The sequence below is a fragment of the Sinohyriopsis cumingii genome, chromosome 19 (assembly GCF_028554795.1).
Source record: "Sinohyriopsis cumingii isolate HCF-2022 chromosome 19, ASM2855479v2, whole genome shotgun sequence".
NCBI lineage: Eukaryota > Metazoa > Mollusca > Bivalvia > Unionida > Unionidae > Sinohyriopsis > Sinohyriopsis cumingii.
In genome coordinates, this window is record NC_142979.1 from 33,744,941 (window position 1) to 33,817,029 (window position 72,089).

Genomic DNA, 72,089 nt, shown 5'->3' on the forward strand with positions numbered 1-72,089 from the left:
TGTGTCTGATAAAGGTGTCAAAGAAGACAGAATTGCCTTGAAGGCGTGACTCAGAGAAAGCATAACTGCATTGAAGGTGAGACTGATGATGGTGTTGAGATATCTAATTACCTTGAAGGAATGATTCATGAAAGTATCAAAGAAAATCTAATTGCCTTTAATAAAACAAATAATCAAAACAGTGGACAGACATACGATGTTCTAGATCTGGGTTAAGTTCATGGTATCACTTATCATTCCATATTTTGTGGTGTCTGCAAAGATAGGAAATAAGTTTAAAAAGGGAACTCCTATGTGTACTCTGTTATTTAAAAAATAATTCAGAATACTTTACAATACATTTTCTTGAATTCAATTCTCAAACTGAGAACGTGTCCTCATGGCTAATTTAGTATAAAGACTTTGAAAGCACCAGGATAAATGAGACACTATTCAATGCTTTTACAGAAATGGCAAATTAGTGTAGTGTGCTACCAAGGCATTTAGTTAATTGTAGTTAATTATAGACTCCTCGGTGACCTATGTCTAGTATCTAGTTTGTTTGCATGAGCTTGCGGTTTCAAACCCAAGCAAAGTCATATCAGAGACAAAAATATGGTACTAGAAGGTACCTTGCTTGGTGCTTAGTATTAAGAGGTTAGTGTTCTAAGGACTGGACAGCCTGGTGTCAGGATATTGTGACTGGGTGGGGCATGAAGCCACATATCCGTGGCATGATGCACAAGTGCTAGACATCTTAAACTGCTATGTTGCAGACATCATAGTGATATGACTGAAATTGTTTCAAGCTAGATTTAAAAACTCCAAATCACAGACACAGTTGTCATTATAGACAGATGAACCAAATTATACTGCTCCAAATGGGGTGTCTATGGTTACCAGTAAAACAATATTTTTTGGGACAGTAGAACAGATTACTCTGCACCAAATGGGGTGTCCAACTGCTAACAGTAAGACAGTGATCATCAGAAGTTAAGTTTATTGTTATTATAGCTGAACTAAATTACACAGTTCCAAATGGGTGTCCATGACTTGCAACAGAACAGTGATGCCAATATGTTTAGGGGCAGTATCACTGATAACACTGCTTTAAATGGGTTGTTCATCGCAAACATTAAAACAGTGATATCTATCATTCATATTTATGGTCATTAGAGATACCTGAACTAATTTCACTGCTCCAAATGGGGTGCCAAAATGGTGAAACATTGACATCTTTAAGTTTAGGGATATCTGCACTTAATATTCTGCTCCAAATGGGATGTCCATAGCTAACTGTAAAAGAGTTCTCCTCCAAATGGGGTGTCCATGGCTAACTGTAAGACAGCACTCTTCCAAATGGACATTCATGGCTAACTGTAAACAGTACTCCTCCAAATGGGGGCATGTTCATGGCTAACTGTAAAACAGTACTACTCCAAATGGGGTGTTCATGGCTAACTGTAAAACAATACTCCTAAAAAAAGATGTTCATGGCAAACTGTGAAACAATACTTCTCCAATTGGGGCATTCATAACTAACTGTAAAACAGCACTCCTCCAAATGGAGATGTTCATGGATAAATTTAAAACAGTACTCCTCCAAATAGGGGTGCATTCGTTGCTAACTATAAAATAGTACTCCTCCAAATGGGAGTGTTCATGGCTAACTGTAAAAGAGTACTCCTCCAAATGGGGTGTCCATGGCTAACCGTAAGACAGTACTCCTCCAAATGGACATTCATGGCTAACTGTAAAACAGTACTCCTCCAAATGGGGGCATTCATAACTAACTGTAAAACAGCACTCCTCCAAATGGAGATGTTCATGGATAAATTTAAAACAGTACTCCTCCAAATAGGGGTGCATTCGTTGCTAACTGTAAAACAGTACTCCTCCAAATGGGGGCATGTTCATGGCTAACTGTAAAACAGTACTACTCCAAATGGGGTGTTCATGGCTAACTGTAAAACAGTACTCCTAAAAAAAGATGTTCATGACAAACTGTGAAACAATACTCCTCCAATTGGGGCATTCATAACTAACTGTAAAACAGCACTCCTCCAAATGGAGATGTTCATGGATAAATTTAAAACAGTACTCCTCCAAATAGGGGTGCAATCGTTGCTAACTATAAAATAGTACTCCTCCAAATGGGGGTGTTCATGGCTAACTGTAAAAGAGTACTCCTCCAAATGGGGTGTCCATGGCTAACCGTAAGACAGTACTCCTCCAAATGGACATTCATGGCTAACTGTTAAACAGTACTCCTCCAAATGGGGGCATGTTCATGGCTAACTGTAAAACAGTACTACTCCAAATGGGGTGTTCATGGCTTACTGTAAAACAGTATTTCTCCAACTGGTCTGTTAACGGCTAACTGTAAAACAGTACTTCTCCTAATGGGGGTGTTCATGGCTAACAGTAAAACAGTACTCCTCAAAATTGGGCATTCACAGCTAAGTGTAAAACAGTACTAAGCATAAAGAGGGACGTCTATGGATAAATACAAAACAGTACTCCTCAAAATGGGGTATTCATTGCTAACAGTAAAACAGTACTTCTCCAAATGGAGGTGTTCATGGCTAACTGTAAAACAGTACTCCTCAAAAAAGGTGTTCATGGCAAACTGTGAAACAATACTCCTCCAATTGGGGCATTCATAGCTAACTGTAAAACAGTACTCCTCCAAATGGAGATGTTCATATATAAATTTAAAACAGTACTCCAAACATAGGGGGTTGTTCATGGCTAACTGTAAAACAGTACTCATCCTGCTATTACTTCCCCTCTTCCTGATCATTCCTAAATGTGTCCCTCATAAATGAGTATAATCTCAAATGTGAATGAATGTGTTTAAGGTAAAAAGGCGACTTTGTACAGGTAAAAAAATGTGAAGATAGTTTCTAATATTGAAGACCAAATGTTGCCAGACATTACACAATTATTGCAGTGAAAGCCATCTTTAACAAATCTGGCTGTTTATTTCTAGACTGATCAAATGTTCTTGATATCACATTCTGTATGTGTTTTCCAAACCGCAGAAGCATATTCAAGTATGTGTCTAGCAAGGTTTTGAAGGTTTCTTTCTCCTTGTGGAAGGCTGACTATTATCTTATGCCTTAATCTCATAATCATGACACTTCCAACCAGGGTGTCCATGGCCAACAGTAAAATATCCCTCCACATTTCAGACATGACACTTACAAACAGGGTCTCCAAGACTAAAAGTAAAACAGCACTCCATATTTCAGTCATGACATTTATAAACAGGGTGTTCATGGCCAATCGTGAAAGAGCACTCCATATTTCAGACAGGACACCTACAAACAGGGTGTCCGTGGCCAACTATAAAACAGTATTCCTGACCCCAAAATCATGACACTTTCAAACAAGGTGTCCATCGCCAACAATAAAACTTTGCACCTGATTTCATTTATAGTCATAACACTTTCAAAAGAGGTGTCCATGGCTAGCAGGAAAACACTACTCTTTAAATCAGTCATGACACATACAAACAAGATGTCCATGACCAACAGTAAAACAGTACTCTTTCTCTCAGACATCACACTTACAAACAGGCTGTCCATGGCCAACAGCAGAACAGTACTCCTGATGTCACAGTCATCACACTTCCAAACAGTGTGTCCATGGCCAACATCAGAACAGTACTCCTGATATCACATTCATCACACTTCCAAACAGGGTGTCCATGGCCAGCAGCAAAACAGTACTCCAGGCCTTATATTCCAGACACTTCCAAGGCCGTGCTAACGGTACAACATAACTCCTGACAAATGTTTTAACATTAACGGTATTGTTATAGAATGAAAGAAATCACTATTTTCATTAAGTGTCACATCTATTTAGCAAGAAAGTAAAATCTTTTAACATAAAGTTTCATTTTAAAACTTGAACATTGACTTTAATCTAGGATACGGACACACAAAAGAATACGGACATGGATGCCAAATTTATTAGCACGTCATGTTATTTACATGTGATAAGATATCATCAGAACATAGAGACCTATGTGATGATTTCGTATCCACGAATGAAATACAGAATACAATAAATCAACTAGTTCAAGGGAAATCACCAGGGAGAGATGCATTCACAGCGAAATTCTACAAACATGTCCAAGGTGAGTTAGTGCCGATTCTAGAAAATTTGTAAAATAATATCCTTTTAAAAATGACATGATGACAGAAACAATGACAGAAGGTTAATCACAATTATATATAAAGGGAAAGGGGATAGGGAAAATCTATTTAAAAAATGGAGGCCCATCTACCTTCTAAACATTGACTATAAGATTCTAAGTAGGATATTAGCTAATAGAGTTAAAAGATGTATAAATGAGATAATAAACATAAACCAATCATGTGGGGGGGGGGGGAAGGGACCCAATGTCAAAAACAAGATTTTAAATATAAGAACTGTCATTGATTATCTAAACGAAACAGGGTCAAAAAGGTGCCATATTACTTTTTGACCAAGAGAAAGCTTTCGACAGATTGGAACACAACTATATCCAGAAGGTGCTGGAGAAATTCAGCTTTGGAATCAACTTCCAAAATTGGACCAAAATCCTGTACACTAAAATAACAGCTATAGTACAGGTAAATGGATCTGTCACATATAAATTTGACATTCAAAGATCAGTGAGACAAGACTGCCCACTATCAATGCTATTATGCGTAATAGCAATTGAAATACTAAGTATCAAAATACGGAACAATAAAGATATTGAAGGTATAAGAATTCCAAATCTGAAAGAGGATTTTAAAATGCTCCAACATACGGATCATTGCACCAACTTTATTAAAGACCCAAATTCCTTTAAACACATGGAAAAGGAATAAGAATCATTTGGAAAAGATGCAGGGTCTCAAATAAATCATAAAAAAAACTGAAATATTAAAAAACGGTTACTGTAGTGGGCATCACCCAAGTTTACTACCCCGCTTGATTAAGGAAAATGTCAAAGCCCTATGAATATTTTTTGGGGAAAAACGAAGAAAGAGAAAACTGCAAAAATATAACTAAAAAAGTTAAAGATAATATTGAAATCTGGGCACTGACGCCATTGTGCTTAATGGAGAGTGCACAAATAGCAAAAACATACATGTATTCAAACATGAATTATACAGTAAATTCCATGGATATAGAAAACACAATTCTAGATAAAATAGATAGGGAAATAATAAATTATATATGGAATTTTAAGATCCATTATGTGAAAAATCAGCCTTATATAGGCCAAAACAAGAGGGGGCTTGTCCCTACCAAGCCCAATTCTAAGAAACTATGCAAACATCATAAATAGGTTCATAAAGATTAACAGCACAACCAAATAATCCATGGGAAACTTTATATATATATATATTCATATATATATATATATATATATATATATATATATATATATATATATATATATATATATATATATATATATATTGATTCGGCTTCACCCTAAGAAATAGACAGGATATTTATAGGAATAATAGTCTATGCAAAAAACTAGAGGTACCTAGACGCTTTAGGTACATAAAAGAACTATTATGTAAATTTAGAGACAAAGAGGAATTATGGGAAAAAGACACAAACAAGACATATGAATGGATCAGGGAAAATGAGATTAAAAACATAAGGAACAAAGTTGAGGAGGAAAATATCAACGTAAACTGGGATAGAGTGTGGAGTCACTGTGTCAACATCGGCTACTTAAAAATCCAAAGCAAAATTTTTAAAAACCCACATAATGCTGATTAACAGGAAAGGCTGCTTTAAGAAGAAAACTGAAGAAAAAAAGAAACTATAATTAAATGCCTTATGTGCAAAAAATCAACTTTTACCAGATATCATGCAATCACGCAGTGTGAAAAAAGGAAAGAAGACAGTATAAAATTAATTATGGAAATTGGCAAAAAAGAGAGATATCAGAGGAACCACATTCTATATTTGGTTGGAAATTTTGACAAAAAAGACAGTAATTATGATGTTACAAAAACAATGATGGCATTTGGACAAGTAATAACAAATAAGAAATAAGATAACATAGGCCATCAGATATAAATAAATAATCTGGAATTCCAGAATATTGGACTATTTATAAAGCAACGTAAATAACTATATATATATTAGGAATAAGCTACCAATCGGGGACAGAGGTGGGAAAGGGACCCCGGTAAAACGCTCAATTTGGGGCATTAACGCAAATACGAGCAGAGACCTTGGTCCCACCCCTTTTTCCCTGAGAGGTGGTAACTCTATATATAAATAAATTTAATGCACTGTTAAACATTTAACCTATTTGGTTTTCAATTTTAATATAAAAACTTTACAAACACCTGCATTTAAAAAATATTTAACTTTGTTTTCCAAATTAAAGAGGGATGGGACACGGTATCTGTATGGGGAAAGTGAGAGGTAGTGACATCATGGGGCTAAGTCACATGGAGCCATGCGAAGTGGACCGGCCCATAAAAGAGCCTAAGAAAAACACCCTTATGGAACACTAGCAAACACGCAAACGTAAACACAACACAGGGTTGTGGTATTAGAGTATATAATTCCTTCTACTTTCTACTTTCTAACTATACAGCTCCCATACTGTATAGTCAATTTTAAACCCTTTTGGAGATTTTGGCCAATAATCTAAATAAAAAGAAGGGGCCAAACTCGAGTCGGGAGAAAAACAAATAAATAAATAAAGTATGGACCGTCACTAGAGTACAGCCCACCTTACTTTAAGAGATGAATCATGCGAGGAGCGACACACAAAAAACAATAATCTTTATTTTTGTTAATCATACCTAGTACACCGCTCACTCGCCCAAATTCAAAATTATAAACAAAGTAAATTATCTAATAATATAAAAGAAATGATACTAAAAAAAGTTGGGAAAATTAATTAGTATTGCTGTCCCAAAACGGAAACTATATATAGCACTCAAACAATATAGCAAATACACACATAGCAAACACGGGACATAGGAGACATCTAGCAAAGGTCACCAAAAAGGTCTAGGGGATGAAATTCGAGTATGGTGAAGGAAACCTGGCTCGGATGAACAACCCTATAGAAAACACTAGGGAAACTATAAATACCCCATAAAAAATGTACTCAAATAAGTTTTTGATAAAAAAAAATTTTACATAAAAGTATACGAACAACACACCTTTGGGGGACACACATACACATAAAACACTTTTTTTTCAAAAATTGCGGGGTGGGGCATCTGTCTGTTGCCCCAAAAAAGAAAGTGATCTCCAGATTAAAACGGCTTGGGCTAAGAATCATTCGCGAAGAATGTGACAGAAGCAGAACACAAAAGAGTAACTGTGGATCTATCATTAATGAAAAATGGAGAAGAAAATCCCTTGACTGGAATACGGCACATCCATTAGGATTACCAGTGTGACTTCTGATCGCAAGATTGCGAAGACTGCAAAAGTGAATAATCCGTTCGTGACAGAGTTTAAATATTTTTTAAAAATCTGCCCTTGTTCGCAAGAAGATAGCTGGAGACAGCAGTAGAGGGGGTGAACAGACCTTTCGCTACAACGTCATTTTTGAAAATGAAAACATCATACGAAAACAAATTACAAAAATAATGTCAATAACGCCAAACCGAAGTCTTTAATTTACCGAGAGTTTCTCTAATTGGGTCAGTATTTTGTTACTTTTTTGTCGTTTGTGTTTTTCTAAATTTGTATGTGTTGTCGTTTACCCACCGGACGTTTCATTGAGGTCGCATCCTCTCTGCTACTATAATTAGATCATTATTATATCAATTATGACACCTGGTGCTGAATCGTATGCAGCTAGATTAGCTAGATAAAGATTAAAAGGTTAGAAGCAATAAAAAAATTCTTCTTGTTCGTGATTCTGTCAGACGAAAACTTCAAGAACGTCAAGAATCTCAGGTAGAATTTGCCGAAGATAAAAACAGGTATTTAAACCTATTACAGAAGCAACTGAAAAAGCTGCAGCAGCTGCTGAAAGTCTTCGTCCAACGTTAAAACAGACTGTTAAATATACTAAGAAAACAAAAAAAAAACTTTCAAAAAAATTCCAGCCGCAATAGTTGCTGTTCAGCATTCTCCTGACGAAGGTGAAGAAATACTTGAAGGTATTAGTGAAATAAAAGATCATGCACCCAAACCTAAAGTAGAAAAATGAAATCTTAGATTGATTAAAAATTTTAGGGAAGGTGTTATGGAACAATTTAAAGAAATTAAAGAGAAAGATTTGCCTATGCTGACACTTGATGCTCTTTTTTTTAAAATATAAATATAGATTTTTAAAACCTAAATATGTTACTGTGAATGATGATAATTTTGTTAAATGGGTATATCGTATATATTACAACAAAAAACAAGCTAGAGATGCTGATCTATATAATAAAGGTTTTGTTACTGAAATAAAAAGAATTTATGATAATAAAAGGAAACAACTTTCTCAACCAAACCCTTCTCCACCACAATACCCCCAGCAGCAAGAACCTTCCCATCAACTTTCTCCACCAGAGCAAAAAGTACAACGGCAACAAAAACAACCACAATCTCCTTCACGAATTTCATGGCCACAACAAAAATTGTCAGTATTAGAAATAAATTTACTCCTGAAGGTATTGCCTAAATTGATGATCCGAACAAAGAATAAATGTTGCCGTATATGGATTTGATAAAATAGAAAAATATATAAAACCTAAATTTATTAAAAGTGGAAAACCTGAAAATTGGGTTATCAAAGCATATCTGGCTGCTAAAAACTAATGAATCTGCTGGAACGAACGATCCAGATTTTATTGAATTTCAACAAAAGGTAAAAGATGAAAGAGATTCAGATTTTCTTAAATCAACAGTAGATCCATCTGCTGCTGAAGAAGAAGAATTGTATGATCCAGAAGATCATCCCGGCGTTACTGGAAGTGGTTTTTACTCAACTACGCCAGGAGGAAGCGGTCTTGTTGCTTGTCTTAAAATTATTCTTTCGGACGTAGAGAGATTAGACATTCTGATTGGAGGAAAAGGTGCTGAAAATAATTCGCCGGAAATCATTAATGAAATATCTGATATTTGTCGAAGATTATTTACTGGCGGTATTATGGATATCAATGTATATCGTTCTCTCATTGATGAAATGGCTGATGATTATCACAGTGATTAGATAAAAAAATAAACAATAAAATCATTATACATCATGCTCAAAGTGGACCAATCATGGTTAAAGTAGTAAATTCGCTATTACCAACCTATAAAGCAACTTACGGAGATGGAATCGGTGATTTGTTAAAGGTCTATTTACAAGGATAGCCCCAAAAGCAATACCGATTGCAAAACAACTAGGAATGAAAGCTATTGATTTTGTTTGTGATAAGGGCATTGGTAACCTTGCCGGTAAAGCTTTCTCGACAATCAAGGATAGACTTGCACTGTTAATTAGACGAAAACCATAACCAGTAAAAGTTATGCCTGCAAATGTCAGTAAAATAATAAACCAAGCTCCAAATAAAAAACTATTAGAGTCGGCTAGTTTTCCCATATGAGAAAAATAAAAAGAAAAAAATATAACGTCAAGTTTAATAACAGGAAGTGATCTTCGTGTTAGACGATGACAATTATAATAAAAATGTTCAAGCGTATATCCGACTCAGCGTTCGATATGGACGCACCAGTTATCAAGGATGAATCTGTACGCCATTATCAATTGTATTGTTACGACCCAAGACAACCAGATCAGCGTGGAAGAATAGAATTACAAGTTCAAGATACAAGTAGATATTTCTTACCCACCGAAGCATTTATTGAAGTAGAAGGTAGAATTTTGCAAGATGATGGTGCAGTAGTTGCAATTGTTGATATAGTTGGTTTTGTTAACAATGGTATTATGGCATTGTTTGACAGCGCCACATATATGATTGATGGAATAAATATTGAAAAATTAAAAAAGACGTTGATGCTGCTACAACAATACTTAGTCTTGCAAGATATTCAGATGATTATACAAGATCAGCCGGACCATCAATGATGTTTGCTAAAGATACATGTAATCATCCTGAGCATATAAACATAACAATGAATGCAGCTGGAACTGAAGTTGCATCGATGAACGAAAATTATAACTTAGGGTTTGCTACACACAGAACAATGCTAAGTGATGAAGAAGCTTTTTCATGCACAATTCAACTATTTCATATCCCTGGATTTTGTAGAAATGTTAGAAAAGTTATTTTTGGAGCTAAACATACAGTTGTACTTGTAAGAAAATCCAATGACAATGATGGAATCTGGCGTCCTGCTGATGCTCACAACTGTATGGCAAGATTAACAAAACTTTCATTATGGATGCCAGTAATGACTCTATCAATTGCTGAAGAACAAAAATTACTTTCTTGTATGGATTCAGGTGGTAAATCATAGTATCATGGTTGATAATGATCACAGATGGCGTTCAAAGTAATATAGCTGGGTTATTTACATGACAAATAGCTACACATCAAGGAGTTTCTGCGCCGAGACATATATTTATTGCTTTACAAAATACTGATCGATCAAATTCACAAGAACGTAGTCATATCCTATTTGACACATTTGTAGTTAGTGAAGTTTCTTTGCGGATAAAAGGACATCAAGAACAATCTGAAGATATATTATTACATTTTGACCGAAATCATGTATGAAGTGCATATCATCGTTTTATGACATTTATGGGACATGATCATAATATAGATACTGGTTTGCAGATATTTCAGCGTGATTTTACAACTCTTGATTTATCTAGACAATTTGTTGTTGATATTCACTGTCGAGCTCGTGTAAATACCTTTGGTGTTAATTACAGAGCAATTTCAGTTTTACTTTCAGATAAATCAATGTTACTCAAAGGTGTTGCTGGACGAATGCGAGTTGTTAACGCACCAGTAGAAAACATCTAATTAAATCACTTATCATATTATACAAGCGGTACTGCCGGAAAGGTTGGTAGTATGCTTGTTGATAAAATAACAGGAAAAGGATATAAAAAGGGAAGGTGTCTAAGATTACAGGGAACCCTTTATCGATACGGAAAAGGTCTGAGACGTACAGGAATACTTCGCTAATTTTGCCTATGTCAAACTTTGAATTACTCAAAGCTGCTAAAAAATTAAATATTCAAAATTTCAGAGGTGTTTTTAGGCGTGAACAATTGCCAAAACAACCAAACAATTTTGAAACAGGCATTATTAATCTTGATAACAGTTCTGGTCCAGGAACTGACTGGGTTGCATGCGCAATTAATCCACGTGGAATTGTTCCTTTCGATTCATATGGGTTGGAACCACCGATTGAATCTTTAAAATATACAAACACAATAAAACATATTCCAGTCTGGTATTCAACATTGCCAACACAAACAATGACAGATCCACCGATGTGGCCGTGAAGTAATTGCTGTACTTGACGCTATATCAAAATCTTCCGATGCACCTGATAAAGTTGTGCACGAGTATACAAGTAACCGCATTATTTTAAACAGATCTTAAAGTATAATGGTTGATATTTACGGAAGATCTTCTCTTAGTGGTACCACTAAGGGCAAGAAAAAGAAGATGACATTGATTTGTCGAATTATGCAACTAAAGATGAACTTGCCGATATTATGAACCTCTCTGGGGTTGATCGAGATGAAGTTGTTATTTTTTAGGATAAACACGGTGTTCTAAAGACTAGTAATATTAAGTGGAATGATATAGTTCGTAGAGTTCCTGGTTCTAATAAGGATACTATTCCAGTATTTACTGACGGCGGTAAAATCAGAGACTCATGTATATCAATCTCAACTATTAAAAAAGAAATTACAAAAGATGTTGCCAATCGTTTGCGGATCATCGGCGATACAATGACCGGTGAACTCAGCATGAACGGAAAAAAATAGTTGTTTTAAGAGATCCAACATCTGATAAAGATGCCACAACAAAAAATTAAATAGACAATAACTATCATAGTGTAGATACTAAATTAACGACATTACGAGCTGAATATGACGTTCACGTAAATATGTTTCAAATCTTCGTAAAATGTTTAGAAAAATAAATGAAATCGCAGATGATTTCTTGCTTGCTGACGCAAAACTCTCTGAAATTAAAACAGCTTTATCAGAAATTGAAACGATTACAAAAACCCAGAAGACGATATAAGTGGAATTCCTGATTTCGTTAAAAATTGAACTGTTTAAAACACCTTACAATCAGATTATGAACCTGGTATATACAATAGCGTCTGACCAGTCGTTATGGTCACCAGTTAATAAATCCATTAAACATCGTGCTGAGAGTACCGGTATATACAGGTTCTCAGTATTTTGTGTTGTAACATTTATAATATCTAACACGAATTCACGACGTTACTCACTGACTGGATCTCCTGGATCTGTTAGCGATGTTAGATCAGAACGACGAGGTAACATTTACTGTGGAACCGGAGGAAAAAAAAGCTCGACTTGATTTATTATTGGTGCCTTGAATTAGTAGCTAAATGCCCAAGTAGTTAAAATACAATGAGTATTCAGATCAAAGTTCAACGTGATGTTTCAGCGCAACATTATATATACAATAAAGCACGTGAATGGCAAACAAAAATAACAAATATCGTTGACGGGTATATAGTAAAAGTAAAGAAATATCACAGACGTGTATTTATTGTTAATATAATTGTTTATTCATCGTCTGCGCTTTTATGCTGGAACCGGAGTATTATTATCAACAATAATACCCTCACTTGTGATGACACCAGCAGTTGTGAAAATTTGTGTTTTAGATTCGACAACGATTGTATTCTTAATATCATTGCAAAAAGAATATGTATGTGCACAAATGCAGAATTGCATGATTATATAATAAAATTACGCACAGCAACGTTAGCATACTCCAAATTATCCTCGTTATTATCAACAAGTCTTAGTCACTAATATCAGATTCTGAGTTCACAGATATGATCAAACTCTACAAAGAAGCAATGACTATGATTGATTTAGAAAATCAGGATTTAAATAAGAATGTCAACTCCAAACGATCTACTTCAACAAATCGTAACGAACACATCTCTGTCAAAAACAACAATGATATCGGTAAGCTCAACTAATCCAGAATTTAGTGTTAACTTTCCATTTGCAATTCCAGTGAAAGACATAGCGCTTGCACAATAACGATTATATTACAGTTGGCCAAATATCAGATCATAATCATTTGGGGGATTACAGGCGAATAATTCGCTTGTGTTTGCAAATAAAAATAAACCAGATGGAACCACTGACCATAATAGTAATAAAGACAACAAAATAAAAAAATAGAATTATTTGATTATAATTATATAATAATTATCGTTATTACGTTATTATTATTATTGTTATTATTATTATTATTATTACTATAGTTCTTGTCCATGATCTTGACACACAATTATCTCAGCATCTATCCTTCATATATATATATATATATATATATATATATATATATATATATATATATATATATATATATATATATATATATATATATATATATTGTTATCCTATTTAACTTCTATTTTTTATATTTCAGTATCCATATAACAATTTAAGCAAGACTTTGTCAAATTGAAAAATTCTTGTTTTGTGTTTATAGTACATATATTGTGTACATGTATAAAGGTTTTTATATTCATGTCCATGGTATTCGTACTTTTATGTGTATGCAGGGTATTTTTGTAATATGAGCACATTGTAATTAATTTGAACTAATACGAATAATGAGGAATAATGAGAATAATGAGATTATAGTCGTGTACGTTGGTAAAATGCTTAATAAACTATCACTTACTTTTCATTCTAATTTCATTGTTGGCAATTAAGCTTTACTCTGACTGTTTATATACAACACAATGAAGCACTAATGTCGATATGTGACCGAGCTAGACCCTTGTTTCCAACCAAATAAACACGACCACGAACACACATCGTATGGTATGGCTTCATGAATAACACGTGAGTTCATCTATTTTTAGAAAGAGAGATTTTATTAATATAACAACCCACTTTCTACAATTGTTGCAACAATCACGTGATAGAATTGCAATTTTATGGTTTTATTATTTGCCTATGTACTTATAGCAACATCATGGATTGGTTAAATAGCATTTGGTTCACTGTTTTTTTTTCTCCCATAGTTTCACAAAAATGAATGACAGAAAACAACCTGGACCTTATAAAGTTACAGCGCTTTTCGAATTCCATAACATTGCATGTTTCAGTTTCAAGTGTTTCAATTAGTAACACAAGTACAAGATATAAATCATGCACATATGATAATCGAATTATTTAAATAGTGGAGCTCTCTCCGACACCCCAGATTCTTTCAGATTTAGCTCATTCACTATATGTTCCATATTTGTAAGCTTTGCTTTTTGGGCTGTTCCATTTAGGCAATTGTTAAAAACTATTTGCCAGGGTACAATGATTTCACAAATTTCATTTTAAAATGATAAGCAAACTTCTAAACTGCACCTATTAGTGTCCCACTTTGGAAGTGCCTTCCTGGGGTCCATGTATGTTTTAATTGAACAGCCCGTAATCAATCTGCCATCACTTATGTTTAATCAGCAATCAGAAACAATCTGTAATATGCTTTTTCATTTCACTTACATTTGTTACCAAGCCGAAATAATAAGCAACATCTTAATCATCATTCAATAACAGAATCATGTAAAATACATTTGGAGCAGATGTCTTTGCTAAACAAGAACGAAAACTTGAGTTCTATTAATTGCTCTTGCAACAGAGCAACATTATAACATTAGTAAATCAGTACTGCTTTGTTAAGAGAACTCATGGAAACAACAGAAAGTATCGTCAGAAATGTATACCCCATTCAATATTACTGTATAATGAATTATCAATACAAATAACATATGTTTAGTACTAATGATTGGTGATTCTTGAAAATCAGTGCTGTTGAAGACTGAAGAATTCTGCTTGTGCTCTGACAGACTTAGTAGATGTCACATTCTCTGTGTAAATCTGCAATCTTTAGCAGGTGTATGAATTTCACTGGAGCATAACCTTGTTGCACTCAATCATGAGAATGACGTTCAGCACTGGATCTGAAAGATAAACACTTTTAGTCAAAAATTAACTATAAAAAAGCTGACTTTGTACAGGATTTCTCTTTAATTTTCTAAGGTTACGAAAAAGATAATAATACAATAATACAGACCCGTGGTTCCCAAACAAGAATCACATTTTGAAGGAATATATTACAAAAGTGTTGATTAGCTAATCATCTATTGGTTTTGCATCCATTTAGCAGCATCAAAGACGTATAAATGATGATGAAATTTAACGAGAAGTATGTTTATTGAAATAGCTGATGTTTATTTGTTGATGTTTCTTACATTTCAAGTTCCGATTTTGACAGAAACTTTTGAAACATTGAAAACAGCCAGCAGCTCAATACTACTTCCTGCACCTTCTGGGTTTGAAGAATTATGGTTGAGGAAAACAAACAAATTTGTTTTAATCATCTGCTGTGGAGCGGAAACTTGATGTAGCAGCCTGGCAATGGAGTCAGCTCCAACCCCCAAAGTGTGAACAGGAGTAAAGTTAATTTGTGTTCACTTTCTCTCATTTTCATCTTTTAATATATGATATTTCATAAACACCATAAAAGCCAACCCAGGACAACTTTGTTATATGTTTTCTGACTTACACAAAATAATTATATATGTGTATTTATTTACAAAAGCAGCGATCATTAAACAAGTCAACATTATATTTTATGCTTGGAACTGATTTTCTTCAAATAAGTCCCAGATGAATATGTGACTTTTTCCAATCTGACTGAAAGAAATACAACCAATAAATTACATTATGTTTATACTTCCGTACGTAAATGTTTTTATGTAATGAAGGTCAAACCCCTTGTACAGTATTTAGTTATCGTTCTTTATGTCTTTTGACATGAATAGTTGAAGCTGACAAAGAAAAAAAGCTGGATGTATATGAACGTGTTTGCTTTGTGTTATTTTCTTTTGGATACTTCCAAGGAAGATTGCCCCCTCCACTTCCATTTTCATTTGGATATTTTTATATGATACATTTAAATTATATTTCCCATATTTAATTCCTAAATATTAGAAATTGGTCTTCATAAAAATAAATATCTCCCTCCAGCCATTCTTGTTGTAGATATCGAGATCATGGGTAAGGCTGTAACTTATTTCAATTTGGACTATTTCCCGGAAAGGAGTAATGGACGCTTGAAAATATTGACAATGATGTAATAATTATTTTATTTAGCAAACAGAACATGAATTTCTTTTTCGGAATTTCAATGAAGGAATGAAGCAATTCAAAAGATTTTTTTTCAGATCGTTCCAGAAGAGTTTTCCTTTTAAAATTAAATTATCATAATAAATGAAAACGCTATGACAATTAACATTTTAGATGAAATGTTACTTATTAGGTTTGAGTGTGGCTCTCATCAAGAATAGGAAAAACAATTTTGTCCGCAGTATAATTGCAGCAACTTGTATCACCTTTGGAAACATTTTGTTGAAATTTGTAACAGTTATAGAGCTTAGGGAACTGTATAAAACTGTGCTGAAAAACCAATTGTATGCTGCCGAATAATATAAAGATCATGAAATAAATATCTCACGCTTAATAACTAGTAAACAAGTCATACAGTGACAATAGTATTGATATTTGTGTGTAAGAGCATGACAGCATTATGGCAGTTTCGCTTACATTTAGCTTTGCAACTCAATCAGCAGTTTGTTTTTCATAAAAAGTTATATCTACGGTATTTACTGTATATGTTGGGACACCATAACTCAATTCTGAATGAAAATTTTGTGCACTGTATGTTCTGGAAAATTACATATCGAAAAATGCTCTGCATATTAAATTTTTATTTAAGAAATTATAAAAATGTGTACTTGTGATCATTTTTTAAAAATCCATTGCAGCATCATCTCATCAGCCCAACCCTTCTCCTGCACATATATGATCCATTCTTTCAGCGCATGAATATCCTTTTAGCTTTCTCATACTGTGAAACATTATTGTTGGAGGCAACACATCTTCTTAAGCGGAAACTGCAATGACTAAAGTCATTTTTTAAAGATCTGCTCCAGTCGTGCTAATTCTCACCATTTCAACCTCCATCTTATTGACAGTTCTTCCAGGAATGAGATAAAAAAAAATAGCACTATAATTTCATCCATGTTAATGATCATATTGTCTCCGAATTCATTTTCTCTTCTGGCCTTCACAAATTTATCAAATGATTTTATTTTCTCCAAATCTTCTAGGTGACCCTTGGTCATTGATGTCCATGCACTAAGTACTGTATAGTGTCACTTTAAAAGTTGCTTCATCATTTCAATACACTTTCAAAATTCATGTGAATACTGGTCAAAAGAAATCAAAGTAGCTTCCCTATGTGGGACGACTTTGAATATAATAAAAAAATTAGCACACTTAAAAATATCCAAAGTCGGCTTCCAAGGTTTGCTTGTTTTGAAAAAAAATAACATTTTTATATATATCCCTTAAAAAATAATCTTCATAAAAGGATCCAATATCGGCTTCCATGGTCAGCTTGCTTTGCACAAATATATAACCTTTGTCTAGATATCCTGTCGGCAAGTTCAAACAAACAATGAGTTTGCTGCTCGCTGCTAGTTGTGTTTATTCACCAACCGGGCTTCTGTTTGCTTGTAATTTATAGTCATAATTAATACAAACGGTCATTGATTGCTGCAGGTAAATAGTATACTCAGCAATAATTTGCTTAATAATACTTTTTGTAACCCATGCTAGCGAAACGATTGTAATTTGCATTTCAGTGAATGTAATTTCAAATAATGATAACAAATGATTTTTATTTGCAAGATACTGTCACATAATTGAACTGGATATAATGCAATCTTGGTTATTTACACATGCCTGAATGGCACATACCTTCAATCAATCGTTTAATTTTTTCGGTCTCGTTTGTGACTTTGTGGGATCCAGTTTTCAGCTCGATAACACATTCAAACCTTTGAGTACAACCAAACACGATTTGTTTCTCTATGTTCATGTCAGTGAACAATGTATCGTTTTATCTGATGTAAGTGATACATGCTACAGTACGGATGTCTATGCTACATATATGGAGTTTGTGGATACATTTTCTTTAATGCTCAAGATGGAAAAAAGAGGAATAAGTGATAACAATACAATGTTAATTTCTTTCATTTTATTATCAAATAATCATTCTGTTTATCAATTGTATTGCAACATGTGGGGGGGGTGCAAATTAAACACAAATTTATTTCATTTCTTAAGTCTTGGAAAATATGACCTAGGTGTAAAAAAGTTTCACCATAAGGTCTAGTACAAGAGAAAAAAAAACTATTGTATTGGGTCCAATATATACGGTTATTATTACAACTGTTAAAGTCAAGTAGCACCAATTTATTGTAATATTGATAGAAACATGAAGCCTCTGCAACACCAACAGTAATAAAACTTCTCTTTGTAGATGTTCAAAGTTGATCATTAATTTATTAGAACCACCCTAATTTTCTCTCTAAAATGCTGATAAATGTAGTAGATTTTTCATATGTTACAGTCTCCCATAAATTTATACATTGTAATGGAGCGAAATTGAGCACTGATAAACTGAACTAAAAAAATTCATCAGTTTAAACCATACAAAATTGATGTTTAAAAAGTAAACTAAAATCAAAGTGCTGTCAACAATGCTCATTACATTACCATTGGGAGAGATGATGCCTCTAACTTGCACGACATAAATTCAGACCAAGGCTTGCTTTAATTGCATTAAAATACAGAAATTGGAGTTTTATCCATATAACTGAACCTGAATGATTGGATTAAAAATGTACAGTATCCAGTGTGTTAAAGAAACACAAAAATATAACATCAAAATCAACATTCGTCATTCTGATTTACTTATCCCCAATATGGACTGTAGTCTAACAACGCAGCATTTTCTTTTGCCTTTGATGATGTGATCCTTCTGGAATTGCCCATGCCTTTACTGGATCACTGAACGGGTGAAATAAAAAGAAATAATTTGCATTAGATGTATGAACACCTTGTATCCCAATGGTGGAAACAAAAAGGAATCAAAACATAACCATGTTACATAATTTATTTCAACAACATAAATCAGAGGTCACATTTATTAGCATAAGAGGTAGAAAGTCTATTTGTAACTATCAAAAAGAAACTAAATGATTACTATTTACATATGAGTTGACATTATGTTAGTACTCACAATTGAGTAACTAACTTTCTTTACACACACCCCTCCCGCTTGCTCAGTAGTGTGATCATATTGTTTGTTTATTGACTGGAAGGAATTTTAGTTACTCTTTGTAATATTGTTTGTAAGTTGGAAGCTGTGCACAGTCAGTGACAAGGCATCTTTCTGAATCAAAACTGTGTTCTTACATGATGTTTTATCACAGTAACTTCTGCTTTGATTTCATCTGGGTCTTATTACAATATTGTCTATTTCTAAGCTTTTTGGGACATTGGACGAAAAAGTTCTTTGCCACTGGTAGATTTTAAAACATGATATATTTTTGTGACTGGTAATTGTAAGATTCTTTGTTAGGCTGTAATCGTTTGTGATACTTCATACTAAGTTGTTGCTCTGTTTGGCCAGTGCTTGTGAACTCTATCTCTCGCTCTCAGTACGTATTGCCTACAATGTTAAATTGCTTTCACTCCAAACCTAAGGTAAAAGTTTGCTCTACTTGTGATACAGAGGCTATCAATATACTAGAACAGCAGTTGTTAAAGGCAACAGCGGATAATAAACATTCAAACACATCTGCATACCCGCATGTAAAGCTGAAAATTAAATGATACCAAATCATCACTATGAATAACCCCACAAAAACTAAAGACTAAAATTAATATTGCACCTAATAATACAATATGTATGCATTAACTTATATTTACATGCGAATAATTCAAAGTGAAATATCTAAGACATAATTGAATTAATGCATTTAACCCAGAAACACAGCACTTGATGGCTTTAGTGTTAGTAGGAAAAACTAATAACTGCTGCTCATAGAAGGTTAAACGATTCAGAGTATTATACATTGGAGTAATCACAAAACTATTGCAAAGGTTTCATGTTAATGTTAATGTTAAAAATAATATATAATTCAAAATACCCATCCATAGCTTAAGGAAAGGAAAATGTGCCATTCTTTATGATAGATTAAAATGTTCTCACTCTATTATGAAATGAATAATATTTCCCCTTATACACATTACTCTATACCATATATGTTACGAGATATGTCAGACAGCTTTATATAGCTTTTTCTGTCTCGTGCAGATTATGGGATAGCCAGTCACGCCCGTATAATTCTAGAATTCTAGTATGGATGCCGATACCTCACAGAGTCATATTTGCTACATTAAATGGAAACTTTACCTATGCTGCATCACATTCCTCAGCTTGTCCGTAGCCTCAGACTCATTTACAAACCTTTATCAGAGGAATGGTCATGTGAACATCTTTTTGACTTTTAAGTGGCTATGCCCATTTCTAAAAGTCCATATAATTATCGAAATCAGCCAAAATCTGCAATAATCTGCAAACAAAGTTAACAAAACAAAGAGAAAATAGTTGTAATGTAGCATGGTATTTAATGCGCTAATGAACTATAATGACATTATGATAAGCTGGTAAACGATATTAACAATACTATTACTGTGTCACCGATCCAATAACTTTACCTAAGAACAAATACTTTGGCAATAATAATATTCTGATAATGATGTTAGGGGTTGTCCATAAAGCACATATGCAAACAACTGATGAATTCTGCAACCCCTTTCTCTTAGTCATTGCACAGCATACATTTTTGTTCACCCACCCCCTTGTGTATGTACACTAGTGAGTCACCCACCCCTTTTCCAAGAATAGTTGGGACAATTGAATTTTAAAAGATGAAGTTATTAGTACAGTCATTAAAAATAAGCAGAGGTTTAACTTAATACCATGTAATAAAAACTATAGTACTAACATTAACTATAATCGTACTACATAGCTTGAATTTGGCATAAAAATCGTAACCAATGCTTTTCTAAGGCAGATAATAATAGTTTTAAAAATGTGCCAGCGGCTATTATTTAGTAGACTTAAACACGGAAAAATCTTTAATAGTCTAATATCAGCCGGTGACTAAACTTATGATTTTAACCAACCAAACTGTGGACGATGGAACATTATCAGTCTTGTTATCATTTGGAATGATTGGAGCTCAAGTTTTATCATCAGCTTCGATATAATCAAGTCATGAACCTTAACAGTTCTTTTCTTGTATGACAATTTGTGTAAGGTGTACAATCATATGACATTTCACTTTGGCCTAGAATGAATACTAAATTTAAGACACGTTTCTAAATCTCACTATTATAAAAATAAACGACAGTAGGTGTCAAAAAGGCAATCTATGTGTCTAATTTTTCATTCAAATACAATACACTGTCCCAGTCTGGCAAGGTATGGCTTCACAAATTCGCACGAGGCATCATGACCTGAGATACAATTACTGGTCATGTCGGTAAATGAAGAGGACAATATGCCTTCCACAAAGTGCTCCATAGTTAAGACAACTACAAGATATCACACTTCATAATTTTAAGCAGATGCTGGTTCTGCCTGACATGTCATACCAGCCACTTCGCATCTAACTAATCTACTCTTCATAAGCATCACACTTATCAAGGAATAATGACGCCTACTGGTGCAGAACATACTTAACGGTCACCCTGCCGCGTACACATGCAAATGCTCCTTGAATTTTTTCAAACCCACCCACCTCCACTCAATGCATACCTACTTAACGCACAACCTATTAGTATGGCAGAAAAAATATCAAGCGACAGAATGAACTAGTCATGCAACTGTCACAAGATTTACCAGTACATAAATTATTATTTAATATACAGGTGATCGCTATGGTGGCCAAGTGGTTAGAGCATCCGCCTCAAATGTGGGAGGTCACGGGTTCAAATCTCAAGCAAGTCATACCAAAGACTTCCAAAAACAGTACTAACAGCTGCGCTCAGCATTAAGGGGTTAGAGTTAGGATTGGTCAGCCTGGTGTCAGGATAATGGGACTGGGTGGGACATGATGCTACATGTTTGCGGCATGATGCCACAGTTCCAGACATCACTATAAACTGCTAAACTGCTGACATCGTAGCGATATGACTTAACAATTGTTGAAGCTAAGTTAAAAATCTAAAACACACACTGTAATATACAGGAAGATGTACATTTATACGGACAAGCAGCAGAGGGGGCGAATCCGACATTTTGTCCAATCGTTATTTTGCTTAATTATTACTTTCTGCACTCAACGATCTAGTGTCGTCAGCGCCTGGTAAAAAAAAAACGACGACGTCGTTGGGGGGTCGACGCGTCGTCATTTGGTTTAATTAACATCTTCTGCGCGCCGATCCCCAGCGTCGTCAGCGTCCGGTAAGCACATCGACGACCGCGTCGATGTCATCGCCCCCTCTGCTGCTAAGTGGTTATTTACAATGATCTTACAAACAGAGTGATCACTAACTCCTCCTCCTGTAGATCAATTAGGTTATTTGACTGATCGGTGAGTTTAAAATTAATTCTCGTTAAAAACCGATCATGGCATCGCATATAGACCGGATTAATCGGATTCTCAACGATTAAAAATCCCGGAGGGGCTGTTGGTGAAAATGAATAAAGGATATACCCCTGTTGAGCTTGATTTGATTGATTGGTATCTACCTGGTAACTCCCTTCGATAACATCACACACTAGATTGATTGCTATCACCGATGCGATATTTACGTTGTATGGAGCAATATGCCTACCACCATCTCCGTTATCGTGTCTGAGGATATAAGTTGATGGATCGAGAAAATCATTAAGAGACTTTCTTAGTTCTGGCGCGTTGTATCCTGGAAACTTGAAATCGGGTAAATCGGCTTCTGTGATATTATACCCGGTTAGGAATTTTTGTTTATTATCATCGCTGCTATCGGATATTACTTTAACGATTCGTTCATTGATATATTCCATGTCTGATATAAGTTGATTTAACACCTCAACGTGTTTTTGTGCTTTTGTCTCTCGTAGTTGTTCTAGTTGTAATTGGTAATAATGATTAATCTCGGCAAACGCACTAGTGATATCATCTAAACGAACTGTGACCTTGGCTGACAATTCAGGAGTTTTCTTATACGGAAAAAACCATTGCATGGTATTCCTGTCTTGAAATATAAACTCGCTGGGTAATAACGTGTTTCTTATAATAGACAAATCATTCAGATAACTGGGATTAATCTCATGATACGATTGCATATTTGTGTGCAAATCCGCGGGTGGATTCTTAGGCCATCCTAGTATGGTTCTTATTGAACTGTTATAAATATCAACCATATACCCCGGTGTGCTTATTTCAATCGTCGATGATAACGTCGGTTCATGAACCGTAATAGCGATTTTTGATTCCTTTCCTGTGATCGATTTTATTCTGCGTTGAAATTCTTTATTGATTTGCTCTATTTGGTATGACCCAGTTGGTATTGTAACCTCCTCCCAGTCTGGGGTCCCATCGGGTTTATTTTTCCGTGCAAAAACCAGCGAGTTATTAGGTTGTTGTCCGTTAAATGCGTCCGCTCGAATATTAGGCCAACTGTGATATACTCGCAATTTTGCCAGCGCTATTTCCTTCACTGGAACCGGCGACGGGAAGTTCACACTGAATTCGGGTTTCGTTGACGTTATTGATATCATATTTGTTTGTACCGGAGTGGTGTTCTCCGCGATCCGCTGAAGTAATTGAAACCCTTCGGGGTTCAGCGACATTATTATTATTCGTTGTCTTTAGTGTCTAATTTCAGCAACCAGGTGGTTCCGGCTTCCAGTTGAAAATCCTCGATTTTTGACATCGCGGAGCTATACAACTGGACCATTGTGGAGAATTCAACATCGGATACGAACAAATTATCAATCGATAATGAGATCAACCCGGATAATTTCGAGTACGCGTCGGATACTATTTGATGTTTTACTGTATACTCGTTGAGTTTTTTCTGAAAACACGATGATATCTTTTTAGTGATTGCGTTGGCGACTCCAGCAATTGTTGTCATCGCGGAGATAGCGATTGGAACAGCGATCGGGGCTATCGTGGTTACCGTGGATAAAATAACACCGGTGCCAGCTACTATACCCGACACCGAGTACACGACCGCGTCGATGGCGGTTATTTTTCGGCGGTATTTTTTTATTTTTGCACGGTATTGTTCGGAAAGCGTTTTCAAGTTCGCGGAGAATTCTTTTGCGGTATCGAATCGATATTGATGTGACGTCGGTGATACCTCTGATTCAATTTCCTTGGTGGTCATTTTTATTTTAAAAGAACTAGTTTTTAATTACTTAGATTCGCTACAAATTCCACATACCATGTAATGTTTGCCCCGGCTAGATTTCTATCAACGGCATAAATTGTAAACTTTTCAGTTGCGTTCTTGTCTATAATTGTTGATATTGTATTGTTAAACCCGGATGAACTCGACGATAATATATTAAACTGCATCATTGAAATCAGTGTCAATCGATAAATGCCCTTAACAGTTGCGGTGATATTTACTGTATTCTGTGTAGGAGTCCAATCGAATGATCCATGCCGAATTGTGTATACTGTGTTGATGATGTTCTCATGAGGGATTTTTATTTTTTCGAATTGCTCTGCTACTCTCGGTAGTCCGTCTTTAATCGCTTCAACATCAGTTTTAATCGTTCCTATTTCCTGTATATGCGTGTCCACATCTTTTTTGTTCGCTGCAACCCTAGTAATGAGTGTATTTATTTCCTGTATATGCGTGTCTATACTTTTTTTGTTCGCTATAACATTAATTTTGAGTACTTCTATTTCCCCTTCATGCACGTCTATACTTTTTTTGCTCGCTATAGCATTAGTGTTAATTGTTTCTATTCTCTGTCCATGCGCGTCTACATTATTTATGATCGTTACAACATTAGTTTTGATTGTTTCTATTTCCCGTGTATTCTCGGTCATGCTTTTTTTGTTCGCTGCAACATCAAGTTTGATTGTTTCTATTTCATATGTATGCACGTCTATACCTTTTTTATTCGCTGCAACATCAGTTTTAATTAATCCTATTCCCCGCCAATACGCGTCTACATTTTTTTTGTTCGCTTCGACATCAGTTTTGATTGTTCCTATTTCCTGTGTATGCGCGTCTACATTTTTTTTGTTCGCTTCAATATCAGTTTTGATTATTCCTATTTCCTGTGTATGCGCGTTTATATTATTTATGATCGTTGCAACATCAGTTTTGATTGTTTCTATTTTCCGTCCATGCGAGTCTACATTATTTATGATCGTTGCAACATTAGCGCCGATTATTTCTATTTCCCGTTCATGCACGTCTACACTTTTTTTGTTCGCTTCAATATCAGTTTTGATTGTTTTTATTTCCTGTCCATACGCAGTGATATCATTTATAGTTATTGTAATCTCATCCGGCTCGGTATTTTTTTTACCAAAGAATTTATCAAAGTTGTCATCGATCCTGTTAACATTTTTTCGCAACGGTGGTAAATTGGCCGACAGCGCCATAAGTTCCGAAATAGCATTTGTTATTGTTGCAAGATTTGGTTCGGTTGCCGTCGGGGGTCCCCGAAAAAAACTATCGACAATGTGTTGCACATTGGTGAAACGCGTTAGCATCGACCTGAACTGTTCTCCATGAAAGTTAAATTCACCACGTAAACCCTTTAACGAATTCGACATGGTTATATAACTGTTGCCAAGTATACTTATTCTTCCATCTATCATCGATATATCTTCACCCGGTTTGAGTCGTCCGTCGCTGGTATACAGCGCGATAGCGTTCTCGGCGGCATCACGCTGTCGTATTAAAACGTCATTCAGCGACACATTACTGGATTTCAATTTACCCTGGCGGTCTTGAAACACAACTATTTCGCCCGGGTCAACACTTGTTAAATTCAACGTATCAGCGATTTCATCCTCAATTAGTTTTTTTATGTCATCGGTGGCGGGCGTTTCCGTGGGCTTTTTCAGCGCCGAAACCGGTCGTCCCCAGATATCAATCATTATTATTGTAAATGTTATTCTCTAAAATCCGTTGAGCTTCTACGACCCCACTAGTGTATTCGTTTACAACCACATGAGGTGGTTTTCGCGATGATGAAATCGCCGCAAGTACGTTCAATACCTCGCGGCCACATATCGGTGGGTCGCTTAATCGCTGTGTTGGCAGCGTGGAATAAAAAACCCGGGCTGAACACGCCCGGGCTGAACACGCCCGGACATACCGCATGAACTCTTTCGGCGGGGCTAACCCGTATGAATCAAAATAGACGATCGCACGCGGATCAATTGCGTATGCAACCCAATGAGTTCCCGCTCCGGAGGACCCATCGAGGTTAATTATGCCGGTTTCAATATTTCTTGGTGCCGCCGGTAATTGATCCCTCATAAAAACACCTCTGAAGTTTTTTATCGCTAGCGCGTTTGCGGCATCTATTAAATCAAAATTAGACATGGGAGTCATTGACTCCTGCGTTAATAAACGGTTCCCGGTAGTCTTAGACCCTTTCCCGAGTACCATGAATACGGGGTTCCCGGTAGTCTTAGACCCTTTCCGGCCACGGGTCGTTTTTTTTTGTAGCCTTTCCCGGTTGCCTTCTTCAATGCCATTCCCGCCGCGGTACCAACGGCTCCTAACGCCGCCGCCTTAGCCACTGCTGGTGCGGCCGCGGCAATCAATGCCGGAATCGCAGCTAACAGCGGAAATATCCCACCGGTCTTTTCCATGTTTTTAATTGCTGCGGCTGAAAAATCTATTTGAACACCCTTTTTATTCTTCATCGCATCATTGAAATGTTTTATTTGACGCGCCGTCAACGATATCTTATGATTACCACCCGCCATCTGTGACGGCTTCAGCGTTATTGTGATCCCGCATTGTTTAGCCGACTTTGATCGTAATTTCTTGACTTGACCATCAGTCAACTCTACATTGACGACACTATACGACATTTTATTGTAAACGCGTTTTGTGCTTTCAATTACATGTTTTCCACTGGCGCATCAACGATTCTCATTCGTCCACCAACACCTTCTAGCAGCATTGATTTATCGCTGAGAATGACAGCGACCGCTCTGTAATTAACACCACCCGGGGGGGGCTATACGAGCTCGGAAGTGTATATCAACGACGGATTGTCTCGTTAAATCAAGATGTTCCAGCGAAAAATAATAAATCGGATACCGGTTTTTAAAATCAAGTTGTGATATTTGCAAACCAGTGTCGACGTTTTGATCACGACCCATATACGACAGCAATCGATGATACACACGTGCGATATGGTTGTCGCCGTAATTAAGCTGTATATCCTCGGATGGTTCCTGTTGTCCGTTTATTCTCAGCGAAACATCCCTGACTCCTAATTGATCAAATATCATATGGCTGTGTTCTTGACTACCCAATCGTTCCCTATTCTGTAACGCTATGAATATATGACGCGGGGCTGAAACACCCTGTTTTAATGCTAGGTGCCATGTAAACGTATCGGCGACGTTATCCTCTTTAGCATCAGTTGTTACCGCTAGCCAACTCAACAACGATTTTCCTCCCTGTTCCATAAATGCTAACAATCGTGCTTCCGTGGTAACTGATGGAGTCAGCACCGGCATCCACAATGCCATTTTAGTTAAAATGACTTTACCGGCAGCGACGCCAGCAGCACGCCATATTGCATTGTTATCATCGCCCCTTCGCGTCAGCGCGATTGTATGCTTAGCCCCATAGACAACTTTTCTAACATTTCTGCAGAATCCAAATATGTGATGGAGTGGAATCGCGCATGAAAACTTTCGGCGTGGTCCTTGCAACATTCCTATTCGTGTTGCAAACCCTAGATTAAAATTATCGTTAGTACTTTTTATGATATTGAACTCAGCACCCGGTCTTGCTCTGCGGTCTGGGTTGGCTGCTTCAGCTTGATTATTAAATGCGGTATCTCTTTCCACCAGCACGTTGATGTACTGAAGATGATCAGCGTTATCGGTGGAGTCCTTTGCGAACATTATAGATGGGCCCGCCGATCTTGTATAATCATCCGAGTATCTCGCTAACCCAATTATCGTCGTTGCAACATCAACCTCGCGTTCTATTGATTCAATTTCTCGTCCGTCAATAAGATATCTGGCACTCTCAAATAACGCCATGATACCGTTGTTGACGAAGCCAACTCGAACACGATGGTCATCTGCGTATGGTGCATTATCGGCGGCATTTGTCACGAGTTCTCCCTCGATTTCGATAAACGCTTCACACGGCAGAAAGTATTTACTGGTATCTTGGACCTGAAGTTCAATTCGCGATCGTAGGTCGGGTTGCGCTGCATAATAAGAATAATATTGATAATCACGGACAGAATCATCCCTGCGCACTGGGGCGTCCATATCAAACGCGGGGTCAGCGGTTCGCGCAAACATTCTATTATTTATCATGTTGATGTTTTCAATTGCGATTTTCTTTGAATTCTGTTTAAGACCACTCCCCCGCTATTGTGTTCATGGGCGACTGAGCCGCCAACGACTCTAGTTTTTCTTCCACGGCGTTATTTATTACTTTACTGACATTTGCAGGCATCACCGTCGTTGATGGCATCACCGGTGGTTTCTGTTTTTTTCTCCTGGATTTCACCAACGACATTAGTTTGTCCTTTGCTGCAGAAAGCGCCTTTCCGGCAACATCTCCAATGGCACTAATACCCTTATCACGAATAACATCAATAGCCTTCATTCCTAATTGTTTGGCTAACGGCGCTACTTTTGGAGCCATTCTTGTAAATAACCCCGCAATGGTGCTACCGAGACCATCTCCATAGTACGCGCGGTAAACAGGCAATCGCGAGTTTACCACGTAGACGAGTACTGGTTTATCATGGTTGTAGTGTATGATCATCCTTATTAAAAACACCAGTTTTCCAATTAATCATCCACGAGTTCGTCTATGAGCGTTCGATATGCATTAATGTCCATAATACCGCCTGCAAATAACCGCTTGCAAATATCAGCGGCCTCATTGATTATTTCCGTAGAGTTATTTCCGGCTCGTTTTCCTCCAATTAGTACTTCCAGCCGTGATATATCACTGAGAACACTATTAGGGCAGGTAACGCCGTAGGATTCTTTACCAACAGGGTATCCTTTTCCTTTTTTTGGTGTTCTACTCTTAACTTTCTCGAGGAATTTATCGTAATCGGGATCACCACGATGTGGTAATGCTTCTCTATGTTTACTCGCTAAATACACTATTCTTGCCCAGTTCTCCGTCGAGGTTATTTTTTTCTTGTAACCTTCATTGATATACTCATCTCGAATGCTCTTAGTTGATGTTGTAGCAACAAAATTAACTAATTCTTCATCGTCGTCGATGTCTCTAATTTGATCTATTGCGGACTTTTTAAGAACATTACGGGGTATATTTCCCTCTTTCTTTTTTTCTTTCGATGTTTCTTCGGGTGTTTCTTCGGGTATTTCTTCTTCTGGTTCTTTCGCAGTAGCACCTAATTCTTCCTCGTCGGCCATTGTAACATAAGGTTCTTGTGGTTCGGTTATAGCGAGTGGTGGTGGCCTCCGTGTTGTAGCAGCCGCTATTTTTGCAGGGAGTGTTTCTAAAGACCTTTTTGTTTGTTTTGTCTCTGCCGCTATCTTTTCAAGCGCACCAAGAACGGGTACAGTTGCCGCTGTAACATCCTTAGTCGCTTTAGTTACCGGGGCAAAGAGTTGTTCGCTTCCAACAGTAAAATCGGTTTGCATTTGTTGTCGCGTTTGAAGTTTCTCTCTCACCCTGTCTCGTAACGGTATAAACTTTTTAAGCGCTGCTAGCCGCTCTCTGGCTAGCCGAGTAGTAAGTGATTCACCTACCATTATTGTAAATTGATCCGCAATTTTCTAATTTTCCGCCGAGTGTACCATCGGGGGCTCCACGGAGTTTTCGTCTATAATCCTTCTAATGTTTTTGATCTTACTAGAAATCTCCCGGCGTCGTTCATAAACACGTCCGAGTTTTTTTCGTATTATTTCAACGGCAGTGAATAGTCCAATGAATGCATTTGCGTCATTGTGGTACAGGTTCTCATTAATCGTATGTTGTAATCGTTTTATAAAAAAGTACTCGCGGGCCAGGGTAAAACGCCCCCGTTTCGACTGTTCGTTAATAATCTCATAATCGGATAATATTTTTTCACTGTCGAGACCATCAGATAATTCAATTCCTTGATTTTTTAATTTTGAAATCTCAGTTAATATATTATTGATGTCTTCGATATTCATTATTCTTATAAAACATCTTATTTCTAATATCAAAAATTTTAATAAAATTATTGGGGGTCATTTTTGACCCCGTTTTTTGTATGGACAGTACAATGCCGTAAATCTCCACTCGAGTGTTGTGGCAGATTACAGGCATACATGGACAGTACAATGCCGTAAATCTCCACTCGAGTGTTGTGGCAGATTACAGGCATACATGGACGGTACAATGCCGTAAATCTCCACTCGAGTGTTGTGGCAGATTACAGGCATACACATATACTTAATTAAGGACATTCACATCTTGGAACCCTAAACATACATCTCCGGGAGGGGAGGCCTAGGGTGACAAACGTCATCGTAGACCTCCCAGAAGATATGCTTAGGGACATCACTACATGGATGAATATATTTACAATGAAATGATTGATGGATGATGGGACGGCACAAGACAGCACAAACATAAAACGGCGGGGCGGAACTCTACGGCCAATTCAACCAATCAAAAGCAACCCAATTAAATTAACCCGGTTGCATGATTGTAAACAAAAGACAACCACACGCTCGGGTTAAGAGCGTGGGTTAGTTTTGATTAGTTGAATTGGCTTTCGAAAGCCCCAGGCTTATAACGAGTCATCTTATATATAAAGTGACTAATACAGCGGCGTCAGTCACAAGGTGTGTGTTAATTTGAATCCCCTTGAATCGTTAAACCCTTAAATACTTATTAATGGTGTTTCACGGCATTTAAATGAAACCAAATACTCAAATAAAACATTAAAAAAAGAATACAGCTGTTAGATAATAGCGTGTATTTTATTAGTTTTCATCGTAAAATGATTAATTAATCGCAACATTAATTGGACTTCAAGGGACATAACTCTTGTCATGAGACGCTATCACAAAACGAGTTATCTCCCTTTGATGTTATATATGAAAATCGAATTCTGTGACCCGTCTTTTTTGAGATCGCTGTTTTAGTTATATTCTCCGCAACATCTAGAACTGATTTACTACAAATATCGAAGTATTTACCAGCCGCATTCATAGAGCGAAATATTTTTTCCTCGTGCGTTATTGTATCAAATGACTTTACGGGTTTTGCCTTTCTCATCCCTCCTGTTTTTCCAAATTTGGAATTTTGACTCGGTGTAACAGCTCTTAGATTACACAGTCTGTTATTTTGAGGACATCCATCAATGTGATCAATAACGAGACCGTCGTTGATCAGTCCGTTAAACGCTTCATACACCATCCTGTGAATAAGACAGATTTTTTTCCCAGCATTAAATCGCAAGTATCCGTGATTATTTACGGTACCAACCGGCTTCTTCAGTCTGCGGTTTCTAACAATACCGTCGCGAGATGCCTCGTAATTAACAAACACAGGGTGAGATCTGAACTCTTGGTCCATTTGTATAATAATACTACTTGTCTAATTTATTATTTGGTTTAATTATAAACCTTGCAATGTAGTCCTGAGGAGTTTTGATGACGAAGTCTGCGGTGGGGTCAATGACGGCGTTTTTAATTCGCTTGTCATAATAGCGTTTTAGTTCCCTGTATCGCTTTCCGCCACAATTGATACACAACTGCGATTTTCCTCTTACACCGACGTGGCAAACCAAGCACGGTAGGGGGCCAAGAGAGCCATTACGAACGCTTTGTAAATGATATCCGCAGAATTCACCTCTACATGATTTATTGCACGGGGTTGTCGACCCAATCATCAACCATTTGCATTTATTCATTATACTATATTCTTTCATTTAAATACTTGTTTTAATTATATGGATGAGTTTGAGAGATTAGCAGTAATTAAGCCCTGGAAAAATATTAAGTTCAATCTCGATAGAGTCCTCAAGGACACACCAAAAGCGTTAATAAACGATAGAACCCTGTTAAATAAAATACGCGATTGTATCGATGAATTCAAACGTGATGGTGCATCTCATAGTTGGTCAACATTTCGAATTGATGGCGTTGTTGATGCTACCATGAACGACAACCGCGCAGCAATGATAATGTCACAACTTGACGGTAAAAGGTATTTCTTCAGAGTAAAATTCATTGTCCGGGTGAAATCAGGCGATTGGATCATACGTGATAAATTTGAACCAGTTCTCAGCGACAAGAAAACAGTCACTGTCAGCCGCGACTCCAAGCCGGGGTTGTTAACCGGAATTGACAGACCATACTATGAACGAGCGTATCCTGAAACAGCAGTTGTTTATGGAATATACCCGTTAAATAAGAAACCTGATATCGGAAAACTGAAACCGATGAAACAGTCAACGGGGATAAATTGTGTAGCAGAACGAATAATAGAGCATTTTACAAATGCGTGTCGAGGAAACAAATTGACTGATTTACGACGTAGCAAAATCAACCAGTGGGAACTAACCGTAAAAGAGCGTGGAGCGACCATCAGCGACATAGCGAGATTAGAAACGTCGTTGAGATTTCCAATAACCGTTACAACGATAACCGGTGAAGTATTATACGAATCAAAGTACAAATCAAATGGAACCCCAATCAAAATTATTGATCATAACGAACACGCATGGACGCCCGCGATCACAATATTTCCACGGGATAGAACAGTAAAGTATATCCCGGGGGGATTTTTAGGAGAGGACGGTTTTCTCGCGGAGAGGAAACTATTTGATGCTATTGCCTACTTGTGTAAAAATGACCCTGTATCAGTGTGGTTACTTCGCAGCGCTGAAAACGACATGGATACCTTTGATCAGTTTGTAAGACCAAACGGCGAATTATATCGCACTGAAGCATTTCACAACAGGATGAAAAAAACCGCCATGGAATTTGAAGAGCATGATGAACAACTGCTAACAAATTGTTTTACGATTCCATCGGTTGTAGCTCATGTTGCAGCAAGGAAAAATGCGTGGAGACCAACGCGCAAGGAATTTCTACCGGATGTACAATCCAGTTGTTTGGAATACTATCACGGTGGACTATGGAACACTGAATACAACCGCGACGCTATGATCTCGGTTGATATGGTTGCCTGTTATCCAGCGAGTTTTCTCGGGTATGGATCCGCCGCTGAATATTTCAAACGATTTGGACACCCCAGTCATGAAATGACTCGTGTTGCTATTAATGGACCACTGCCTGATTTTGATTTAACCGGATTCGCTCGCATAGTATCATTTGAATTCGCGGCAGGACTCCATCGCTGTTGCTATATTTGGATCGGTAGACACATGGCTGAAAAGAAGTGGTTGCCAATAGCGCTGCTACGGTATATGATTGATTGTAGCATGCTAGTTTCGTTGATTGTCAGTGACGCGATTATATCATACCGGGCGCAGACTGAAGTCTGGTTACCAGAACCGGAGCGTCTAGATAGCATAATTGACGAGTCCAGAAAAAACATTGATGCCGACGAGGAATATATCATCGAATGGTCCAGGAGGATATTTAACCAACGAAACCGCGAGGCAAAAGATCTCGGTAGAAGAATAATTGGTAAGTTCACACAAGGTGGAAAAAACTGCGACTACAAACGATATTGCTCACGGCTGATTATAGATGACGCAGAATATGATTTCGTAATCAAGGACGCAGTGGCAAAAAATAGATACGTGAACTGCAAAACAGCTTTCTTGTCCAATGGAACAAAGTTGGGTACAGTTGTTACCTACAGCGACGGAGACAGCCCGGCGTATCCACATTTGAGGGCGTCTATGCTGGGTTATGCCGCTATCAATTTATTCTCGATGATAAATAGATTCCCCGATACCGCGGTTAGAGTAGCCGTTGATTCGTTTTATGTTGACGTAGCGTATAAGGAAAACGTAGCCGAGTTTACTAGTCCGGACGAGAGTTGGGGTACATGGAGAATTAAAAATGAAATACGACGCGATTATTCCCCGTCAGCAGATGTCACCGTTGAGAACAACTACTTACGCGGTGATAAATTGTCAGAATGGTCTAATGCACCATCGTGTTCTGATCCAATTTGTAGACACAAGACGGTTTATTTAAGCGGCTGTGGCGGGTCAGGAAAGACGACACGGGCAATTGAATTATTTCGAACGCGGGCAAGTATAATCGTGCTTACACCGACCCATAGACTAGCGCGAGAGATAAAACAACGAAATGTTGACGCCGTTACTTATCACAGCTTTTTTCGATACAGCGGCGGTGAGTGGACTCCTGATCGAATGGGTGAAAAATTTATTCCTGAGGTTATCATCTGGGACGAAATATGTACTGTTTCGTTAGATACTTTACAAATGTTTCTTGAGTGGCTGCTGCGCGCGAATACAGCGGTGATCATGTGTGGCGACCATGGCCAACCACCACCATTTGTCGGCGAGGGTCCACATGAGTGGTTGAGAGGGTTCGTAGACTATTATGAAGAAACCGATACTGATTACCGAGCACTTGATGAACAACTGCGCGAGGTTAAAAAACTAATCAGATTACAGCCGGATAAAATTCAATGTGAAATAATCCGCGAGGTGATTCCGGAAACGCCGTTGAATGAATTCTGGGAAACATGGAGACCAAACGATTTGATTGTAGCGAGTAGAAAGATAGTCAGAGACACACTTCAGCGGAAGTTGTTTGCGTTGCATAAGGAAAAGTTTCCAACGCGTCCAGTGCCGTTATGTTATAGACCCGCGGACACACGGCAGCAGAACATTGAAGTTGAAATCCCGGGCCCGACAGCGTCAGGGACAAAAAAACAAATTCTCGTGCTGAATGATATCGTGCTCGTTGATATCAGCGTCGTCGAGGACGCGCTACGTGCTAATAAATCCCCGTGGACGCTAGGATACGCAACAACAATACATTCCTCGCAGGGACTAACCATCACGGACACAATTGTTTGGATGGTTGATAATCGCATCGAATGGTCGAATCTAGTCTATCTTGCAGTGTCCCGAGTACGAAGGATAAATCAGCTTCGAAGAATTGTTATTGACGGAGTCAGTGACGAAGCCAGTGACGGAGTCATCGATGCAAGCGTCATTGATAGAAAACTCTCGGGTTACCGCCAACAGGATAAAAAAAAACAGCGGCGTTTTGATATTGATGCCGAATTAATAATTGCGTTACGACAACAACAGAATAATCACTGCGCGAGTTGTAATTGTGTAATGCGCTGGCGTTATTCGGATAAAGACGCTCGCCAATTTACCGTGGACAGGATCGATAACAGTCTCGGTCATGTCAAAAACAATGTGAGGTTGACCTGTCTTGAGTGCAATAGACGCAACGGCGCTAGTTAAGACCACGCGGGGGTAATTGAGTATCGTCAGGTATCACTTGTAGTTGCTCGCGTGTAAATCCGCGCTGAGGAGCAGTTGAATCCAGTCTGTAGATCGGTGGTCTACCAGTTGATCGTGTTATCGTTGATATGTTATGTGTGGTAACACTCCAAATAGGATCAGTAGCTCTTTTTTTACCGCCTTCAAGCTCTCCTGGTTCATATAGATATCTCACGGTGACATTGCCGAGAATCGGCTTGGAAACGCTATTTATTTTTGATTTTCCGGGTATATACTCGTATTTAATCGCGTCGCTGGGCTTAATGTTGATTGCTCGGGTAATCTCGTTATTTAACGCTGCAATTACACCTGGCAACCTTTTAACCCATTCACGAGATCGTTTTTCCTGAATGAATTCCTTCGCGTATTGATATCCAAATAACCGTTCAGCGAGAGTCCGATTGAATCGTTCAACAATTGCCTGATCACGATGTAGCGCAGTATGACCTCGTCGTACCGCGACGCTATGATGTTTCAGCGTTGATAAAACAGTGCCGCGAAATTCACTACCGGGATCAACTTGTAATAGATTTGGCCAGCGCAGAGGGCCTCTTCGATAAATTCTTTCAAACGCAGCGGCTACTTCAGTTGCCGACTTTGTTTTTAACGGTTCCGCTTGTTTGTATCGACTCGCAACATCAACTACGGTTAGCGCGTATTTGTAACCGTTGTCATGCGGCAGAAATAATATATCAGCCTGATGAACTTCATTAGGTACGCTGACATCAAAGCGCGAGAAGTTGATTTGTTTAGGTGGTGGTAGATAGATTTGCCATATAGCCTGTTTGGATAACCAATTAGCCGCAGTGGTCTTTGTTACCTTTGCAGCGCTTGCAAGCTTACCAATTGCGGCCTTCCCCTTCCAGTATCCTCTCGGAGAATAATAGATGGATTCCATGTTGTTATTATAAACGCTAGCGTTTTCAATTACCAGCGCGAGAAGCTCCGCTTCCAATCATTAATTTACCTTTCATAGCCGATTTTACCAACCATGAAGCCAATTTTTCTTTGAATGATTTATCAGGAATGGCATTTAACGCGTGAATTAATTTTACATCCGCGATATGACGCTGTTGCAGATCACCGCTACGATAAGCTATATCATGTATCCGACATGCTTCGTCGATAGCGTTTATTGGATACTCACCGGGTTTGGGCTGATTTTGATCATCGAGTCTGATATCTAATCGTGTTCCGGGGCCACAGTAGCTATATCCTGGGAGGTGCTTTTCTCCTGGATACTTTGCCCACGGTGTTCCGGGGAGTTTTGCCAATTTGGCTGCGATGTCACCTCCTCGCTTTTTTTTAAAACATCTCCGGGTCTAATAGAAATAAATCTAAATTTCTTTGTACCGCATTGTACACACTTACCAGTAAGCGCCGATCTGTTATTTCTTGTTGTAGCGGTTGTCATATCATTTGTGCCAGTACGTACTCTACACTTCACACAATATAGATCCATAATTTATGTATAGAAATATGAATATAATTGATTTTTCGGCGACTAAAACAAGAGAACCAGTTAAGCATGTTGCAGCGTTACCAAACTCGATCCGGATGATTATCATCGGACCATCTGGATCCGGCAAGACGCAATTGTTACTCAATTTAATAATGAGATGGATGAAGTGGGATAAGTTGTATTTGGTTGCTCCTAGCGTAGATGATCAACGATGCTACGAGGTGTTGAAAGATTTCAACGAGAATGCATCAGCGATCGCTAGAAAAAATGTCATCGAGTTCATTACAGATATCAATGATGCACCGGGTATTGATGATATTGATGGCGACGTTAACAATCTAGTCGTGTACGATGATGTTATGTTAGACAATCAAAAAAACCCAGCTAGGATATTTTCCAGAGGCAGGCATAAAAACACCGACGTGATATATGTCACTCAACGATACACTCAGATTCCAAAAGTAATTAGAGACAACTGTAATATTCTTGCTGTATTCAACGGCGTTGATACACACACGCTACGAAATATTTGGCAGACATGGTGCGGCGGTGACATGGACTTTAATGGTTTTCGAAACTTTTTTAGTCATGCTCAGTCGACCCCACATGGATTCGTAACGATAAATTTACATGATCCTCGGACACGATATCGTATTGGACTTGACCAAATATTCGGTTAGTTGTAAATAATTTTCATTGTAAATAACCACTTAGCAGCAGAGGGGGCGATGACATCGACGCGGTCGTCGATGTGCTTACCGGACGCTGACGACGCTGGGGATCGGCGCGCAGAAGATGTTAATTAAACCAAATGACGACGCGTCGACCCCCCAACGACGTCGTCGTTTTTTTTTTACCAGGCGCTGACGACACTAGATCGTTGAGTGCAGAAAGTAATAATTAAGCAAAATAACGATTGGACAAAATGTCGGATTCGCCCCCTCTGCTGCTGGACATATTATTTGTAAAACTCTAACAGTAATGATTGTTATTGTCACCAGATATGGATGAGCACTGACAAAGTGTTATCATTCAACTTTCCGCATCCGCTGAGCAGACTTCTGATGTTAATGATCAGCTAATTGTAAAATATCAATACGATTCCCGTCAAGATTGCAAAATATGTTTGTTTTAGGAGATTTTTGGATGGATTTTGGGATATGGGCAGATTTGGACGAGTACATGGACCCAGCAAAGTTCATGATCTTAAAACTCGTCACAGAATGTATGAGAATCGGACAATTCAGGTTTTGATTTAAAAATAATTCACATTGAATTTTTTCTTTCCTTTTGTTTTGCTTTTCTGATCTCTACTATACACGAGTGTTATGATATTTCAGGTCTTAAATTCTGCCATCAGCAAATAAGTAAATAAAAACAATGACCACCCTCAAGACATAACTTAAGTCTGTTTGTTTTTCTTTGTATTAAAATGAATTTAATTTTCACTTTAAATCAGATGACTGTGGGAAACAAACAATAAACAGACGACATGTACAGTCCAAGTTATGAAAGGGGAGTTACTCTGATATCGCAGTAAGACAAACTACAAAAACTAATCTGATGATGACATATACTTGTCTTAATGTTGTAAACTTAATGAATGTGTTGCACAAAGTGTAATCAACTTGAAAAAAATGGATGCTACTTCTATGGCACTCATTATGCCACCTGTGCCCTACAGCAACATAAACTTATCAGAGAGAATTAAAGAAATTCATCTGTAACTAACCACCCATGATGAGGTGAGTTGCGCTGGGATTGTTGCTGAGAATGGACAATCAACATGAGCATGAAAGTACATATCAACTTAAGACTGTTTGAACAACAACCGGTGTTCCAATGAAAAGTAATAAATCATGTACAACACAGCTTTCAAGTCAACACCTGTTAACTGCGAAAGCCACCAAAATACGACATTAACATGCTTCACATTTTGACTCTAATGTGCTACCATAAATTCAGTCTCCTAGTCCTTGACCATCACAGTAATCATGTGATCTAACTCTTGTATAACATCAATGGACATTATCACACAACAAACTGGCTAAACAATTTGTTACAGTGATAGCAATTTTAAGAAGATTCTATCTGACATCATGGGTAAGGACATTTTGTTGAAACAGTAATATTCATGTTTTTATTTTTAAAATAGCGAACTCGTCAGCAATCCCCACATTTTCCCAAAATAAACTGGTGACGCAGAACTAGTAACTGATGGTCATATGGTGTATAAAAGTACACGATGCGTGACGCTATAGAGAAAAAATACCGAAAAGTTCAAACATCGTGATACCATAGAACCAATATCGTTGGAAGCTAAGCCGCACCATATTGGTATTAAAACGATTTTTGTATCATTCCTCGAAAACGGTACTAAATCTAAAAGTGGATTAATCAGAAAGAAATGTAATTGCCAGTACCCAAATAAACTGTTACTCATTTCTTAGTAACGGTTTCAGCATACTTACTACTACGAGTACTGCTGTGGAGGTAAATTAATGCGATTTAATTACTAAACCACGAAAACTGATAGCGGTAACAAATGGGTATGGGGCGTTTACTGTATAGTTTAATTTCAATTCTAACTTAAAAACGTATCCATTAAAAAATATAAACCTACAAAGAATTCATAGTTACGGTAATAATAATAATAATAATAATAATAGAACTAAAATTACTAGCGAAATAACCTTGCAAGTCAACCAATCCACGAAAATTGATAACGCAACCAATGGAGATCTAATTTCAAATAGTACTTTAAAAGTTGGAATAGTAAACAAAATAAAATGTATTTACCAGCACTGAAAATGAACATACAATGAAGTATTAGTAACGATTGAAGTATATACACTACCAGTCAGATAACATATTACTAAATTTCTAGTAGCACAAGTCTCAATGTCAATGTTATTTTTTTAAACCACAATGTCCAATGAAAACAATCGTTTCTACCAAAGTTATTAGCATATTTGCATAAATGAATATTTAATGATTTCTCCAATATCCCAAGTGCTATATAAAGATTATATCATTGTACTGCTTTGTCTGATGACATGGATGTATGAAAATCCTATTTAATATCATCTTGAATTTGTTGTGGCATACATATAAAGTTACTTAAAAATTATAGAAAGTGTCAGCTAAACAAAATCCAAATGGCGAAATCATAAAGGAACCATAACATTGGTAACAGACTGTTTGTAGCAAACAAATGATCCATAGGGCATCATCAAGGCCTGTTTGGCTATAAAGCATTGCCATCATGATTATATTACACAAATGTGTAATTACCCATGTTCTCCCAAGAGAAGTAGGCTGTGAAATTTGAGAGATGGTGCTAATCAGGATGACCTTTGTTAGATGTCATTCAAACTGCTAGCATTGGGCTACATGAAAGGAAGAACATGAAAATGAAACTAGAACTGACTAACAGTAAGAGATCACTTTGAAAACAGTTGTCCAGTCATACATTTTAGATCGTTTCAAATCAGGTGCCATGTCATGTTTTTAAAAAGAAAAGTAGATCAAGCAAATCAAGTTCCATGTTTTACTAGAATGAAGTGGTTTTTAGTAATATTTGTAATTCTGAAATCAGTTTTAAGGTCTAATTCTTAATAACAGTGTCATAGTTTATTGAATATATAATTTTAATTTGAAATATTTACCCTGCCCAAAATCATGATTCCTCAGGACACCACTAAAATTATAGTGTGTGTGTGTGTGTGTGTGTGTGTGTGTGTGTGTGTGTTGATCTTATTCATTCTTTCTTTATGTGTTGGTTGTTGATGACTAAGTCCATCCATTATTATTTATTAATTGGCTGTTGTACTAAAAGATAGAAAACATGCATTGTTTGCACTGTCAAACAAGGTTATATTCTTCAACCTAATACATTTATAAAATGAAGTCTTTTTTTCCTACATTTTGGTTCTAATCTGCCCCCCCCCCCCCCCCCCCCGGGATTTAGGGTGTAGTGAGCTGGTTTCACTTGTCAAGTTTATACATTCACTCAATGATGCACTCAAATAGACTACAGTTATGTTGATTCCTAACCCACTGTAAAAGAATACTCTGCACGTGCAGAACGTCAATAAATACAATGTTATGAATCACTCTCTGGATGGGTTTACTGACAATTTAGTGTATTTATTACGGATTGAAGGTGTGCGACTTTAAATTTATTCGTGAAATCACAAAGATATATCACTCTAATCTCTTGGTTGTACACTCCAGTCTCAATTAAAACCACGAGCTAATAAGCAAACATGACGCTTCAAATACAGTTTCGTTTTTATTCCACAGAAAAAGTATCAGTGCCTGAGATATTTAAGAGTAACTGCCCAGTGAATCTAGATCACAGAACCTTATGTCTACAGGAATGCTTAACACAAGCAAGTTCATTAATTGTTATTTATTTAATAATTGATGATAAATAACGTTCAATACTCCAATGGTAACAACAGAAGATTTAGACTTGGACATCTTCCCTCAGAGTGATGACGTCTGGGCAAGATAGGTGGTTTCTTTGTCTTTACAGTGTACAGAGAGAGAGAGAGAGAGAGAGAGAGAGAGGCACAGAGAGAGACAGACAGACAGACAGGCAGAGAGATATTTATATTTTATAGGATTCTAATTTATTTATAAATTATAATATTTACTGAGTGTCTTTACTATATCGAACTTTTATGTACACTTTTGCGGATTTCAGTGATACAGGTTTTTTCTATCGTTAAATATTCTTGTGCAAATTTATGTTCGAAAAATTATCCCCTTCTATTTTGATCTGAATGATTCTTGTTTAAACCAAACGACTGATATCCTTACATTCCTATCTTAACCAAATTTGGAATCAAGATTTCTAAAACCGAAATAATAATTCAATTTTAATAAAGACATTTTACTATCAACAGTAAATCAATTGCCATTGATTCAGATAAAATATTGTATGTCGTCAGCTAAAGTGTTAGCTATTTTTCTTTAAATAATGTAAGGGTTTTATAATGATATAAACTACTCGATAAATTTACCGTACGTACTCGCTTATAAGTCGAGTTAAACTGCAAACAGCAATGTTCCTGATCTGCAATAGTATAATGAGCCTGCATGTTAGGGTGCATGTTGGTGGTTCTACTGACTACTTCTAACAAACTGCTCAGACCCAGTTTTTTTATTTCTTATTTTCCGAAGGACTTTGTGTTAACTTTGTGAGTGATTCGGTAAAATTTACACATCGATTAATACCAAACCATGATCATTTAATCCTTATAATTCCAATTTCATCCTTTCTTCCTCAAATCAACTTATTCCATCAACAATACATTCAAATTTAAGTAGCGCGTACCTTCCTTTCATTCTACGCTTCACATCGCCCCATAATACATAACCTGTACAGAATGACACGAACATATTGACTACTCTCACAGTTACGTTTATTCAGAAACTTCATACTTTACATCTTAGACAATGGCTACCAATGGTTTCAACACATTTAGTTCATTTACAACATTCGTGTTCAATTTTAGTCAGTCCCGGCTGCTACGTCAGATGACCATGACCTTACATATCAACAGCTGATACGGAATGAACAAGTGTGCTAGATTAAATTTTCTATCAAACCTTAAATCATAATGAATTGTATCAATGAACAACATGGAAATATGAACAAAATGATGATATCCCTTACTAACATAAGGGTAACAATTAAATAAATTGGATACAGGAATAACATTTTAAATCATTCTCAACAGCGTTAATACTTGTGAAGACCCATTCAGTATCTAATGTGAAATGAAATGTAACTACTGTCACGGTTACGTTTATTCGGCAATTTCATACTTTACATCTTAGGAAATGGCTACCCGTGGTGTCAGCACATATCTTTTCATATAAAATAATAACATTCTTTATTAATTTTAGTATGTCCTATACAGGAATAACATTTTATATCTTTTTCATCAGCGTTAATACTTTATAAGACCCTTTCAGTCTTCTGATCTGAAATTAAATGTGCAGTTGTTAAATATAGAGTTGCTTGCAAAATCGGCCATATATTTTGTTTGGTTGCATAGTTGAGTGTTGGAGTGCTGGAATGAATTATTGACTACACATCCAAAATAATTTAAATTAGCAAAACAATCACCTTTATGGATTATTGTATACATTTTTGTGGAGATGGTCGTTTTACCATTTAAAACTTTATTCAGTCTTTGAATAATGGTCTCATAAATATTTTATTTTTTTATTTTTTTGTAAGTGGTCATATTCATCAAACCACCAACATCCACACACGTTATTAAAATAAGCAAACACATTTTTACATAAAAATTACCACTGAAAACGCCAATACCCCATGTTGTGTTTCGTTTAGTAGCTTCTGAGTATTGATTTATTTCAAGAGCTTTTAAGTCCTCCTCAGATAATTTGTCTCATCTTGGTTTATATCCCTCAGCAGCCTCAAAATTGGCTGGCCCAGTTGCCACGCTATTATTGTTGTTGTTGTGTACGGATAGGGTGACTAAGGTCATGGGGTGCTCTGTGAGGGAAGTTATCAATATGTTGTTCTGTTTCATTTTCAGCGTTTGTAACACCCATCACATTATAGTCAAATCCATCTTCATCTGCTGTTATTTCTTTCAACTCATTGTCATCTAATTGTTCAAAAAAAAAAAAAAAACATCTCCGCAGAAAAGTGCGGTGAAAAATCACCATTTTGTTCAACTATGTAGCAGACGAACGCCAAATTGTAAACTATGCATTTCAATCAAATAATATTTGAAACAGTATAAAAAGGGTATAATTTATTTTTATTTGCTGAATATAAAATTTAAAAAGATGAAACAATAGTTTCACAATGACGTGTCTGCGATGTTTATTTATATTGCAAACAGTAAAAAATACGAAAGTAGTACCACAATTTATAGATGTGTAAAAAATTCCAGATCAGTATCACGTGACCGTTTACAGCCAATCGTATTGCAGAAAATCCGTTTCATTTATAAAAATTGGAATTATACTAAATTGAACTTACAGAAAAAAAATTGTTATTGTTATAACTCAATTTTCCACCTGTTAAGGACAGACTATCTGTATGATATATTTATTCTTACTGACATTTTTGGCGTTGATGAATACAATAAAATTGCGAGTAATATTCGTAATTTGTGTACAGTGTTATGTATATGTTTTTGGTAATTCTTGTACATGATTTTTGATATTTGATTTTTTTTATCATGACTGTAAATTGTACTAATGATCTACCGCTCGATTTGGCTTACGTGATGTTGAGATATTCAAGAACTTACAATTGCATAGGGTCTATAAATAAATGCTTACGCGCGTCTTGACAGTTAATAATAATTTAATTATTAGTAAATATGATTAAGAGATTATGTCTTTTTCCCAAGTGACAGGTAGGTCAGGTCGTATCTAGGAGAATTAGGTTAATTCCCGTTGAGGGGTTTAAATCATGTGAGTTGTTCTACGATATTGTCACGTAGGTAGGATTTATTTATATAAGAGAGCAATGTGACACCATTCTATGCACTGGCGTAAGGATAATTTATATTAAGACTATATATATATATATATATATATATATATATATATATATATATATATATATATATATATATATATGTTATACGAGGATATATATTAAAATCCCTATGATTGACGAATCTAGGGACCTTGATTACTACAAATATTGACACCCTAGCGCTAAACAAGCAATTTCATTAATTCGATCCATACTGGGTTTCTGCTTGGTATCGAACCTACGACCCCTTTATGCGAGATAAGACAACTATCGCCTGCCTGCACGTCCCATTACCCATACTACAGCGGCTACCGCCACATCGACGCTGTCACGCAGGTAGGATTGATACTATGTGTGCTTGAGCTTTCCCGCCTGTATATAAGTACCTCGGATTGGGCAGTTTACTTATTCTTATTTCTTGTGTTCCTGTTGCAACATAATGTCTGCATCAGTGTTTAATGTTGTACTTTTATATTATTTGAGAGGAAAATAATTTGTTTGGACTGTGCAGTGGAACTATAACATATTCATTGGACTATACTATTATTTTAGAACTGTTGTGAATTTTTCAAAGGAGTTCTGGACAATGCCATTCGACCAATCCATGATTCCTGGCGAACGAGTTCGTTTTCGGTTCTGGAATTTATACAGACCTTTTCATTCTTTTGGACCTTAACATAACTTTTTTCAGGATTATTTTGAATTCATTTCATAATAATATAAGTTCCTCTCGCATTTTTGTTTATAAGTTAGATAATTAAATTATTTACGTTTTATAAAACTTGTTGGTTTTGCTTCTTTTTGTCACTTAGTTTATGACCATAGAGTCGTAACAAGACCCAATAAAAAACAAAACAAAACAGAAACAACTTTGTTAATCTGGATACCTGGCAAATTGACCCCTAGTTTGTTAAATCATCAGAGCTATTACATCTATAAAACATTAAAGTAAATTTCAACAAATCTGTCTCCATGGTGGATTAATATGCTTAAAAAAAACCCCGACAGTACAGTATCATTTCCAGTTGGTTAAATCCGTGTGAAAATGTTTGCCAATGTCGAGCATAGGAGTTGCGCCAGCCGCAGTTCGCGTAAAACATTCACACCTTGCAATAATAGCCAATAACAAACCCTTTGTAGAAAGCAAAGAAGGGCGACTGTTGTGTGTAATTAATATCAATTAATCAAATGGCAGATGAAATTGCAGCATTGAACAATGACGGATTAAATAAATGCTGTTTTGGTCAAAATCACCCATGAAGATCTGTTTTTCGAGTAACTTTTTCAATCAAGAAATATTTCTTCGACCCTTTATGAGAGGAAACTGTTTAAAAACTTAGTCTAAAAATAAATAATGTATTTAATTTGCATTTAGAAATGAACAGAATGTGTACTTTTACTAGTGCTTGTTTAAAGCACAATGCCATATAAAACATGAGAATGTGAAATGCATATACGCGATGCGAAATCCATCTAGTCAGTCCCACTTTAATAAACGAATCAGGTGCTTGGGTTTTTTTCTTGTCAATTTTAAAATGTGTGGTCTACTTGATAAAATGTTATTTGGAAAACATTGTGATAGATAGTACCTTTATTCTAATAGTTTCAAAGGATTTATGTTGAATTGTTATTCATTTGTGTTTCATTGGCCAGTGTTCGATAAACTGTCTTCTTAGTCAATGTATACGAACATTAGCTTACAATTCATTTTATCTACGCTTCATTACTAATGTTCTAAAAAGAAGTACCAGTTTACGGGATCAAATGGATGTTTTTGGTTCACTAAGGTATAATTCTGTATGTTAGAAGTACTAATTAGTAAGGACTGAATTATTACTTAAATACAATTTTATTCCATTCCTTTTTGTCATTCAATATATTAATTTCTGTATCTAGGCCGAAATTGTCCACATTACTTTCTTTTAAATATTTCTGCGTTTATTTCTTGTTCGATATTTTTGGGGTAAATAGAATGCTATTCTTTGCCGTATTGGGAATTTTAACTATTGTTTTATATCATATTTAATTGCCATCTTTATAAGATTTGAATGTTGGTAGAATTTTAATTAGTATTTATTATTTTAATTTTGTATTTTTTATTCCTTATTTCAGAAGATAATTATTCACATGTAATGAATATCGGTCACCATAAACGAAGATATATAACCCGGTTGTCGAAAATATTTTGTTTTTTCTGTATGCATAATTCTTATCCCCCAACACACACACACACACACACACACACACACACACACACACACACACACTACGTTTATTTGGTAAAAGTGTAAGGTGCGCCAAAAATCAAACAATTTTGTTAATGATCCATATCCTATCATTCCCGTTTGCAAATTTTAACATAAATTATCATTCGTGCAAAACACATTAGGTCCTAAAAAACATACCTAGCAGCTACACTAAGCACCAAGTGTGTGTGTGTGTGCGTGCGTGCGTGCGTGTGTGTGTATGTATGTATGTATCTCTATATTCCTATCTCTCTCTCTATCTCTCTCTCTCCTTTTCTCCCTCTGTCTCTCCCTCCATTTCTCGCAATTTCTCCCTCTCGCTCCCTCTCATTCTCTCTCTCACGCTCTTCCTCCCGCATTCTCTTTCTCTCCCTCTCTTTCTCGTTACATCCATCTCTCCCTGTCTCTCTCTCGCTAATTCCCTTTCTCTCTCTCCCTCTCTCTCTCTCTCTCAATTACTCTCTCTACCTCTCCTTCTCTCTCGCTCCTACTCCCTCACTCTCTTTCTCTCGCTCTGATTCTCACTCCATTCCTCTCTCCCTGTCTCTCTATCTCTCTCCCATACAACTTCCCTCTCACCCTTTCTCTCTCTCTCTCTCTCTCCATCTCTCCCTCTCTCCCTCCCTCGTTCTCTCGCTCACATTCTCTTTCTCTCTCTATCACGCTCTTCCTCCCTCCCTCTCTTTCTCTCCCTCTCTTTCTAATTACATCAATATCTCTCTGTTATTCTTTATCTCGCTCACTCCCTTCGTCTCTCCCTCTCTCTATCTCTCTCTCTCTCCCTCTTTCTCTCTCACTCTCGTTCTCTCCCTCTCTCTTACTCGCTCCGTCTCTCACTCTCTCACTCGCACCCTCATTCTAACTCTGTCTGGCTACCTCTTTCCACTTCCCTCACCCTCTCTCTCCCTCTCATTCCATATCTCCATCTCTCTCTCCCTCTGTCCCTCCCTCCCTCCTTCGCGCTCCTCTCTTTCGCACTCTCTCTCTCTCTGTTTTTGTGATTCTATGTATTTAAATGCAATTCTTTTTTATCTTAAGATCTTCAGAAAATGGAGGAATAAAAGAATATCATCATCATCTCTCTCGCATCCTCATCCTCCCTCACTATCTTTCTCTCGCGCCATCCATCTCTCAGTTTATCTCTCTGTCTCGCTCACTCCCTCTCTCTCTCTCATAGTCTCTCTCTCCATTTCTCCCTCCCTCGCGACCTCTTTCTAGATTCCTCTCTTTCGCTCTCTCTCTCTCTCTCTCTCTCTCTCTCTCTCTCTCTCTCTTCATTCATCTCTCACTCTCTCTCCATCTCTCCCCCTGTTCCTCCCGCCACGCGCTCTCTTCTCACGTTCCATCTATTTCTCTCTCTCACACACACACACTCTTCCTACCTCACTCTCTTTCTATCGCTCTTTTTCTCGTTACATCCCTCTATCTCTCTCACTCTCGCAGTCATTCCTTCTCTCTCTCTCTCTCTCTCTCTCTCTCTCACTCTCGCTCCCTATCTCACTCTCTCAATCTCTCGCTCACTTTCTCACTCACACCCTCCTTCTTTCTCTGTCTCGATCTCTCTCCCGCTTATTCAATTTCTCTCTCTCTGTGGAAATAATTCAATAAGTAACGAATCCACTATTTTTGTGATTCCATGTATTTAATTGCAGTTCTGTTTTGTCTTAAAATCTTCAGAAATGGAGAAATGAAAGAATATCATCATCATCATCTCTCTCTCATTATCTCACTCTCTCACTCACTCTCTCACCTCACTCGCACCATCCATCTCTCTCTGTCTCGCTCCCGTTTTCTCCCTAACTCACGCTACCGCGCACTCTTCAATACTATCTCTCCGTCCCTCTCTCCCTCTCTCTCTCTTTCTCGTCTCTCTCCCTCTCCCTCACTCTCCCTCGCTCTGTCTTTCTCTCTCTCTCTCTCTCTCTCATCACTCCCTCTCTACCCCTCTCTCCCTCGTTCTCACTCCCTATGTCTCTCTTCTTCTCTGTTTTTCTCTCTCTCTCGCTCTTCCTTCCTCACTCTCTATTCCTCTCTCTCTAACTCGCTTGATCTCCCTCTCCCTGTCTCTCTCTCTCTCCCTCACTACTCTCGCTCCCTCTCTGTCTCTCTCTCTCTTTCTGTGTCTCTCTCTGTCTCTCTTTCTATCGTCTCCAACCCTCGCGATCTCTCTCTCTCTCTCTCGATACCTCTCTCTTTCTCTCTCTCCCTCGCTCTTTCTCCGTCACTTTTTCTCTAGTTCTCTCTCTCGCTCTATCCCTCTCTGCCTATCTCACCTCTAGCTCACGTCCTCCCTTTCTCTCTCTCACTCTCTCCATCTCTTCCTACCCACCTCTCTCCCTTCCTCGAGCTCCTCTCTCTCGCTCTCACTCTCTCTATCACGCTCTTCCTCCCTCACTATCTTTATCTCCCTCTCTTTCTCGCTTATACCATCCCTCTCTCACTCTCTCTATCTCTCTCTCCATCTCTCCATTCCTCGCGCTCTCTCACACTCTCTCATCCACCCTCACTATCTCTTTCTCTCTCCATCCGTCCCTCTCTCCGTCTCTCTCTCTCTCATGATATATATCTCTTTCTCCATCTCTCCCACTCCCTCTCTCCCACTCTCTCTCACCGAGTTTGGGAGATAGAGAGAGAGAGAGAGAGGGAGAGTGGTATAGAGAGAGAGAGAGAGAGTGGGGAGAGAGTGAGTGGGAGATAGAGAGAGAGGGCGAGAAAGTGTGAGTGTGGGAGAGAGTGAGTGGATAGAGGAAATATGAGAAGATCAGTGATATAGAAATATAGAGAGATTGTGAGGGAGATAGTGAGTGGGAGAGAGAGTAGGAGAATAATGGATGAGATAGCGGGAGGAGAGAGTGGGAGAGAGAGATTGAGAGAGAGAGAGCAAAGAGAAGGTGAGATGGAGAGAATGGGTGAGAGGGAGAAAGGGAGAGGGAGAGAGAATGGGAGAGACTCTCCTGCGTTTTCTTCTACTCTCTCTTTCTCTCTCATTCTCTCTCTCTCTCTCTCTCTCTCTCTCTCTCATTCTCTATCTCTCTCTTCTCTCCCTCTCTCTCTCTCACTCCCTCTCTCACTCTCGCTCTTTAATAATCTATAGTGCATGAGTAAGTTAGATAAAAGTTGACAATATGGCTGAAATATGGCTGAAATGAAAATATATTACCTAAAACAAATAAAAACAAAATAAATAAATAAATACTTCAATGTATTGGGAGATATTCGTTAGAAACAACAAAAATGCTCTCTCAACATGATTTTATAGATGATGTGCACATTGAGAGAAAGTATCAAAACAGTTTTTGATGTTGCACAAGACATGTTAGATAATGAAAATGAGGACAACACCAATTCAAGGCCTGATTTAAACTTATCAGAGATGGATGATATGGGAAAACCGAAGGGAAATGTTAGAAACATTGAAAGTGTCACTGATGAAAATGAGGACAACATCAATTCAAGGCCGGATTTAAACTTATCAGAGTTGGATGATATGGGGAAACCGAAGGGGAATGTGAGAAACATTGAAAGTGTCACTGATGCTGATACCAAAGATGATACCAATGATGATGCTCTATTTGTTTCACAGACATCGCAAGCAGAACAAGATTCAAATGTAGACGAAGTTAATGAAGGCATATACATGCAAATCAAAACCAAATTTGGAACTCTTAATAGAAGTGCCTTCAAAAAAAGATTGAAATCAACACTTGATGTCAAAGGTCTCAGGGATTCTAGGCAAGCTCTCTTTGATCTAGCAAAAAGAAAGAGATATGATTGTCCTGATGGTCGATTAGTAGAACGTTTACCTCGAACAAATAGTGCTCCTGTGGAGGATAAGTTATCGGAAGATATTTATATTATATTCCATTTCATTGAAGGAGAAAATAATTACAGTGACATGAAAGCATGTATATCTAAATGGGCATTGAAACATAATTATGAAACAAGATCATCCCAGCGTTTAAACTCCATTCGCAGTGATTGTATATCACAAAGTCCGAAAGCTCCGGTCAGTGATAACGCCTTACAAAGAACTCATGAAGATGCTGATAGAATGAGCACAATATTTGCGCAGATAGCGATAATGAATGATAAGTTTGAGGAAAAATTCTCCAGATTGGAAAACCAGTTAGGTGATATTATCACACAGACAGAAAATGAAATCCTAAACTTAAAGTCAGACTTAGTGGAAACTACGAAGAAACTCAAAGAGGCGAACTCTCATATAGAACAACTGAAATTAAAGGAAAAAAATTAATCAATGATGATAAAGGAATGTATTTCCAGATGTCATCAATGGCAACCCGGGAAAATGAGATTAAAGAATTATCTTCTCATGTACATCAACATCTAGATGTGATCATGACAAAGATTAACTGTATTGAGGGAAAGTTAGACACAATTTGTACAAGACACAAACTTTTATACAATCAGTCTAACAAAGGAAGTGGTAGAAACGTAGACTTGAAAATGAAAGAAAATCATGGAAATCATGAACTATCAGCATACAAGGAGAGTATACATGTTATCTCTCCATCTATTGACCAAGAAAATGTAGTACATGGACAAAAAGAAATACACAAAGAGCCTGCTAGAGCTCTTCCAGCAAATTTGCCTGGAAATGGTCCCGCTATGTTTACATTGAAAGATTTCCCGCCACTTTCACGGAATGATCGGACTAACATAACGGAAAATGTGAGTCATAATCAGCGCACAGAAGTAACATCTAACAATGCAAGTACATCAACCCACAATCAGCAAAAGAAATTAAGATATGAAGATAGAGCTAACATAAATATAAATGAAAACATAAATTAAGATCAAATAGGGCACAACAAATCACCAAATGATCAAAGAATGCTTCCGAATGACGAGGAGAGACAAAAAAAGAAAGATACATCGTATAGACATATTGAGACAATTATTACCAGACCCAATAAAAGGAGTATAGAATCAGATGTGTTTGAACCAGTTGTCAGAAACAAAATAAGACGCATTCTGCTATCAAATGTCAAATCGAGAAAAAATATAGATGTAGTAAGGACAGCTATCGCAACTCATTGCAAGGAGGAAGGTGTGACAGTAACATTCGCCCGCCTCATAAAGGAACGACCCCATTGGGATGGATCAAATATATGTACATTTCGACTAAATGTACTGGATAAAGATTTTGAACTGATGATGAATAATGAATCACTTTGGAGTTCTGGAATAAAATGTAGGGAATGGATAACAAACAGAAAATGGAGAGAAGGCTACTCACTTGATGAAACGCACGAGAATTACAAAATATATTCCTAATGAGTATAGCCATATGACTAGTAATTGCTTCTTAATTATAATTATGCTCATTGTTTCAACATGGAATGTACGTGGTATAATGTCTAGCACGCAGAAACTAATTGAATTGTTACCAGACACATATCTATTTGTTATCACTGAACATTGGCTTTGTACAAAGAATCTAACGTATTTAGATAAATTACGTGATGATTTCAAAGTAGTTGCGCTACCTACTGAAGAGATACAACAATGCTATAGAGGTAGTGGCGGGGTTGCCGTATTTTATAGATCATCACTATGCAAAGTAAGCACCTTACAAAATGAGTTCCCAATTATTATGGCGGTGAAAGTCTTAGTGAGAGAGTTGGAACCTATAATTTTGATTGCAACCTACTTTCCCTCGACAACTAGAACTGATGATGCATATGACAAATTTTGTGAAAATGTTTTCGATGTGTATGATAGGTATTCTGCTGAAAATATATGCATAATTATAGGCGACATGAATGCAGATCTTGTGTGTAAAAATCCATCAAGAAGAGATCTTGCTCTCAAAATAAGAATAGAACAGAGAAACATAGTTGCTACGCTGGTAATAAAACCACATGAACATTACATCACGTATAGATCAAAAGACATGTCAAGAACGTCCACACTTGATTATATATTAATACCTGAAATAATTAGAGGTGCTGTAAAAAGACACATAGTAAATGACAAAATTGATTTCTCAATATCGGATCACCTACCTATTACAGCGGCACTTGCAAAAGATATATTAAAGGAAAATAAAAAGACGTGTATCTCCAAGAATGAAATGGAACTTGGTAAATCCATTAGAAATGAACATGTATAAATCTGATGTTAGTGCATTCTTGAATTTCACCTATGAGTGTAAAAAGGTAGAAGATATAGAGAAGTATAATGAATTGATAACTAAGAGTGTAATAACTGCATCAGACCGATATATTCCGAAGTCCGAATTCAAATCGCACTTGAAACCATATTGGAAGAAAAGTGGGCTTGAAAATTTACATCAGAATATGAGAAAAGCGCGCGGAGAATGGATCAAAGCAGGAATAAATAGAAGCACAGAGTGTAGCATCAAAAGAAGATACAAGGACGCGAAAAGAAAGTTTAGAAAGAAACATAGGCAAGAGAAAAAGGTATATAAAGAGTGCATATTTGAAGAGATAGAAAAGAGTGCAGAAATGGGAATAGACGAATTCTATGCACTCATACGGGAAAATAGAAAAGATAAATCAGACATTGGTAATATTGCATTTCGAGGAGTAGAATCTAATACTTTGGATGAATGTGTCAATCTATGGAAACTATATTTTTCTGAATTAAGTGGTACAACATATGAGGAACATAATGATTGTGTCAAAATGAAGAATATGTACGAAGAAAGCAAACTAGAGACTGATAACATAAAATGTAATAATATTATAGAGGAAGAAGTGTTGCAGCATATCAAGTCTCTAAAAACAAAAAAATCACCAGACATTGATTGCATATCGAATGAACACTTAAAATATGGTGGAAAATATTTAATCAGACATTTAACTGCCCTTTTTAATTACATGATCCAGTATGAGTATTTACCTAATGTATATAGATGTGGGATGATTATACCGATATACAAACAAAATGGTAAAGATAAAAAGGATCCGGTGAATTATCGTGGTATAACATTGACATCTTGTCTGGGAAAATTGTTTGAAAAAATATTGATGACTAGAATTCAAAAGTATTTAGACAAAATAAGCTTTCCACATCCTTATCAATTTGGATTTCGTAAGGAGGCTGGATCTATCTCCGCTGCTTTTACTCTTCAAGAATGTTTGATGTACTTTAATAATCATAACTCCAATGTATATGCTGTTTTTCTGGATAACGAAAAGGCATTCGATAGACTGTGGCATTGTGGACTATTAAAAAAGCTAAAAATATTAGGAATTAATGCAAAAATATGGAGAATAATCGCCCATTCCTACACAGTCAAGTGCCTGTGTAGCGTGTAGAGGATGTATATCTAACACATTTCCATTACGGAGAGGCGTTGGTCAAGGGCGTGTAATGTCGGCTTTTTTATTTCTCGTGTACATAAATGACCTATTGAAGGAGCTAGTAATGACTAATTGCGGGATAACAGTGAATCAGATGAACATACCTGGCATGCTTTTGGCAGACGACACTACTCTACTAAGCTCTACGCTGAATGGATTGCAAATACTCGTGAATACAGCTTATCAGTATGCACAGAAGTGGAAATTGAAATATAACTCTAACAAGAGTAATTGGATGATATTTAGTAAAAGAAAGGAAGTGTACTCATCAAATGGAATTACTCTGGGATCACAGAATATTCCTAGAGCAAAAAAAGTGAAATATGTAGGAGTTACCTTTTCGCAATCAATGAAAACTAATGATCGTATAATCTATTCCTACGATAAAGCTAAACGTGTAACAAACTCACTATACTCAATTGGATTAAATGCAAATGGAATGAATCCTATAGTCTCTGTGAATGTCTGGGAAAGAGTTATATTGCCATCTGCTTTGTATGGCTCAGAACTCTGGTTTAATGTCATATCAGGGCATTGAATCAATGGAGAAAATACAATGATATTTCGCCCGGAGAGTACAAGGTTTCCCTCAAAGATCGCCTATTGGATCTACGACATCGTGCTTGGGGATGATATCAATGGAAGCTCGCATAGATAAGCAAAAACTCGTATTCCTTGGTCCCATGTGTAGAACATCAGCAAATTTAACGGCTAAAAAGGTTTTCCTCTGGGCTGTTGGAAATTTTATTTTTGACCCCCAACATAGCTATAACTCTTTTGTATATAATATAATAATCTCTTTCCATGCAGATATGAAGGGAACAGTCCTGTATGATGGATCATCCTCAACTTCCTTCCCAATTAACAGTGGTGTGAAGCAGGGCTGTGTGCTGGCACCAACACTTTTTGGGATCTTCTTCTCCCTGCTCCTGTCCTACGCCTTCGACACGTCCACGGATGGCATATATCTACACACCAGGTCTGATGGGAGGCTGTTCAACCTGGCTCGACTGCGCTCAAAGACCAAAGTGAGAGCTGTGCTCATCAGGGAGATGCTTTTTGCAGATGACGCAGCTCTTGTGGCCCACACCGAGGAAGCCCTCCAGAGACTGGGAGACCGTTTTGCTGTTGCCTGCACGCAGTTTGGTCTCACAATCAGCTTGGAAAAAACAAATGTCAGCGTGCAAGATACCACCATTGCCCCTTCAATCAAAATCAGCGGTGTCACCCTGGAAGCAGTCAACAACTTTACCTACCTAGGGTCAACCATCAGCAACACTCTCTCGATTGATATGGAGCTGGACAGAAGGCTTGGAAAGGCAAACACCATCATGGCTCGATTAACAAAGAGGGTTTGGGAAAACAACGCGCTGACAGAGCACACCAATGTCCGAGTCTACCAGGCCTGCGTTCTCAGCACCCTTCTATATGGAAGTGAGACGTGGAGTACCTACATGAGGCAAGAACGCCGGCTCAACTCCTTCCATATACGGTGCCTAAAACGCATCCTGAAAATCAGCTGGCAAGACCGTGTTCCACACAGCGAGATCCTGCAGCGTGCAAGTACCCCCAGCATGTACTCCCTGCTAATTAAACGCCGCCTTCGATGGCTGGGTCACGTCCGACGCATGGAGGATGGAAGGCTGCCAAAGGACATCTTATATGGACAGCTGGCCACTGGCATGAGAAGAGTCGGACGCCCCTCACTCCGTTTCAAAGATGTGTGCAAGAGGGACATGAAGGCATGCAACATTTCACCCGATGGCTGGGAAGAGCTGGCTGAGGACCGAGGCACCTGGAGACTGATGGTAAACAATGGCATATCAGTCGCTGTTGCGAGGAGAGGCCAGTTGGCGGCAGAGAAACGTAAGAGAAAGAAGAACGCAACAACAACCACAGTAACGCAGACTTCCCAGTATGTCTGCACCAACTGCAGTAGGGACTGTCACTCACGTATAGGCCTGCACATCCACAGCAGACGTTGCCAACAGAGACAGACAACACCCCAAGGGCGCTATTCGCATGGTCTATCGAGACCGAGTCGCCAATGATGATGACTCAAAAAGTATGATTTAGAAGACTATCTCAACGACTTTATTTTCACTGGAAAATTTCCAGACAAAATAACATGGAAAAACTTAATTGGGACAAGAATACAGATATTAGAGGAGAGAAAACATGAAATGAGTATCAGAAATCCATCAGAGGGATTCGGTAGATTTTTAAAAATTAATCCAGGATTAAAAATGCATCATCTATGGAAAATAGTTTACACTGACTCAAGCAGAAAAATGGAGTATGTGACATTAATTCGTATTGGAGGAATGCAAGCAAGACCTGGACTGTGTCCCCTATGTGGCAAAATGAGTCATGACCGTATTTTGCACATTTCGATGAATTGTGCCTTAACCTCAGACGACAGAAACCACTTGATGGAAAGTCTATTTTCGTATATGCCTCCAGTGATTTACCGTGATTTCTGTGATCAGATCGATGATGTTATACTGATTATACTACTTGGTGGTTTAAATGATATATCAGAACGTTTAGAATTTGAGGCATGGATAAATATGATCAGACTATCTACCAAGTATTTCATTAAGATAAAGGATATTATATATTCGATTCAATAGAGAACTCACTCAAAATATAAGGAAAGAAATACTTGTACTGGATTGCAAAGAGAGTAGGAAACTATTTTTGTTGTGAGGATACATTTTCAAATGTTTTATCGTATATATATATCTATCTAGATTAGTAATGATTTTAATTTATTTATTCGTTTGCTATTGGAAATAATTCAATAAGTAACGAATCTACTATTTTTGTGATTCTATGTATTTAAATGCATTTCTTTTTTGTCTTAAAATCTTCAGAAAATGGAGGAATAAAAGAATATCATCATCATCACTAGCTTTTTCTACCTCTCTTTCTCGCTTATGCCATACCTCTCTCACTCTCTCTATCTCTCTCTCTCCATCTCTCCATTCCTCGCGCTCTCTCACACTCTCTCATCCACCCTCACTATCTCTTTCTCTCTCCATCCGTCCCTCTCTCCGTCTCTCTCTCTCTCATGATATATATCTCTTTCTCCATCTCTCCCTCTCCCTCTCTCCCACTCTCTCTCACCGAGTTAGAAAGGGAGAGTGGTATAGAGAGAGAGAGATATAGAGAGAGAGAGGGCGAGAAAGTGTGAGTGTGGGAGAGAGTGAGTGGATAGAGGAAATATGAGAAGATTAGTGATATAGAAAGATAGAGATTGTGAGGGAGATAGTGAGTGGGAGAGAGAGTAGGAGAATAATGGATGAGATAGCGGGGGAGAGAGTGGGAGAGAGAGATTGAGAGAGAGAGCAAAGAGAAGGTGAGATGGAGAGAGTGGGTGAGAGAGAGAAAGGGAGAGGGAGAGAGAATGGGAGAGACTCTCCTACGTTTTCTTCTACTCTCTTTCTCTCTCATTCTCTCTCTCTCTCATTCTCTATCTCTCTCTCTCGCTCCGTCTTTCACTCTCTCACGCGCACCCTCCTTCTCTCTCTCTCGCTCGCTCTTTCCTCCTCTCTCTCGCTCCCTCTCTATCACTCTCTCTCCCTCGCTCCCTATATTTCCCTCTCTCCCCTCTCTTTCTTTCTCTCTCTCTCTCTCTCACGCTCTTCCCCCCTCACTCTGTTTTCACTCTCCATATCTCTCTCTAAATCTCCCCTCTCTACCTCCCTCGAGCTCTCTTTCTCTCTCTCTCTCTCTCTCTCTCTCTCTCTCTCACGCTCCCCCCCTCTCTCTCTCTCTCTCTCTCTCTCACGCTCTTCCACAATCTCTTTCTCGCTCCATCTATCGCTCCATCTATCCCTCTCTCACCCTCTCTCTCTCCATCTCTCTCATTCTTCTTTCCTCGCTGTCTCTCTTTTTTTCTCGCTCTCTTACTCGCTTCATTACTATCTGTCTCACCCTCAATCTCTCTCTCAATCTCTCCCTCCCTCGCGCTCTCTCTCTCGCTTCTTCTCTCTCTCGCTTCTTCTCTCTCTCTCTCTCTTACGCTCTTCCTCCCTCACTTTCTCTTTCACTCTCCATCCATCCCTATGTCACTCTCTATCTCTCTCTCTCTGCATCTCTCCCTCTCTCCCTCTCTTGCGCTCTCTCTCTCTCTCGCTCCCTCACTCTCTTTCTCTTGCTCTCCTTCTTGCTCCATACCTGTCTCCCTGTCTCTTTTTCTCTCGCTTACTCTCTCCCTGTTTCTCTCTCTCTCTCTCTCTCTGCCTCTTTCCCTCCTTATCTCTCTATCTCGCTCTCTCTCTCACTCTCGCACTCGCACTCTCCCGCTCGCTCTATCTTTACCCTTCCCTCTCTCTGTCCCTCCCTCCATCCCTCGCGCTTTCTCTCTCCCTCCCTCGATCTCTTTTTCTCTCTATCAAACGTTCTTTCACCCTCTCGCTCTTTCTCTCTCGCTCTACCTCCCTCACTTTCTTTCTCCCGCTCTCGTTCTCGCTCCATCCCTTTCTCCGTGTCTCTGTTTCTCTCGCTATCTCCCTCCCGTTTACTGAAATGAAAATATACTACCTACAACAAATAAAAACAAAATAGATACAAAAATAAATACTTGAATGCATTGGGAGATATTCGTTAGAAAACAAAAAAAAAAATGCTCTCTCAGCATGATTTCATAGATGATGTGGACATTGAGAGAAAGTCTCAAAATAGTTTTGATGTTACTCAAGACATGTTAGATAATGACAACGAGGACAACATCAATTCAAGGCCGGATTTAAACTTATCAGAGATGAACGATATGGGGAAACCGAAGGGAAATGTGAGAACCATTGAAAGTGTCACTGATGAAAATGAGGACAACACCAATTCAAGGCCGGATTTAAACTTAGAGATGGATGATATGGGGAAACCGAAGGGAAATGTGAGAAACATTGAAAGTGTCACTGATGAAAATGAGGATAACATCAATTCAAGGCCAGATTTAAACTTATCAGAGATGGATGATACGGGGAAACCGAAGAGAAATGTGAGAAACACTGCAAGTGTCACTGATGCTGATACCAAAGATGATACCAATGATGATGCTCTATTTGTTTCACAGACATCGCAAGCAGAACAAGATTCAGATGTAGACAAAATTAATGAAAGCATATACATGCAAATCAAAACCAAATTTGGAACTCTTAATAGAAGTGCCTTCAAAAAGAAAGATTGAAATCAACACTTGATGTCAAAGGTCTCAGAGATTCTAGACAAGCTCTATTTGATCTAGCAAAAAGGAAGAGATATGACTGTCCTGATGGTCGATTAGTAGAAATTTTACCTCGAACAAATAGTGCTCCTGTGGAGGATAAGTTATCGGAAGATATTTATATTATATACCATTTCATTGAAGGAGAGAATAATAACAGTGACATGAAAGCATGTATATCTAAATGGGCACTGAAACATAATTATGAAACAAGATCATCCCAGCGTATAAACTCCATTCGCAGTGATTGTATATCACAAAGTCCGAAAGCTCCGGTCAGTGATAACGCCTTACAAAGAACTCATGAAGATGCTGATAGAATGAGCACAATATTTGCGCAGATAGCGATAATGAATGATACGTTTGAAGAAAATTTCTCCAGATTGGAAAACCAGTTATGTGATATTGTCACACAGAGAGAAAATGAGATCCGAAAATTAAAGTCAGACTTAGTGGAAACTAAGAAGAAACTCGAAGAGGCGAACTCTCAGATAGAACAACTGAAATTAAAGGAAGAAAAACTAATCAATGATAATAAAGGAATGTATTTCCAGATGTCAATAATGGCAACCCGGGAAAACGAGATAAAAGAATTCTCTTCTCATGTACATCAACATCTAGATGTGATCATGACAAAGATTAACTGTATTGAGGGAAAGTTAGACACAATTTGTACAAGACACAAACTTTTATACAGTCAGTCTAACAAAGGAATGGTAGAAACGTAGATTTGCAAATGAAAGAAAATCATGGAAATCATGAACTATCAGCATACAAGGAGAGTGGACATGATATCTCTCCATCTACTGACCAAAAAAATGTAGCAATGGACGGAAAGAAATACACGAAGAGCCTGCTAGAGCCCTTCCAGCAAATTTGCCTGGAAATGGTCCCGCTATGTTTACATTGAAAGATTTCCCGCCACTTTCACGGAATGATCGGACTAACATAACGGAAAATGTGAATCATAATCAGCGCATAGAAGTAACATCTAACAATGCAAGAGATAGTAAATCAACTCAAAATCAGCAAAAGAAATTAAAATATGAAGAAAGAGCTAACATAAATATAAATGAAAACATAATAAATAAAGCTCAAATAGGGCACAACAAATCACCAAATGATCAAAGAATGCTTCCGAACGACGAGGAGAGACACAAAAAGAAAGATACGTCGTATAGACCTATTGGGACAATTATTACCAGACCCAATCAAAGGAATATAGAATCAGATGTGTTTGAACCAGTGGTAAGAAACAAAATAAGATGCATTCTGCTGTCAAATGTCAAATCGAGAAAAAATATAGATGTAGTAAAGACAGCTATCGCAACTCAGTGCAAGGACGAAGGTGTGACAGTAACATTCGTCCGCCTCATAAAGGAACGACCCCATTGGGATGGATCAAATATATATACATTTCGACTAAATGTACTGGATAAAGATTTTGAACTCATGATGAATAATGAATCATTTTGGAGTTCTGGAATAAAATGTAGGGAATGGATAACAAACAGAAAATGGAGAGAAGGCTACCCACTTGATGAAACGCACGAGAATTACAAAATATATTCCTAATGAGCATAGCCATATGACTAGTAATTGCTTCTTAATTATAATTATGCTCATTATTTCAACATGGAATGTACGTGGTATACTGTCTAGCACGCAGAAACTAATTGAACTGTTACCAGACACATACCTATTTGTTATCACTGAACATTGGCTTTGTACAAAGAATCTAACGTATTTAGATAAATTACATGATGATTTCAAAGTAGTTGCGCTACCTACTGAAGAGATACAACAATGCTATAGAGGTAGTGGCGGGGTTGCTGTATTTTATAGATCATCACTATGCAAAGTAAGCACCTTACAAAATGAGTTCCCAATTATTATGGCGGTGAAAGTCTTAGTGAGAGAGTTGGAACCTATAATTTTGATTGCAACCTACTTTCCCTCGACAACTAGAACTGATGATGCATGTGACATATTTTGTGAAAATGTTTTTGATGTGTATGATAGGTATTCTGCTGAAAATATGCATAATTATAGGCGACATGAATGCAGATCTTGTGTGTAAAAATCCATCAAGAAGAGATCTTGCTCTCAAAAAAAGAATAGAACAGAGAAACATAGTTGCTACATTGGTGGAAAAAAAACCACATGAACATTATATCACGTATAGATCAAAAGACGTGTCACGAACGTCCACACTTGATTATATATTAATACCTGAAATACTCAGAGGTGCTGTAAAAAGACACATAGTAAATGACAAAATTGATTTCTTAATATCGGATCACCTATCTATTACAGCGGCACTTGCAAAAGATATATTGAAGGAAAATAAAAAGACATGTGTATCTCCAAGAATGAAATGGAACTTGGCAAATCCATTAGAAATGAGCATGTATAAATCTGATGTTAGTGCATTCTTGAATTTCACCTATGAGTGTAAAAAGGTCGAAGATATACTGAAGTATAATGAATTGATAACTAAGAGTGTAATAACTGCATCCGACAGATATACTCAAAAGTCCGAATTCAAATCGCATTTGAAACCATCTTGGAAGAAATGTGGGCTTGAAAAATTACATCAGAATATGAGAAAAGCGCGCGGAGAATGGATCAAAGCAGGAAAAAATAGAAGCACAGAGTGCAACATCAAAAGAAAATACAAGGACGCGAAAAGAAATTTTAGAAAGAAACAGAGGCTAGAGAAAAGGGTATATAAAGAGTGCATATTTGAAGAGATAGAAAAGAGTGCAGAAATGGGAATAGACGAATTCTATGCACTCATACGGGAAAATAGGAAAGATAAATCGGACATTGGTAATATTGAATTTCGAGGAGTAGAATCTAATACTTTGGATGAGTGTGTCAATCTATGGAAACTATATTTTTCTGAATTAAGTGGTACAACAGATGAGGAACATAATGATTGTGTCAAATTGAAGAGTATGTACGAAGAAAGCAAACTAGAGACTGATAACATAAAATGTAATAATATTACAGAGGAAGAAGTGTTGCAGAATATCAAGTCTCTAAAAGCAAAAAAAAATCACCAGGCATTGATTACGTATCGAATGAGCACTTAAAGTATGGTGGAAAATATTTAATCAGACATTTAACTGCCCTTTTTAATTACATGATTTAATATGAGTATTTACCTAATGTATATAGATGTGGGATGATTATACCGATATACAAACAAAATGGTAAAGATTAAAAGGATCCGGTGAATTATCGTGGTATAACATTGACATCTTGTCTGGGAAAATTGTTTGAAAAAATATTGATGACCAGAATTCAAAAGTATTTAGACAAAATAAGCTTTCCACAACCTTATCAATTTGGATTTCGTAAGGAGGCTGGTGCTATCTCCGCTGCATTTACTCTTCAAGAATGTTTGATGTACTTTAATAATCATAACTCTAATGTATATGCTGTTTTTCTGGATAATGAAAAGGCATTCGATAGACTGTGGCATTGTGGACTACTAAAAAAAACCTAAAAATATTAGGAATTAATGCAAAAATATGGAGAATAATCGCCCATTCCTACACACAGTCAAGTGCCTGTGTAGCGTGTACAGGATGTATATCGAACATATTTCCATTACGGAGAGGCGTTGGTCAAGGGCGTGTAATGTCGGCTTTTTTTATTTCTCGTGTAAATAAATGACCTATTGAATGAACTAGTAATGACTAATTGCGGGATAACAGTGAATCATATGAACATACCTGGCATGCTTTTGGCAGACGACACTACTCTACTAAGCTCTACGCTGAATGGATTACAAATACTCGTGAATACAGCTTATCAGTATACACAGAAGTGGAAATTGAAATATAACTCTAACAAGAGTAATTGGATGATATTTAGTAAAAAAGATGAAGTGTACTCATCAAATGAAATTACTCTGGGATCACAGTATATTCCTAGAGCAAAAAAAAAGTGAAATATGCAGGAGTTACCTTTCCGCAATCAATGAAAACTAATGATCGTATAGTCTATTCCTACGATAAAGATAAACGTGTAACAAACTAACTATACCCAATTGGATTAAATGCAACTGGGATGAATCTTATAGTTTCTGTAAAAGTCTGGGAAAGAATTATATTGCCGTCTGCTTTGTATGGCTCAGAATTCTGGTTTAATATGTCATATCAGGGCATTGAATCAATGGAGAAAATACAACGATATTTCGCCCGGAGAGTACAAGGATTCCCTCAAAGATCGCCTATTGGATCTACAACATCATGCTTGGGGATGATATTAATGGAAGCTCGCATAGATAAGCAAAAACTCGTATTCCTTGGTCGCATGTGTAGAACATCAGCAAACTTAACTGCTATAAAGGTTTTCCTCTGGGCTGTTGGAAATTTGATTTTTGACCCCCAACATAGCTACAACTCTTTTACATATGATATAAATGCTGTACTAAAAAGGTATGATTTAGAAGACTATCTCAACGACTTTATTTTCACTGGAAAATTTCCAAACAAAATAACATGGAAAAACTTAATTGGGACAAGAATAGAGATATCTGAGGAGAGAAAACATGAAATGAGTATCAGAAATCCATCAGAGGGATTCGGTAGATTTTTAAAAAATTAATCCAGGACTAAAAATGCATCATCTATGGAAAATAGCTTACACTGACTCAAGCAGAAAAATGGAATATGGCACATCAATTCGTATTGGAGGAATGCAAGCAAGACCTGGACTGTGTCCCCTATGTGGCAAAATGAGTCATGACCGTATTTTGCCCATTTCGATGAATTGTGCCTTAAACTTAGACGACAGAAACCACTTGATGGAAAGTCTATTTTCGTATATGCCTCCAGTGATTTACCGTGATTTCTGTGATCAGATCGATGATGTTATACTGATTATACTACTTGGTGGTTTAAATGATATATCAGAACGTTTAGAATTTGAGGCATGGATAAATATGATCAGACTATCTACCAAGTATTTCGTTCAGATAAAGGATATTATATATTCGATTCAATAGAGAACTCACACAGAATATAAGGAAAGAAATACTTGTATTGGACTGCAAAGCGATTAGGAAACTAACTATTTTTGTTGTGAGGATGCATTTTCAAATGTTCTATCGTATATATATATCTCAATCTAGTTTAGTAATGATTTTAATTTATTTATTCGTTTGCTATTGGAAATAATTCAATAAGTAACGAATCTACTATTTTTGTGATTCTATGCATTTAAATGCATTTTTTTTTGTCTTAAAATCTTCAGAAAATGGAGGAATAAAAGAATATCGTGATCATCATCTCTCACTCTCTCCCAGAGAGAGAGAGAGAGAGAGAGAGAGAGAGAGAGATTGAGTTTGGGAGATAGAGAGAGTGGTATAGAGACAGTGGGGAGTGAGTGAGTGGGAGATGGATGGAGAGGGCGAGAAAGAGTGAGTGTGGGAGAGAGCGAGTGGAGTGAGGGATTAGAAGAAGAGTGATATAGAAATATAGAGAGATTCGGAGGGAGATAGTGAGTGGGAGAGAGAGTAGGAGAAGAATGGATGAGATAGCGGGGGAGAGACGGGAGAGAGAGTGAAAGAGAGGGAGAGAGCAAGAGTGAAGAAAAGGCGGATAGAGTGGGTGAGAGAGGGGAGAGAATGGGAGAGAGACTGCTACTTTTTCTTCTACTCTCTCTTTCTCTCTCTCTCTCTCTCTCTCTCTCTCTCTCTCTTTATTCCTCATTCAATATATTTTCTCGCTCTCTTTCTCGCTCAATCCCTCTCTCCCTGTCTCTTTCTCTCTCTCCCTCCCACTTTCTCACTCTTGTTCCCTCTCTCTCTCTATTTCTCACTCTCTCCATCCCTCGAGCACTCTCTCTCGGTCCCTCTCCCTCTCTCGTGCTCTTCCTTCCTCTCTCTCTCTTTTTCTCTCTCGTCTCTCCCTCACTCTTCCTCGCTGTGTCTTTCTCTCTCTCCTTTTCTCACTCTTTCCCTCCTACTCACCCTCGCTCTCGCTCCCTATCTATCTTTCTCTCTCTCTTTCGCTCTTCCTCCCTCACTCTTTCTCTCTATCTTTCTCGCTTCATCCTTCTCTCTCTGTCTCTCTCTCTCACATTCGCTCCCTCTCTTTCTCTTTCTGTCTCTCTCTCTCTATCTGTCTCTCTCACTCTTTCTCCATCTCTCCCTACCCACCTGCCTCCCTCCCTGGTACTCTCTCCCTCTCTCTCTCTTTCTCGCTCCATCCCTCTCTGTCTGTCTCACTGTCGCTCATTCGCTCCCTCTCTCTCTTTCTCTCTCACTTTCTCTCTCTCTCTCTCTCGGACTCACTCTCTCACTCTCTTCCAGAGAGAGAGAGAGACTTAGTTTGGGAGATAGAGAGAGTGGTATAGAGAGAGTGGGGAGAGAGTGAGTTGGAGTCACAGAGAGAGGGAGAGAAAGAGTGAGTTTGGGAGACAGCGTGTGACGTGAGGGATTGGGAGAAGAAGAGTGATAGAGAAATATAGAGAGATAGGGAGGGAGATAGAGTGAGTCTGAGAGAGAGTTGGAGAAGAATGGGTGAGATGGCGGGGGGAGAGAGTGGGATTGAGGGACGGGAGAGAGAGTAAGAGAGAGCAAGAGAGGAGAGGCGGAAAGAGTGGGTGAGAGAGGGAGAGGTAGAGAGAATGGTAGAGAGACTCTCCTACTTTTTCTTCAACTCTCTCTCTCTCCTTCTCTCTTTCTTCCTCATTCAATATATTTTCCTCGCTCTCTTTCTCGCTCCATCCCTCTCTCCCTGTCTCGTTCTCTCTCTCTCGCTCCCACTTTCTCTCTCTTGTTCCCTCTTTCTCTTTCTGTCTCTCTCTCTCGCCCTCTCGCTCTACCTACCTTACTCTTTTTTGTCCCGCTCTCTTTCTCGCTCCATGAATCCCTCCGTGTCTCTCTCTCTCCCTCAAACTCTCTCTGCCACTCTATCTCCCACTCTATCGCTCCAATTCTCTCTCTTCCACTTCCTTTCCCACTCTATCTCTATCCAATTCTCTCTCCAACTCTCTCTCCCGCTCTCTCTTTCTCTCTCCCACTCTCTCTCTCTTTTTCGCTGCAACTCTTTCTATCCTACTCTTTCTCTGCACTCTCTCGTTTCCACACTCATTTTACCTAGAAGTTCGGTCTCTCATCACTCTCTCCCACTCTCTCACACTCACTCTCTCTATCACAATCTCTCTCTCTCACTCTCTCCATTCTTCTCTCCCCAGCTCTCTATATCTCTGTCTCTTTCCTCCTCTCTCCCACTCCCACTCCCTCTCTCTCACTCTTCGTCTATCCCCCTCTCCCTCCCATTTGTTCTGTCTCTCCCTCCCTTTTTCTCTCTCCCACTCTCTCTCTCACTCTATCTCTCCCGTTCTCTCTATCTCTCTCCCACTCTCTCTCTTTCTTAACAACTCTTTCTCTCTATCCTACTCTTTATCTGCACTCTCGCTCCCACACTCATTCTTTCTCGCCTTCTGTCTCTCTCCCACTCTCTCTATACCAATCTCTCAATCTCTCTCTCCGACTCTTTCTTTCTCTCTCTCTCTCTCTCTCTCTCTCTCTCTCCGACTCACTCTGACTCACTCTCTCTCTCTCTCACTCTCTCCCTGTGAGAGAGACTTAGTTTGGGGGATAGAGAGAGTGTCATAGAGAGAGTGGGGAGAGAGTGAGTGGGAAAAAGAGAGAGAGGGCGAGAAAGAGTGAGTGTGGGAGAGAGCGAGGACTAGGTGAAGAAGAGTGATATAGAAAGATAGAGAGATTGGGAGGGAGATAGAGTGAGTCTGAGAGAGAGTCGGATAAGAATGGGTGAGATGGCGGGGGGAGAGAGTGGGGTTGAGTGACGGGAGAAATATTGAGATAGAGAGCAAGAGAGGAGAGGCGGATATAGTGGGTGAGAGAGGGAGAGGTAGAGAGAATGGGAGAGAGACTCTCCTACTTTTTCTTCAACTCTCTCTTTCTCTACATCTTTCTCTCTCTCTCTTTCTTCCTCATTCAATATATTTTCCTCTCTCTCTTTCTCGCACCATCCCTCTTTCCCTATCTCTTTCTCTCTCTCACTCTCTCCCAGAGAGAGAAAGAGAGAGAGAGAAACATAGAGAGAGAGAGAGAGACAGAGAGAGAGATAATGAGTTTGGGAGATAGAGAGAGATATCGGAGAGAGTGAGTGGGAGATAGAGACAGAGGGCGAGAACGAGTGAGTGTGGGAGAGAACGAGTGGAGTGAGGGATTAGAAGAAGAGTGATAGAGAAAGAGAGATTGGGAGGGAGACAGACTGAGTCTGAGAGAGAGTCTGATAAGAATGGGTGATATAACAGGGAGAGAGAGAGACGGGAGAGAGAGTGAGAGAGAGCAAGAGTGAGAGAGGCGGAGGGGAAGAGAATGGGAGAGAGACACTGCTACGTTTTCTTCTACTCTATATCTCTCCCTCTCTCTCTCTTTATTCATTATTCAATATATTTTTCTCGCTCTCTTTCTCGTTCATCCCTCTCTCTCCATGTCTCTTTCTCTCTCTCCGTTCCACTGTCTCACTCTTGTTCCCGTTCTCTCTTTCTCTCTCTCTCCATCCCTCGCGCACTCTCTCTGGCTCCCTCTCTATCTCATGCTCTTCCTTCCTCTCTCTCTTTTTTTTCTCTCTCGTCTCTCCCTCACTCGTTCTCGCTCTGTCTTTCCCTCTCTCCTTTTCTCACTCTCTCCCTCCTACTCACCCTCGCTCTCGCTCTCTATCTATCTTTTTCTCTCTTTCTCTCTCTCTTTCTCGCTTCATCCCTCACTCTCTTTCTCTCTCTCTCACACTCGCTCCCTCTTTCTCTTTATGTCTCTCTCTATCTGTCTCTCTCACTCTTTCTCAATCTCTCCCTCCCTACTTGCCTCCCTCCGTTTTGCTCCCTCCCTCTCTCTCTCTTTCTCGCTCCATCCCTCTCTGCCTGTCTCACTCTCGCTCATTCGCTCCATCTATCTCTTTCTCTCTCACTCTTTCTCTCTCACTCTCTCTCGCTCCCTCTCTCTCTCTCTCGCTCCCTCTCACTCCCTCCCTCCCTCCCTCGCGCTCGCCCTCTTTCTCTCTCCCTCGTTCTGTCTTTCTCTCTCTATATCTCTCCATTCCTTTCTCCCCAGCTCTCTATATCTCTGTTTCTTTCCTCCTCTCTCCCACTCCCTCTCTCTCTCACTCTTCGTCTATCCCCCTCTCCCTCCCATTTGTTCTGTCTCTCCCTCTCTTTTTCTCTTTCCTACTCGCTCTCCCACTCTATCTCTCTCGTCCTCTCTATTTCTCTCCCACTCTCTCTCTCTTTGTTAACAACTCTCTCTCTCCTACTCTTTCTCTGCACTCTCTCGCTCCCACACTGATTCTTTCTCGCCTTCTGTCTCTCTCCCACTCTCTCTATACCAATCTCTCTCTCTCTCTCTCTCTCTCTCTCTCTCTCTCTCTCAGACTCACTCTCTCTCTCTCACTCTCTCCCTGAGAGAGAGACTTAGTTTGGGAGATAGAGAGAGTGTCATAGAGAGAGTGGGGAGAGAGCGAGTGGGAAATAGAGGGAGAAAGTAAGAGTGAAGGAGAGGCGGATAGCATGGATGAGAGAGGGAGACGGGAGACAATGGGGCAGCGACACTCCTACTTTTTATTTTACTCTCTCTTTCTCTTTATTCCTCATTCAATTTTTTTCTCGCTCTCTTTCTCGCTCAATCCAACTCTCCCTGTCTCTTTCTCTCTCTCCCTCCCACTTTCTCACTCTTGTTCCCTCTCTCTCTTTCTCTCCATCCCTCGCTCACTCTCTCTTGCTCCCTCTCTCTCTCTCAGGCTCTTACTTCCTCTATCTCTTTTTCTCTAACGTTTCTCCCTCACTCTTTCTCGCTCTGTCTTTCTCTCCTTTTCTCACTCTCTCCCTCCTACTCACCCTCGCTCTCGCTCCTTATCTATCTTCCTCTCTCTCTTTCGCTCTTCCTCCATCATTCTTTTTCTCGCTTCATCCTTCTCTCTCTGTCTCTCTCTCTCACACAATCGCTCCCTCTCTTTTTCTTTCTGTCTCCCTCTATCTGTCTCTCTCACTCTTTCTCCATCTCTTCCTCCCTACCTGCCTCCTTCCCTGGTGCTCTCTCCCTCACTCTCTCTCTCTCTCTCGCTCCCTCCCTCTCTCTCTCTTTCTCGCTCCATCCCTCTCTGCCTGTCTCACTCTCTCTCATTTCCTCCCTCTCTCTCTTTCCCTCTCACTTTTCTCTCTCTCTCTCTCTCACGCTCTCTCTCTCGCTCCCCCTCTCTCACTCTCTCTCCCTCTCACTCTCTACCTCCCTCCCTCGCGCTCGCCCTCTTTCTCTCTCCCTCGCTCTGTCTTTCTCTCTCTATATGTCTCCATTCCTCTCTTCCTCGCTCTCTATATCTCTCGCTCTTTCTCCCTCTTTCCCATTAACTCTCTCTCACTCTTTCTCACTCTCCGTCTATCCCCCTCTCCCTCCCATTCTTTCTGTCTCTCCATCTCTTTTTCTCTCTACCACCCTCTCTCCCACTCTATCTCTCCCGCTTTCTCTATCTCTCTCCCACTCTCTCTTTCTCTACAACTCTTTCTCTCTTTCCTACTCTTTCTCTGCACTCTCTCGCTCCCACACTCATTCTTTGTCGCCTTCTGTCTCTCTCTCCCATTTTCTCACTCCCTCTATCCCAATCTCTCTCTCTCTCCGAATTACTCTCTCTCACTCTCTCCAAGAGAGAGAGACTTAGTTTGGCATATAGAGAGAGTGGTATAGAGAGAGTGGGGAGATAGTGATTGGGAGATAGAGGCAGAGGGCGAGAAAGAGTGAGTGTGAGAGAGAGCGAGTGGCGTGAGGGATTATGAGAAGAAGAGTGATAGAGAAAGATAGAGAGATTGGGAGGGAGATAGAGTGAGTCGGAGAGAAAGTCGGAAAAGAGTGGGTCAGTTGGCGAGAGTGGGAGTGAGAGACGGGAGAGAGAGAGTGAGAGAGAGCAATAGAGGAGAGGGAGCAAGAGAGGAGAGGTGGATAGAGTGGGTGAGAGAGGCTGTTCCTCCCTCACTTTATTTCGCTCTCTTTCTCACTTCATCCCTCTCTCTCTGTCTCCCTCTCTCACACTCGCTCCCTCTCTCGTTCTTTCTCTCTCTCTCTATCTGTCTCTCTCACTCTCTCTCCATCTCTCCCTCCCTACCTGCCTCCCTCCCTGGTGCTATCTCTCTCGCTCCCCCTCTCTCTCCCTCTTTCTCGCTCCATCCCTCTCTGCCTGTCTCATTCTCGCTCCATCCCTCTCTCTCTCTTTCTGTCTTTCTCTGTCCCTCACTTTTTCTCTCTCTCTCTCTTTCTCTCTCGCTCCACCTCTCTCTCTCCCTCTCTATGTCTTTCTCTTTCTCGGTCTCTTTCTTTCTCCATCTCTCCCTCGCTCTCACTCTCTCTCTCTCATGCTCCCTCTCTCTTTCTCTCTCTCTCTCTCTCTCTCACTCTCTCTCTCTCTCTTCCTGCATCACTCTCTTTCTCTCGCTCTCTTTCTCGCTTCATCCCTCTCTCCCTTACGCTCGCTCCCTCTCTCTCTTTCCCTGTCTCTCTCTCTCTCTCTCTCTGTCTCTCTCACTCTCTCTCCCTCCCTACCTGCCTCTCGCACTGTCTCTCTCCCGCTTCATCTTTCTCTCTATTTCTCTCTCGCATGCTCTTCCTCCCTCCCTCTCTATGTTCTCTTTCTCGCTCCATCCCTCTCTGCCTGTCTCATTCTCTCAGTCACGCCCTCCCTCTCTCTCTCTTTCTCTCTCTTGCTCATTCCCTCCCTCTCTCCCCCCTCTCTCTGTGTCTGTCTGTCTCTCTCTCTCTCTCTTGCTCCCTCTCTCACTTTCTCTCTTATTTTCTCCCTCTCACCCTCCCTCTCTCTGTCTCGCTCTCTCTCCCCCACTCTCACTCTCTCCCAAACTGACTCTCTCCCGAAATCTATCTCTTCTTATCTCTCTCTCTAAGTTTCTTTCTAACTCACTTTCTCTCTCCCATACTCCCTCCCTCCATCTCGCTCTCTCTCTCTCTCTCTCTCTTTCTCAATCTCTTTCCCACTCTCTGTCTTAGCCCATGGTATGGACTCAACATTACCATATTACTCAGTAGAGACTGTCTTAAGTGTGGTCAGACGATTCCAGTTACAGTATGGTTTATGCTCTTCATCTTCAATCTATAATAAACTAATACATTTACTCCATCCTAAAGATTTAAACTTTAATTATCTTAATATATTTGAACAGATGATCATTACTGACCATGATGGCTTAGAAGTGTCTATGTTGTTACTACTGGACAACGTTTTGCTGCACATAGATGATATAATAATAATAATAATAATAATAATAATAATAATAATAATAATAATATATTTCGATAATCTTTTCAGGCAATTTACACCTAGCCTTTAGTTTATATTTATTTAAGAATAAGTAGGTAACTTAATGTTAACATGTTTGGAAATGTCAGGAGGGGTTTGCTAATAGAGGTAAAAATTTTCGCAATCAAACCATGATAAAGTGCATATAACTGTATGATTCTTAGTGGAATATTTTTATTTTGCCATTGTGCT